We start from the raw sequence: 71,795 nt of genomic DNA, 5'->3' as shown, positions 1-71,795 counted from the left end.
GCTTCTCCTCTTCAACACTACAAACACTTGCCCCCTCAGATGTACCCCCTAAAGTCACCATTACAAAATGAAAATGGAAGCCACAGACAGAAGTAAAATATTTACAAATAATATACATGTATCCAGAATACATAATTAAGTTTCTAAACTGAATTATGAGAAAAATGACCAAGTTTTTGATGCGGGCAAAAAATTTGAACAAACTTTGCACCAAAGTGGACATGTGGTAGGCAACAATAAGCACATGAAGAGATGGTCAACCTCATCTGGCACTACGGGGTGCAGATGTACAGCAGGAGGTACCACTATAGACCTTGAGAGGCTGAAATCAATGGGACTCACAGTAGCAAGTGTTGTCAAAGCTGGAGGGAAATTGCTAGTGGAAAAGTAAAATTATACACACATTATACACACATTGCTAGTGGAAGAGCAAAATTACACTACTTGGAAAACATATGAACCAGCAATCTCATTGTCGATTGTTTACAGAAGGAAAGTGGGAAGACACAGGAGCACAGGTTACCAGAGCCAGGAAGATGCGTGCTGTCCCCAAGCAAGGACCTTTCCCTGGACATGGGAGGCTCTGAGGTAGCAGTTCTCAAAATCAAGAAAAACTGACTGGACTTTAGTGTGAGATAAGCTCAGTGTCAACAACTTCTATTCATTTTATGTATTTCATTTATCTTCACAGTAAACAGATCACAACCTGAGTTCATCTGCACATAGGTAAGTTGTAATCTTACTAGAGTAGTTTTATCTGAAAATTAACAGTATTCTCTTCTAAATTGTCTTGTTTTAGACAGTCTGCCTTCCCCCAACGTTATACAAATAACCTCCACATTCCTTGCTAAGTTCATAATTCTTACTTCTTTATATTTTGATTTCCAAGTCATCTTGAATTTCTTTTCCCATCCACTAAGATAGGAGCTAAGGTTATTTCATCACAACATGACTATTGGTCACCATGTTGCCCTTCCTCATCAAAGTGAAAGGCCACCTTTCCTGACTCCCCCAGCTCCCGGGGACACCTGACTCAGATCTACCTCCAGACGTCAGTGTCTAGCTCACCACTCCGTGTCCCACAGCAGCACAGGGCTGCTTGGATGACAGGGCCTTACTCAGCTACCTCCGAATATCTGGTAGGTGAGTCCCCTTCTTAAGACTTTTTATTTCATTGTGACAATTTCTTTACATGTTTATTTTTCCTCGTCAACTTTAAAATCACTCTGTACAGTTCCAAGAAACCTGGCATTTAACCTGAAATGAAATACAGACACACCTGGTCTTACTGCACCTTGCCTTACTGTGCTTCACAGGTACTGCATTCTTTTCTATGAACTGAAGGTTTTGTGGCAAACCTGTATCTGGAGCAAGTCCATCAGCATTGTTCTGCCAACAGCATTTGCTTACTTTTTGTCTGTGCATCACATTTGGGCAATTCACATATGTCAAATGATTTCATGATTATTATATTTGTTACTGTGATCTGTAATCAGTGACCTTTGAGGTTACTACTGTTGTTGGTTCAGAGCACCACAAACTGTACTCATATAAGATCCCACATTTCACTGATAAATGTTGTGTGTGTTCTGACTGCTTCACCTGCTGTCCCCCTTCAAGCCTTCCCTATTCCCTGAGACAACAATGTTGAAATCAGGCCAGTCAATAACCTGACGATGGCCTCTTAAGTGTTCAAGTGAAAGAAAGAGTGACAGGTCTCTCACTTGAAACCAAAAGCTAGAATGAATCAGGCTTAGCAAGAAAGGCACATAAAAGCCAAGGCAGGCTAAGAGCTAGGCCTCTTCCACCAAACAATTAGCCAAGTTGCCAATGCAATGGAAAAGTTCTTGAAGAAAATAAAAGGTGCTGCCCCAGTGAACACACAGATGATAAGAAAGCAAAGCAGCCTTATTGTTCATCTGGAGAAAGTTTTAGTGGTCTGGACAGAAAATCAAACCAGCCAGAGCATTCTCTTAAGCCAAAGCCTAATCCAGAGCAAAGCCCTAATTAACTTCAATAAAGCTTCAGAAGAAAAGCAGAAAGCTAAGAGAGTTTGGTCCATGAAGTTTAAGAAAAGCAGCTGTCTCCTTAACATAAAAGTGCACATGTAAGCAGAAAGTGCTGAGCAAGAAGCTGTAGCAGGTTATCCAACTAGGATAACAATTGAAGGAGACTATGCTAAACAATATCTTGTCAATGCAGACAAAAGAGGCTCTATATTGGAAGAAGATGCCATCTGGGAATTTTATAGCTAGAGAGGAGAATTCAATGCTTAGCTTCAAAGCCTCATAGTATAGGCTGACTCTCTTTGTTAGGGGCTAAGGTGACCAGTGACTTTAAGTTGAAGCCATGGCTCATTTATCATTCTGAAAATCCTAGGGCCCTGAAGAACATGCTAAACCTACTGTTACCTGTGCTCTATAAATGGACAACAAAGCCTGAATGATGGCGCATCTGTCTGCAACCTGGTGCGCTGAATATTTCAGGCCCATGTTGAGAAAACTACAGCTCAGAGGAAAAGATTTCCTTCAAAATATTACTACTCATTGACAGTGCACCTGGACACCCAAGAGCTCTGATTAATGTTGTTTTCATGCCTGCTAACACAACACCCTTTCTGTACCCATGGGTCAAGGAGTAGTGTCAACTCTCATGTCTTGGTATTTGACAAGTAGATTCTGTAAGGCTCTAGCTGCCATAGTGATCCCTCTGCTGGATCTGGGCAAAGTAAATTGAAAACCTCCTGGAAGAAATCACCATTCTAGTTGCCATTAAGAACACTCATGGTTTGTGAAAAGAAGTCAAAATATCAACATTAACAGGAGTCTGGGAGAAGTTGATTCCAACCCTGTTGGGTATTGAGGTGTTCCACACTTTGGTGGGAGAAGTACTGCTGATGTGGAAGTAGCAAAAGAACTAGAATTGGAAGTGAGGCCTGAAGACCTGAGTGAATTGCTACAATTTTAGGATGAAACTTTAACTGATGAGGAGCTGTTTCTTGCAGGTTAGCAAAGAGAGATTCTGTTCTTGAGATGGAATCTACTCCTGGTGAAGGTGCTGTGAGGATTGCTGAAATGACAGCAAGGATACTAGAATATCATGTGAATTCTGTTAATAAAGCAGCAGCAGGTTTGAGAGGACCAACTAATTTTGAAAGAAGTTCCACTGCGGGTAAAACACTGTCAAGTGGAATCTTATGCTACAGGGAAATTGTTCATAAAACCAAGAGTCAGTTGATGCAGCAAACTTTATTGCTCCATTTTAGGAAACTTGAACAGCCATCCCAGCCTTCAGCAGGTGCCCCCCGGATCACTTGGCATCCGTCGACTTTGAGGAAAGACCCTCCATCAGCAACAAGATTACAACTTGCATCAGATGATGGTTAGCAATTTTTAGCAATAATGTATATTTATATTAAGGCACTTACATCATTCTTAGATATAATGCGATTTCATACTTAATACACTAACTACAGTATATTGTAAACATAATTTTTATATGTACTGGGAAACCAAACAGTGTATGTCGCCCCTTTATAGCGACATTTGCTATATCGTGGCAGCCATGGGAAAAAAACCCACAGTGTCTCCACTGTACCCCTGTGTGCACCTGTATAGGTGAGGACCGACTGTCACAGCTTCACATCTCTGCACAATAATGACCCAGACAGGAAGGATCTTCTAACCAGTCACAGGACTAGAGGTGTCAGCCACACCCCCCAGAGGTGTGCCTTGGAAGTTCCACCTCTGCATGGACCCCTTGCAGTGGGCAGCTGCAGTGTTCCTGGGCAGAGAAAATTGAGGCAGCATTCTTGGGTGGCTGGAGCATCGTGTCTCCTCCTCCTATAGCCCAACTGGCAAAGACGCTCCATGAGTCAGAAAGGGAAGCTTAGCAGGAGCACACTATTAGTCAGTTCCTCACAGGCTGAGAATTAGTTCAGATTTTTGCTTAGTTTGATAATCAGGGAGCATAGTTTAGTGTGAAAAACTCATAGCCTTTCAAATAACCCACTACTGTTTCTTCTAAATTTCATTCCTGATAAGTCTGATTGGTAATGCTGTTATGTCTAATTTCCCTTTGAGGTATTGTCTAACTATGGCACTTTAAATAAAGTCTAAAAACTTTTTTTATACTTTTCTGGCAAGGGTGTTAACAACCCAGCTGAAATCAGGATGGTCAAACTACACTCTGAAACCCAAACCAACCCAACCCAACCAAAACCAACCCAACCCAAACCAAACCAAGCAAAGCATGATTTTTTCCAGGTTGGTGAATCAGTGCATATTAATTGTAGAAAATTTGGGAACTGCAAACATTCCCATTGTACACACAAATGTCATATATGTCCCTCAGCCATCAGCAGCCGCTGCTAATGTTTTGTGTCTTTCATGTCTTCCTCTTGAACATTTTGTCTGTGTGCTACACAAATAATGTATTATTTTATAAATTTTAATTATAGTTCAAACACTTTAGAAGTCTTTTTTAAAGCTCCATGTATTATGAACACTGTTAAAAGAAAAAATGTGATTTGTTTTGCCTTTAAATTATTCAACCTTTGGTTATAATACATTCCTTATTTCCTGAATATTTTTATTTTCAATAGAGTCTTTAACTCACCAAAAGAAGGTAGCACCATCAAAAGTTCCCACAACATTTTGGGGAACACAGTGCCCCACCGGCAAGAGCCAAATGCAACACCAGGGGAAAAATGTGCAGGGACTTGGAGAACAATGCCCAGCCTTTCAGAGAGTTTGAAGCAGTGCTTGGAAGAGGCCCACACAACCCTTTGAAAGCACTGTGCAGTGCCACGCATCGTTTGAAGGAGCCAGGTGCAGAACCTAAAAGAATGCACACATGCTTGATAAGCCCCGGACAATACCTTGGGGCTTTCGGAAAGTCCCTTGCCATGCCCTCCAGTGCTTTCTGCAATACCTTGGGAGCCCAGAGCAGCACCTGGGAGAGGTCAGCACTCTTGGGAAGCCCTGCACGGTTCCTGCCAAAGTCCCTCAAAGTGCTTCCTGGGATAGGTGGGCGCAACTCCCAGGAGAACCCTAGCAACTCCAAAAGGGCCAAGTGTGACCCCTGGGAAGCCTTGCGCAGTTCTTGCCAGAGCCCCACACAACACCTGTAAGAGTCCAGTTCAGTGCTTGCGAGAGGCTTCCACAACACCTAGTCAGCCCTGAGCAGTGCTATGGAACACCTTAGGCAGTCCCACACAGCACCTGCCAGAGCTGCACACAACACTTTTCAGTCCAATCCAGTGCCTGGTAGAGCCTGGAGCTGTGCCTGGAAGAGCAGGAGGCAACAGTTTGGCAGCCCCATGTAGTGCCTGTCAGCACCCTAATGTCACACGTTGGGTGGCCCAGTGCGTCCCCGGGGAGAACCCTGAAAAACTCCTGAGAGAACCACAAGCAGTGCCTAGAACCCTGCACAACACCATGGGAAACCTTGCACAGCAACTGGCAGAGGTCCAGAAATTTTTCTGGGGAGTGTCTTAGAGCACCTGGAAGAGCCCTGAACAGCCCCCCAAAAAGCCAAGAGCAGTTCCTGAAAGAGACCTGCGTGACACATAGAAAAGGCTCGTACAGTGCCTGCCAGAGCCCTACCCAACATCTTGGGGGAGTCCTGTACAGTGCCTGCGAAGCACCCCCAAAATCTGGGAGAACACCAAACTACCTACAAGAGCCCTGTGCAAACCCTGGGAATACTGGCGCAGCAGCTGGGAGAGCACCACAGAATGCCTAGAAGAGCCAGGAGCCTGGAAGAGATCAGAGCGTACCTAGGAAAGCCCCCTGCAGTGCCTTCCGGTGCACCAGGCAACATTTTGGTGAACCAGGTACAGTGCCCAGGATAGCCCCGAACAATGCCTGAGAGAGCCTTTACCAGTGCCTGGAAGAGCCCTGTGCAACACATGGGGAAGCCCCGTGCAGCACCTACAGAGCCCCACACAAAATCTTGGGGGGTGGGATGTAACCCCATGGAGAATCCCACAGAATACCTGGGAAAGCCCCAACCTGTGATTAGAAGAGCCCCGCATAACACTTTGGGAAGCCCCATGCAGACCCTTTGAAAGCCCCATGCAATACCTTGGAGAGCCTGGTGCAGCTCCTGAAAGAGCCCCAAAAGCCCTCTGAAACACCTGTGAGAGTACAAAGCACTGCCTGGAAGAATTTTGAGTAACATCTTATGAAGCCCTGTGCAGTACCTGCCAAAGCCCCATGGTGCATCTTAGGGCTCCTTGGGGAGCCTGGTGCAGCCAGGAAGAGCGCCTCAGAAAGGCCTGGGAGAGCCCTGAGCAGTGCCTAAAAGAACCCAGTGTAATGTCTTAGAAAGCTGCATGCAGCATCAGCCATATCTCCATGCAAAACCTTGGGGAACCCAATGCAGCAAGTAGGATAAGCATACATGCCTGGGACAGCCCTCAGCAGTGTCTGGAAAAGCTCAGCACCAAACAAATTGAAAAGCCCTTCAAAGTGCCTGCAAGAACCTCACACAACACCTGTAGAGCTTGGAATAGTATCTGGGAGAGCCCGCACGATGTCTGAAGGAGATCAGCACATACCTTGGAAAGCCCCACACAGTGCTCTCCAAAGACCCACATGGCATTTTGCTGAGCCCAGTAAAGTGCCAAAGATGTCCCTGAATGACATCTGAGACCTCCCTTACCAGTGCCCAAAAGAGCCCAGCTCAACACCTCGGGAAGTCCTGCTCAGGGTCTATTACAGCCCCACCCAACAAACGTGGGAGCCTGAAAGCCTTGCACGACACCTGGGAGAGCCAGGAACAGTGTTTTGTAGGGCTCTGTGCAAAGAACATATGGAGAAGCCCCGTGCAGCACCTGCCAGAGCCCCACACGACACATTGGGGAACCTGGTCCAGTGCCTGGAAGAGGCCCATAGAATGTCTGGGTGAGCCTGCAGCATTGCCTTGAAGAGTTTTTCACGACACATTGGGAAGCACCGCACAGAGCCTGACACAGCCCTGGGGCATGCTGTGATGCACCTGGAAGAACACCACAGAAAACCTGGGAGAGCCACAGGCAGTGCCTGGAAGAGCCCCACACAACGTTGGGAAGCACCATACAACACAGTGGGGAGTCCAGTGCAATGCCTGGGAAGACCTTGGGCAAAACCTGGAAGAGCGGTGCCTAGAAGATCCCTGTGCAAAACATGGGAAGCCTGGTTCTGCACCTGGAAGAGCCCTGAGCACTGTCTGGAAGAGATAGGCGCATGTCTTGGGAGGTCCCACACAGTGCCTCTCACAGCACCACACAACACCTCTCAAGAGTACCACACAGCAATCTGAGAAGCCAGATATTGTGCCAGGGATAGCCACACCCGACATCTGGGGCAACCAGAGCAGTGCCTGGATAGGTCCTGTGCATCATTTTGGGAAGCCTCATTCAGTGCCTGCCAGAACCCCATGCAATCTTTGGGGATCCTGGTGCAGTGCCAGGGATAGCCTAGCACAATACCCAGGACACCCATGAGCAATGCCTGGAAAATCCCTGCCCAAAACATTTGGAAGCCTTGTGCAGAGCTTGCCAGAGCCCCATGCAACACCTGGTAGAGCTTGGTGTGCTTCATGTGAGAACCTTGCACAACACATGGGAGAGCCCTGAACATGTTCCATAGTCTTTTTGCACCATCCCGCAAAGCCCTACACAGTGCTGGTCAGAGCCCTGTGGAACACCTTTGAGAACCTGATGCTTCTCCAGAAAGAGCCCGACATGCCTGGGAGAGCCCCCAGCTGTGCCTGGAAGAGCCATGCACAACACTTTGAAATGCCCAGCACAGCACATGCCATAGCCTCATGCAACATTTTGAAAAACCTGGTGCAGTGCCTAGGAAAGCCCCACACAAAGAAGAGGAGAGCCAGGAGCAGTGCTTGGAAGAGCACTGCACAACACCTTGAGAAGGCCCATGCAGCACCTGCCGCCTGCCAGAGACCCAAGCAATACCCTAAGTTATCTGCCCCTTGCCCTCGGTCTTGTGTGCAACACCTTGGGGAGCCCAGTGCAGCACCTGAAAGAGCCTCCCAAAACACATGAGAAAGCCAAGCACTGCCTGGAAGAATGCTATGCAACAACTTATGAAGCCCCAAGCAACACATACGAGAGCCCTATTCAACATCTTGGGGAGTCCAGAGAAGCTCCTTGAAGAACCTCACAAAAAACCTGGGAGAGAATCAAGCAGTGCCTAGAAGAGTCCTGTGCAAGACCTTATGAAGTCCTACGCATCACCCGCCAGAACCTCACAATAATTACGGGAATTTGTTGTGTCGCCTGGGAGAACCACCACACAACACCTTGACAACCTTTGAGCATCACCTGCCAGATCCACATGCAACACTTGGAGAGCCTGGTACAATGCCTTGAACTCCCCACAGTGCCTGGGAGAGCCTAGAGCAGAGTCTGAAAGAGCCCTGTGCAACCTTGAGAAGCCTCAGACAACACCCACCAAAGCTTCAGACTACACCTTGGGGAGCTCAATGCAGCACCTTGGAGAGCCTTGCACAATGCCTGGGAGAGCTCCAAGGAGTGCCTGGAAGAGCCTGGTGCAGCAACAACTTTGCAAGCTCATTGCAGCACCTTGGGAGAGCTTCGTCATGCCTTGGACAGCCCAGATTGGTTCCTGGAAGAGCCCACGCAATTCCTTTGTGAGTTTGTGGTAGCGTCACGCTTGGGAGAGCTCAGCGCAACACATGGGAGAGCCTAGAGCAGTGCCTGGAAGAGCCCTGTGCAACACCTTGGGGACCCAGTGCATTGCCTGGGTGATCCCCAAGCAGTGCCTGGTAGAGGCCTAGTCCTGCACATCACCTTGGGAAGCCTAGTGCAGCACCTTGGAGAGCCTGGAGCAAGGAATGGGAGAGCCCTAAGCTTTGCAGCACCTTGGGACTCCCAGTGCAGTGCCTGTTGGAGTCCAATGAAACATTGATGAGCCCTGTGCAGTGCCTTAGAGAGCCCCCCATAATGCATGGGAGAGCCTTGCAGAACACTTGGGAGAGCAGTGCCTGGAAGTATCTAGTACAACACCTTGGGAAGACTGGTGTGGAGCTCTCCTGGTTCCTTTTAATGGCAATGACATTAAGAAATCAGAGTGTGAGCCTTGTGAGAGTACTAACTGCTAAGCCGTGGGTCACTTCTGTAAAATGATTTTATTGATACAACTGTAGAAAGTTTTTTAGAAGATAAAAATGTGTTGCGTGTTTACATGGATTATTCCAGCTCAAATTTATGGCTATGGGTTTGTTTGTTTGTTTGTTTGTTTGTTTTAACCATTTCAGTTTTACATTCTCAGCACTGCCCCTTACAGAACAGCCCAGGCACAGACCCTGCCACCCTGGCCTCTGTGCTCAGGGCCTTGGCAACTCCATGGGCTGTGCGGTGCCTTCTGCTGCAGATGCTTCTCTGGGACCCAACATGGGCCAGTGCTGTCTTACTGCTTCCAGAGGATGGAGGTGGACAAGGGTAGCAGTGGAGAGAGGATAAAGGGGCCACTGAGGTACCTTTCCAGGTGCCTTTCTAAGCTCATTTCCTTTAAAATAACCCACTACCTTTTCTTCTAAATTTAATTCCTTAGAAACCTGATTGGCACAGTATTATTAAAGTCTAGCCATTGTTAATTTCACTTTGAAGTATTTGTCTAAGTATGGTACTTTAAATGTAATCCAAGAACATTTATTCTTTTATCCTTTTCTGGCAAAAATGATAAAAACCTAACTGGAACCAGGATGGTCAAAGTGCACTCTGAAACCAAACCACACCTAAGCAAGACCAGTTTTCTTCAGATTGCCTGGTCAATTCACATTCACAGTGGGAAATCTGGATACTGCAAAGATACTTTTGGAAAAAGGAATGGAACATCACATGTAGCCAGTCTCCCACCCGCCTGCAGCCACTGCTGACACTGTGTCTTTCAATTCTTCTTTTTCAATATTTTTGTCTTTGTATTATACAAATGTTTTATTTTATAAAATTGTAATCATATTGTTACAGAACCTTCCAGTGCTGTTCAAGAACACTCAATGGGGTGCTACTGCTTGCCACCTAAAGGCAAAACACTGGAGTCGGAAGTTTTGTGGAAAGGACAGGAGTTGTTTATTTAAAGGTCATACAGTTTTGGAATACTGGCAGGTTTCTGCCTCAGACCCTGCTCCCTTTAATACACCCAAAGACTAGTAACCCTGCCACCCTCTGCCAGGCCTGAACCATTTCAAAATGTGGTACTTAAAAGGACCCCCTTTAGAGTCTGTGTGTGCCAGCCTGAATCCTTCTCACAGTGCCAGTTCTCTCCTCCAGAGCTATGTTTCCTCTGGCAGATGGCTCACTAGTGTGCCTGTGTGCTTGGCCAGGCAGGTCCCAGCCGTGCAGCCGGCACTGCCTCCTCTGCTGCAAGAGGTGCTCTGGAATGTTGTTGTTAGACCATGAGGTCTCTGGGGTCCACTGGCCCAGGAATGCTCAGGCCTCCTGTGGCCAATCATGCTAGCCAAGGCAAGGGAAAGACTTCATGTTTCCCAACATGCTCCATTTTAAAACCTTGGCCCAGAAATCCCTGTGAGCAGGAGTGCCATGTTTTTTCCCAAGGTTCCTCAGTGTCTGCCACTTTTGTCAGCTTCCCAGTGTCTTTGAGCCTCTTCTGTCTGCCATTTTGCAAAAGGAGGCAGAAGTTTTCTATCTGTGCACAGATGCACAGCATCTGTTTGTCTGGGGTGGGGCACCTGCCCCCACAGCCCATGCAGCTGCTGTATGGACTCTACTCCAGCAATGTCACAAGGGGCTCTGCTACCAGGGCAGTGCATGTTCACAAAGCCACTTTGCTTCTGTTTGCAGTCGACCTCCAGCAGCAGCCTCCTTCCACAGCCCTGTGCTTTGTGAAGGCATGAGGTGCTTGGCTGCTGTTTTCAATCTGCCACCCTTGGTGCTTCCTGAAACCCTCTCTCTTATGGGAGGGAGTGCAGCTTTGATGACATCCAGGTTTCTCCCTGATTAGGGTCTCCCTCACCTCCTAGCCATTGGTCTGACCCTCTTGTTACAATATTGCACAACTCTTTAAAAACCTTTAAAACAACCAGTATATATTTTTTAACATGTTATTTATTTTTTTATTTAATTATTTTTCAGCTACAGTATTCTGTCTTCTACTCCCAGCCCAGCCCACCTCCCTCCCATTTCCACCCCCCTTAGTTGTTGTCTATGTGTCCTTTAAACTAGTTCCTGTAAATCCTTCCCCTTTTTCCCCTGAAATTCCTTCCCCTCTCCCCTCTGGTTGCTGTTCCCCTGTTCTCTATTTCAGTGTCTTTGTTTTTATTTTGCTTGCTCGTTTGTCTTGTTGTTTAGGTTCCTGTTAAAGGTGAGATCATACGGTATTTCTCTTTTATCACCTGGATTATTTCACTCAGCATAATGCTTTCCAGTTCCATCCAAGCTGTTGCAAAGGGTAGGAGCTCCTTCTTTCTTTCTGCCGCATAGAATTTCATTGTGTGTATGTACCATACTTTTTTTATACATTCATTTACTAATGGGCACCTAGGTTGCTTCCAGCTCTTGGCTATTTTAAATTGTGCTGCTGTGAACATTGGGGTGCATAGGTTCTTTTGGATTGGTGTTTTAGGATTCTTAGGATAAAATCCCAACAGTGGAATTGCTGGGTCATAAGGCAGGTCGATTTTTAGTTTTCTGAGAAAATTCCATAGTGTTTTCCAGAATGGTTGTACCAGTCTGTAATCTCACCAACAGTGAACTAAGGACCCCTTTTCCCCACAACCTCTCCAACATTTGTTTGTTGGTTTATTTATGATAGCCATCTTGACTGGTGTAAAGTGGTATCTCATTGTGGTTTTAATTTGCATCTCTCTGATGGCTAGTGATATTGAGCATCTTTTCATGTGCCTCTGGATATTCTGTATGTCCTCCTTGGAGAATTGTCTGTTCGAGTCCTTTTCCCATTTTTTAATTGGGTTATTTGTCTTCTTAGAGTAGAGTCATGTAAGTTCTTTGTATATTTTGGAGATTAAACCTTTGTCTGAGGTATCATTGGCAAATATGTTTTCTCATACAGTTGGTTGTCTTTTTATTTTAATACTGTTTTCTTTAGCCATGCAGAAGCTTTTTATTTTGATGAGATCCCATTTGTTTATTCTTTCCTTTATGTCCCTTGCTCTAGGGGACATATCAGTAAAAATGCTGCTGTGTGAAATATCTGAGATTTTCTTGCCAGTGTTCTCCTCTAGGACTTTAATGGTTTCCTGGCTCATATTTAAGTCTTTTATCCACCTTGAATTTATTTTGGTGTATGGTGTAAGTCAGTGCTCAAGTTTCATTTTTTTTGCACATAGCTGTCCAGTTCTCCCAACACCATTTGTTGAAGAGGCTATCTTTACTCCATTTTATGTTACTGCCCCCTTTGTCAAATATTAATTGACTGTAGAGAGTTGGGTCGATTTCCGGGCTCTCTGTTCTGTTCCATTGGTCTATGTGCCTGTTTTTATGCCAGTACCAGGCTGTTTTGATTACAGTGGCCTTGTAATACAGTTTGATATCAGGTATTGTGATCCCTCCTACTTTGTTCTTCTTTCTCAAAAGAGCAGCTGCTATTCGGGGTCGTTTATGGTTCCATATAAATTTCTGAAGTGTTTGTTCTATTACTGTGAAATACGCCATTGGTACTTTAATAGGTATTGCATTGAATCTCTAAATTGCTTTGCATGGTATGGACATTTTGATGATGTTAATTCTTCCGATCCATGAACAAGGTATATGTTTCCATTTCTTTGTGTCTTCCTTGATTTCTTTCTTCAGTGTGGTGTAGTTTTCTGCATACAGGTCTTTTACCTCCTTGGTTAGGTTTACTCTGATATTTTATTTTTCTTTGTGCTGTATTGAATGGGACTTTTTTCTTAATTTCTGCTTCTGCTGATTTATTGTTAGTATATAAAAATGCCTTTGATTCCTGGATATTCACTATGTAACCCGCTGTTTTACCAAATTCATTTATTAGGTCAAGCAGTTTTTGGGTAGAGTCTATAGGATTTTCCATGTACACTATCATGTCATCTGCAAACAATGAAAGTTTTATTTCCTCCTTTCCAATTTGGATGCCTTTTAGTTCCTTTTCTTGTCTGATTGCTGTGGCTAAAACTTCCAAAACTATATTGAATAGCAGTGGTGAAAGTGGACATCCTTGTCTTGTTCCTAATCGTAGTGGAAAAGCTTTTAGTTTTTACCCATTGAGTATGATGTTGGCTGTAGGTCTCTCATATATGGCCTTTATTATATTGAGAATGCTCCCTCTATTCCCAGTTTGCTGAGTGGTTTTTATCATAAATGGGTGCTATACCTTATCAAATGCCTTTTCTGCATCTATTGGTATAATCATGTGTTTTTTGTCTTTGCTTTTGTTTATGTGGTGTATTACATTTACTGATTTGCGAATATTGAACCATCCTTGCATCCCTGGGATGAATCCCACTTGGTCATGGTATATGATCTTTTTAATGTATTGTTGGGAGAGATCATGCAAGATGGCGACAGAGTAGGACAGAGCGGATTCTAGCTCCCGTACTCGTGGGTGAAAATCCTGGCAGATCTATAGAGAAGCAGCGCACTAATCCATTGGTTATCCAGCATTTGTGAAATTAAAAGAACAGAGATTGTGACGGACACTGAAACACCAGAAAGCGGCAGGTGAGTGGGGTCTTGGGGACCAGAGTAAAGACAAAGCGGTGGGGGCTGGCGCCCCCGGCTAGGTGGCCCTGGTGCTGCCTCTATGGCCAGGGACCAGAGCCATTGGTCTGAGACCAACACCAGAGGTGTCTGCCACAGGAGCCTGGGCATGGCACTCAGTGGCCCCAGTGGCCACCAGCTCGGGCCAGCACCTCCCCCGCTCCCCGTATAAGCAAAACTGGACAACACTGGGCAGAGACCTGTCTGCTTGCCGGCTTGCATTATCAGGGAGGGTTACAAATACACAGGGCCCGGTTCAACTGCAGACTATGTGGTCGCAAGCCTGGAAGAACTGAGAGACGCTTTGGCCTCACTGGTCTCACTGGGAACTGGCTGTACTGAGAGGCAGGCTGTCTGGAGAGTTTTGGGCTTTTTTTTTTTTTTAAGTGGACTGAGGTGTTCTCCTGCCAGGACAGCTTGGCTTGCTTCCCACCCGGCCTTGCAACGAGCCAGGGGGAAAGCGGAGGCATTTGGGGTCTCGCCACAGGACCGACCGGGAAGCGCCCTGCCGATCAGGCGGGCTGGGCGCGCAGGTGTGGAGACTTAGGGGTTGGGGCCACAAGACAGGGAAGCGCCCTGCAGGTTTCGCAGGCCCCGACTGCCCTGCGGGCGCATGCGGGCACGGAGACTTAGGTGTCGGCCACCCAATAATTGACTTGGAAGCGGGACGCATTGAACTGAACACAGCTGCAAGATGGACAGCAAATGCAAAATGCATGGATATCCTGTATGTGCAGCTGGGTCACAGAAGAGGTTTGTCAAAGAGCAATGTGGAGAAGGGGGAAACTTTTAAAAAACACTGTTTATTCACTTTTCATTTTGGATGGATTATTCCCTATGCTTAGAATAAAACAGAGAGGAGTATGCTCAGGGCCAGCCTGAGGGGTAGGGTTTGGTTTTTGCCCCCTCCTGGCAGAGAATAAAAAGAGGCACACCTTTATACACAAACACCTTACATCCATAAAAGGAGAGTGATAAATTTTATTTAATTAAAATAGATTAAAAAACAGCCTGTGTAAAAGAATTAGGATTCTCAATAATTTATATTATTTACATTAGCAAATGTTGGTCCTTAGTAGATACGGTGAGGACTTAAAGGAGAGAAGCACACTGAGCCCAGCCCCTCCCTGAGGGCAAAGGGTAATAGGTAGACTGAGTGAGTGGCTTTCTTCTCATTACCATCCTTCCATGTTAATATGGCAATTCCATCACTGCAAGCTGGGTAACCAGCAGGAGAAGTGAACCTCTAAGCCCGGAGTCGCTAAAGCACTGCTACCCTGAAGAGATGCTGGCAGGCCGGGGGGGATTCTTTTCCTATACTGGGTAATTGTAACTCAGGATCAGCTTATAGAAGCACCGGACAGTCAATGATTTCTCCTGTCCCTGTTCCCATTCACAATTCATACCCCCTTTGGCTGACACAAAACTATCACCAGATAAAAGATGAAAAATAAAAATAAAAATCAGACATTCTAGTTCCCAGGAACATGCTGATTACTAAACATACCCTGCCTATGTCATCAAAAACTTGGTGACTCAACCAAAATCTCACATGGGTTGTTCTGTGAGGTTGTAAAGTCCCATATGGTGGGGATTGAGGGGGTCCGGCTGGCCCTGAGCCACCGTACCTAGAAGAAGGCTTCTTTCCAGGAAGCAGTCACAGGAGAGGAGTAACCCAGCAGGACCCTGTGTGTTCTGCCTTTGCACTGTGACATCCTGCAGGCACTTGTGGCTCCTCAAGACACTGTGGGGAGTGAGGCCCAGGAAGGCAGAGACAGGCTGGCAGTGTGCAGTGGAGAGAGACCTGGACACAGCAGCTGGCTTCGTGGACTCCCGAGACCTGACTCCTGTTGTGGGAGACTTGAGGTTGGCCCTAACCCCAGAAAATTCCCACTGATCCACTCTCGGAACACCCGGCCCCACGGAGGCAGGCTGCTGGGGCGTGGCGGCAGCGCCCCGCTTAGTCAACACTGGCACCGCAGAGACCAGGCCTGGAGCCAGAGCAGCGAACAGCAGCAGAACCAGCAGTTGAGGGCTGGAGATGAAGGGACCCCCTGGAGGCTCAGTCCAAAATGTCCGTCTCAAAGGGAACCAGGTGGTAATAGGACAGATTGGTGTCATACGCTGCTGGGTCATCACCATCCTCCACCTCTGAGGTAAACTCACTGCCGTTCTCAAACCTGAAATGGGAAGGACAGAGGTGAGGGCTGAGGCTGGCTTACCCACCCCAACCTCCACCGAAATGAAGAAAGAACAGAGGTCGTTGGAATGAGGGCACTTAGGGATTGACTCAAACAGTACGGAGGGCTTTCCGTGATGCTCTATGACTGGTGGGTGTGGCCTTTTCAATGTTTGCTAAGGAAGTTTGGAAAGAACCATGGTTACTAATGAGGTGAAATGGACCTTAATGTAAAGACTGTCACAGCTTTAGTTCATACTGCCTTAGAGACTGCTGTCTACATTCTTTAGCCAGTAGTTATTAAGCCATTCAACCATTCATTCATTCATTCATTCATTCATTCATTCATAGAGTGATAGTTTTTCTCTGTCTAGGGACTGCTCTGTGTCAAGCCCTGGGGACAGAGCAGTGAACAGGGCAGACAGGGCCTGTCTTTGGAAGTAGGAGCTTGCCATGGGTTGGACCATGTGGACCACAGCAAAACTGAGAAATGCCACTGTGGTCATAGACTCACTACCTAACAATACCCTTGGGTCAGGTCACAGGGGAGGCAGAAGGAACCCAGGGAGGTGCTGGGTGAGGGCAGTGAGGTCAGTGGGGGGGGGGGGTTTCCTGTGTCTGATTAGCTGCCCATCTAACCCAGATGTGGCCCCCCAAACTAGAAAAAAAAGACTCCAAACTTTAAAGAATGAACAACAGAAAAAGAAGGGCATGAAGCACATGCTCCCCAGGAAGGGAGATGAGATGCTCCTTATGCTTTTTCCATCTTCCTCAGCTCAGGATCCAGGGCCCAGTGGACGTGTGCAGGCAGCTCCTTCCACTCGGCTCTCACTGGAAGCAGGAAGAGGCCTTTGGGTGCAGTGCACAGCATGTTGTGTGTCATTTCCTGCTGCCTGACGGCCTCACTACTAGCAGACTCTTATATGAGCTCAACTACACCTGGAGAGACCAGGAGGGCATGAACTGAGCAAATGGCCCTCTGAGGAGTTTCTGACTTGGCTACACTCGCTGGGGCACTTGCATAGGGGTGCAGAGATGTTGGTCTTGCCTTGCATCAAGAGGACACCGTGCAAAATCCTGCTAGCTTCAAACATAGGCCTGGAAAGATGCATGCTTCCTCCAAGTCTAAGCTGATAAAAGTAGGGTACAGAGGTGGCTGCAGGTCTGGGTTTTCCTTTAACTGCACAGTGAGGGGTGTGGAGAGATTCCAGGAAGGACTGGAGCCCATCTGGGTCTCCCCACGTCTTGCCCTGGGAGCACAAGCTACGGAAAAGGAGGTGGAGCTGTGACAGGAAACACCACGCAGCCCATGGAGCAGTGTGTCTCATGGTGAAAAGGCTGTCTCTCCAGCTTAATTATAGGATGGTACATTACTTTCCTCACAACAGCACTGGAATGAAACCAAAAGGGGACGCATCTTGGACGCAGGAAAAGGCTCAAGTCAGGAGAGGGAGAGGGCCACAGTGATGGCCAAGATGCAGCCCTGCCCAGACAGCTTCCTATCCCCTGGCTACACCTCCTGCTCTCAGGTCAGATGGACCTGAGGATCGAGAATGAAAGGGGAAGCTGGGATGCTCAGGAAAATGAGGAACCTTGGTCCTCAGCAGACCTGGCAAATCCCTCTGCTCCTAACCTGTGACAACAAAGTGAGGGTCACCTCAGTGGTAAATTTCCTGGGAGCCTGGCAACCCCTCCAGCCAACCAGATGGTCACCAGGTAGAGAATGACTCACATCCCCATTAGACACACCCACTCATCCTCTGAGTGCAGAGGGTCTCTGGTCCTGGGTGCTAGTACCTGCCCTCTCCAGGGACATGTGGGGAACACTACTTGGCTCCAGGGCACACTCCTAACAAGCAGGTCAGACACCACTGAATTCACAGCCTCAGGGCCAAACAGCCACCCCACCGCCAGGCCCCACCTCACCTACTACTGAGGACAGCAGCAGCAGCCAGGTGGAAAAGCCTCTAGTTACTGAAATGTCATCTCTCCATGTCCTCCTGACCTTGCAGAGTCACCACACATCATCTGCCTGACAGCTCCGTGAAGTGTGAAAACAGACTACTCCCAAGAGAGACACCAGCAGACCATCAGCTTGACTATGTTGCCCTGGGCCAGGCACCTAGAGAAGCACCTGGCAAGCCTGAGGCAGGAAGCCCTTCTAATAGGAGGCAGACATTTCTTCATTAGGCTTTAAGCTTTCCTGGGATCACAAAGGGTTTCCTTTGCCTTCCCTCCCTGCCAGCCAGGTGTCCTGAGCAGGTGGCCACATAGGAAGGCTGAGTCTACCCCAGCCATGCAAAGCTCTGGGCTAGCTGGGAGAATCATGAACCACCCCTGCTTTCTGTGTATTTCTCCTTTATAAAACTTTACAGTTGACCTAACTCTGCCATTTGGCCTCATGCCAGGGGGCAGAAGGACTCCCAAGGCCTCTTGAGATGAAAAAGGTTATCCAAGGAATGCTGTGGAGCCAGAGCAAGGACCCCACGGCAACTAGTGATGACGAAGGCCACCCCCACAATAAGCCCTAGCCAGACACTCCTCCCATGAAGTTAGAGGACCTCTCCTTTCCAACACTTACTTAATACACATCAATCTTGTACCCCATGATGCCAGCCCTGCATTATGACCCACAGGCCATGAATTAATGCACTATCCATATACACACACAGCAGGTGCAATGCCCTGTGTGTGCCATGGCAAGGCATGCAAAGGGACAATGGTATTTCAGAAGAAGACCAAGCCCTTGCCTCATCAGCCAACCCTCTTACGCTAGTGCTTCATGACATCACTGTGAATGGTTCTTGCACCGTCCACCCAAGAGACATCTGAGTAACTAAGAAAGTGGGAGCTGCTGGCTAGAGTGTGTTCCATGGGGCTCAGTCACGGAGCCGGGGGCCTGCAGAGGTGACACATCCTGGGGTCACACTTTGTCCTGCGGTCCACTAGCCCAGATGTGTGTCTCGACATGTGGGCCTGCCCTGGCCCATATTTATTTTCAGTCGAGGGGATGAGCTGGGGTGCCGAGACATCCCTCCACCCATGGGATGTGCTTCTCATGTGCCTCAGGGAGAGTCTGCACACCCAGAGTCACTAAAGCCTGGCATTAGTGGGCTCCTTAGTCAGGCATTTCATACTTACTACTTGAAGTCTTCACAATGAACACTGCGAGACCATAATTCAGTGGTCCAAATTCAAAGATTAACAGAAGCCAGGAGAGGATAAGTGACTTCCTGACATTCACACACCAGAAGAGCCCTGGGCTTGGCCTTGACAGTCAACAGAAGCCGAACTATGATGCGCCCTCAACCCACTGCCCTGTAATTCCCAAGAAGATGGCCGAATCACAACAACGATGAAGGCAGCTGTGCTTTGAGGGGACCCCAGGTGTGGGGCTTCCTAGACCACTAGAGTGGTCAAAGTTCTGTTAGAAGAGAAAGGAAGAATGGAGAAGTGGTGTTTCTGGCTGTCCCGCCTTCACTCATCAGACACATCCTCTCCCCCTTCAGAGCCAGCCTCCTGGGAGTCTAGAGAATTTCTAACCCTGCAATGTGAGGCTATAATGGAGGTGACACTTCTCCCCATCCTAGGAGACCAGGCCTTATGATCAAGGAGGCTTGTGGCCCCTGTACCCCCTTAGGGCCCAGCACGGACCATCCCTGAAGCCTGCCCACTTCTCCTTGACGGCCCATCACAGCTAGCCACCAGGGCAAAGGAAATTTGTTCCCATGAGCTTCATGAACCAAGGTCTCACTGCCCTCTAGAAAAGGCAAACTCTTTAAATAAATGTCTAACTACAGGCAGGATGGCTGCATATTTCTGGCCACACACAGTTATGGCCTACAGAGCTCTGCATGGCAATGAACCCCAGCCGCTGGTTCCGGCTAGCAGCTCCAGGATCCCATCTGCAAAACTACAGTCAAGTCAGAATACTCACAGATGCTCTGCTGGGTCCACACCCAGGTGCTGCTCTTTTCCGTTTGGTATACTGTGGTCAATAACGATAGTTTCCGTATTGGCTAAACAAAACCCATTTGACCTCATGATTTCTGAAAATGAAAACAGTAAAAGAAACATTCAGGAGGGGTAAGGTTTTGAAGTTTTGGAGTCTGGGGCTTACACCAATCTCCAGACCTCTCCCTCCACCCACTGCCCCATCTCCTCCACACTACGAGAAGGTGCATTCTAGAGTCCATTCTGGACTTCTGCCACACGGATTCAGGGGCTGACGCCACGCTTCACAGGAGCCACACTGGCTGAGCTGATCTATGCAAGCTAAGAGGCCCCCTCTCCCCCAGGAAGAGGGTCTGGTTGCCTGAGCTCTCTCCCCACACACCCTTCCCCATGCACTGAAAGCTGGAGAGGAAAGAGCATTGGGCTCACATCTGTCGGTCTGGGTCTGAGCCCAGGCCCGTGGCACGCCGCCACAGGTGCAGGTTTCTAAGCTCTCACCTGTGTCTGAGGAAGAGTAACACCATCACTGACTGCCCTGGGCTGCCCTGACCATTGAAGGAGATAGGCGTGCATTTTAAACCAAATGGGCGACTTCACTTTTTACTCTACCTAATTCTGTATAAAAATTGATTTTTTTCTTACCAACAAGCACAAAAGTGTGATCATTTAAAGAGGCCAACAAAAAAAACATCTTCATGTCTATGCTGGCTATGAATCATGTCCTTTGAGGACATGACTCTGGCTGTCCAGTGCTGGAAGGTGTGGGCATGGGATGTCTGAGGGTGCAGCAGCTGAACGGGCATGGGCGGGGAGCTCGGACCCTGCAGCTCAGCCCAACAACAAGCTCTATGATCTTTTAAAAATATATATTGTATTGATTGTGCCATTACAGTTGTCCCATTTTCCCCCTTCACTGCCCTCCACCCTGCACACCCCCTCCCATCCACACTCCCCCCCTTTAGTTCACGTCCATGTGTCACAAGTTCTTTAGCTTCTACATTTCCCACACTGCTCTTGCCCTCCCCCTGGTCTGTTTTCTACCTACCATCTATGATACTTACTCTCTGTACCTTTTCCCCCTCTCTCCTCCTTCCACTCCCCTGTTGCTAACCCTCCATGTGATCTCCATTTCTGTGGTTCTGTCCTAGTTGTTGGCTTAGTTTGCTTTTATTTTTGTTTTAGGTGTGCTTATTAATGATTGTGAGTTTGCTGTCATTTTACTGTTCATATTTTTTATTTTCTTTTTCTTAGATAAATCCCTTCAACATTTCATATAATAAGGGCTTGGTGATGATGAACTCCTTCAATTTGACCTTATCTGAGAAGCGCTTTATCTGCCCTTCCATTCTAAATGAAAGTTTTGCTGGATAGAGCAATCTTGGATGTAGGTCCTTCTATTTCATGACTTGGAATACTTCTTTCCGGCCCTTCTTGCTTGTAAGGTCTCTTTTGAAAAATTGGCTGACGGTCTGATGGGAACTCCTTTGTAGATAACTGTCCCCTTATCTCTTGCTGCTTCTAGGATTCTCTCCTTCATTTTAATCTTGGCTAATGTAATTATGATGTGCCTTGGTATGTTCCTCCTTGGGTCCAACTTCTTTGGGACTCTCTGAGTTTCCTGGACTTCCTGGAAGTCTATTGCCTTTGCCAGATTGGGGAAGTTCTCCTTTATTATTTGTTCAAATAAGTTTTCCACTTGTTGTTCTTCCTCTTCTCCTTCTGGTACCCCTATAATTTGGATGTTGGAATGTTTAAAGTTGTCCTGGAGGTTTCTAAGCCTCTCCTCATTTTTTATAATTCTTGTTTCTTCATTCTTTTCTGTTTGGTTGTTTCTTTCTTCCTTCTGGTCCACTCCTTTGATTTGAGTCCCTGTTTTCTCTCCATCACTATTGGTTCCCTGTGCATTTTCCTTCATTTCACTTAGTGCAGCCTTCATTTTTAAAATCTAATTTGCAACCAAATTCATCCAATTCTGTGAGCATCCTGATTACCAGCGTTTTGAACTGTGCATCTGATAGGTTGGCTATCTCGTCATCACTTAGTTGTATTTTTCCTGGAGCTTTGATCTGTTCTTCATTTGGGTGATTTTTTTGTTGTTGTTTTGACATGCTGTCATGTAGTGACGGGGGGAGCCTCAGGCATTCACCCAGGCGGGGTAACCCACATTGCTGTGTTGTGGTGCTGTATGTAGGGAAGGGGTCCAAGAGGGGACAATGCTGCTTTCTCTGCTCTCTGCTCGACTTCAGTCACTTCCCCCACTTCTCACAAGCAAATTGGGCCCTTCTGGTGCTGATTCCTACATGGGTGGGTTTTTGTACATTCTAGGCCCCCGTGGGTCTCTCCAGTGAACTCTCTTGTGAGGCTGGGAGTTTCTCCCGCTGCCTCGGCCCCCACAGGTGTTTTCAATCAGTGGTTTGAGGCTTTATTTCCCCAAGCTGAGGCCCTGGGTTGCTCAGTCCATCCTGCTCCCCAGTTGTTTCTCCTGGTTTATCTGCATGTGAACATGAGACCACCCAGTCCACAATCTGCTGCCTTGCCAGGTCTGCCTGCTGCTGCCTTGCCGGCCTTGTGCACCCCACTCCACAATCTGCCACCTGACTGGGTCCAACAGCCGCCGCCTTGCCAGCCTCGGCCCTCCAGCCACCTCCTTGCCACAAGTCCTCTCTGCCTGGATGCCCAACTCCGCCCCTCTTACTGGTCTGGATGAGTGTGTCTTCTTTAACTCCTTGGTTGTCAGACTTTCATACAGTTCGACTTTCTGTCAGTTCTAATTGTTTTTTGTTTTTAAGTTGCTGTTGTCCTTCTTTTGGTTGTGTGAGAAGGCACAGTGTATGCCTCCATCTTGGCCAGAAGTCCCTGAGCTCTATGCCTCCATCTTGGCCAGAAGTCCCTGAGCACTATGATCTTAAATGCCTATTCATTAATAAGATTTGCAAATTCATTGCTAAAATTTCCACTGGGCTTTCTGGAAAAGTGGCAGCTCAGGTTTCAGTGATTTTCTGCAGCGCCAACCCAGTCAGTCCTGCCTTCAGTGACGTCAGCACAGCATGCCCTTCCCAGCCCTGCCTTCTGGGCAGGGGCCCCCCAGGGCTCCAGCGTGCTCAAGAGCAAACACAGAAAGGCTGCAAGTCCTGAGAAGGAGCTCCAAACACCAACAGAAAGTTGGTGTGGGGGACTTCTAGGGTCAATTACGTTTCTAGGTACAAAAAGGTACAAAAAGATGTTTACCAAAGCCTCAGTGATTCTGAAGATGGCTAAACCTTAACAAGAAGGATTCTCTCACCTTTCAATTTTAAATGTATGGGAGCACTAATGTAAACAATAAAACACACACACACTTTCTTTAACTGCTTTAAGTCTGACTCAAATCTATCCATCTCAGGAACTACATAAGAGACTCATGTAAGTACAGCCAGCAGACAGCCCTTGCTCCAGTCTCCCATCCCCTTGCCAAGGGGATTTCTGGGGGAGAACCTCACAACTGAAAATAAATGGCAGTGCTTCAAAACTTCGCTAAACGTTACGAAGAGATGCCTTGTATGGGAACTTTCTAATCTTTCTTAAATGTGAAATTTGAAGCTCTAGAAAATGGAGTTTTTACCAGCCCTCGAGAGCAGGTGTGTAGTCAATATTCCTTAGTTGCCTAAGCTAGTCCTTTGTGCACAGAAATGTGGTTTAATGGTTTGCAAGGCCATCTGGGCCCTTGAGAAAAATCCAGTTCTGCTATTTATTTCTGGGGAGCAGACTTTTCTTGCTCAGTTTCTCCATCTATAAAATGGGAATGAGAGTGTCCATCCCTAAGGGCGCCAGATGCAGATTAAAGAAGATAGGATTTGTAAAGAACCTAGTTAAGTGCAGTGCCCAGGGCTTGATAAATGGTAGTTATTACTGCCATTGTTGCTAATGTCTTCATATCTGTTGTGTCATGCAAATAAAAAGAACCAAAACACCCTGACTGGTGTGGCTCAGTGGACTGAGTGCTGCCCTAGGAACCAGAGGGTTGCTGGTTCAATTCCCAGTCAAGGCACATGCCTTGGTTGTAGGCCCCATGCCCAGTAGGAGGCCCCGTGCCCAGTAGGAGGTGTGTGAGAGGCAACCACACATTGATGTTTCTCTCTTTCTCTTCCTTCCCCTCTCTCTAAAAATAATCCATTTTTAAAAAAGAAGCAAAGCAATGTTATAATTGCAAAAAATGTTATAGTATTTGAATCTATCTTCAAACACACTTAAAATGTAAATTTCTTAAAAATCAGTTTAGTACCTACAGCAAAAAAGGAGAGAATTACTAGCCAATTTACTTTAATCACATATTTGACTAATTCCATGAAATAGCTCGTTTTCAAGCTACATTTCTGCATTCACATTTTTCATATTAAGTAGAGTCCTGCTTTGCTATTTCTTCTTTTTCTTTACATTTTGAGCTAATTTTAGAATTACAAAAACACTGTAAAAATAGTGCAGAGTTCTCACGTATCTCTCACCAAGTCCTAATGTTAACATTTTAGGTAACTATGGCACAATGATCAAATGCAGAAAATTAGCACTGCACAATACTGTTAACTAAACATCTCCCTCACCAGCTTTTTCCACTAATATCCCCCCTTTTTTTGTTCCAGACCCCACCTAGGCCCCCTTGGTGCATTAAGCTGTGGTGCCACAGTGTCCTAGGAATTCTGACAGTTCATCAGTCTATTCTCCTCTCTCACGACTGGGACACTTTTGAAGAGGACTTTCCCTCAACTTGTCAGATATTTTTATGAGCTCAACTCAAGTGGCGCGTCCTGGGCAGGAATCCTGCAGAAGGACAGTGCATTCTCCCGAAGGCATCACATCAGGGGTTATGTGATGTCGGCTGGTCTTACCCCTGGGATGTGGGTCTGCATCGCCTGGGTAAGGAGGTGTCTGCCAGTTTCTGCAAAGTAAGGTTACCATCTTTCTCTTGATAGTTAAGAAATATCTTTTGGAGAGATCCATTGAGACTCTGCAACTCCTATTTCTCCTGGAACTTTTGTCCACTAATCTTAGCCTCTACCAATGAACCTTTTCTGCAACAATTACTGTTTCAGTGTTTGCCTAGTAGTGATTTTTCTTTTTCGACTGCAGCAATGTTTCATATGCTCTAACTGCCATCAGTCCTTCAGCTCATTGATTCATATATTTCTTTTATTCCTAGATTTGGTAAGCACTTAGATTAACATGGGATGAAGAATGTTTAAGACTGTATTACCCCCCCATCCCCACCATTACCCCCCCTTTAGTTTATGACCATGTGTCTCAAGTTCTTTAGATTCTATATTTCCCATGCTATTCTTGCCCCCCCATCTATTTTCTATCTACTGTCTATGCTACTTATTTTCTGAACCTTCTCCCCCCTTCTCCTCCTCCCACTCCCCCTGTTGCTAACCCTCCTTGAGATCTTCATTTCTATGTTTCCACTCCTGATCTAGCTGTCCTTTTAGTTTGCTTTTGTTTTAGGTGTGGTTGTTAATAACTGTGAGTTTGTTGTCCTTTCACTGTTCATGTTTCTTTAACTTCTTTTTCTTAGATAAGTCCCTTTAACATTTCATATAATAAGGGCTTGAACAACTGTAACAGCATAATCAATAAAAAATTTTTTTAAAAAAAGACTGTATTGACCCAAAGCATCACCAAGATAGTCCACAGTATTTCCTGACTGTCCTTGCTGAGGACCCAGGATGAGGATCATTTCTCACACCATGAGCGCCTGGCGTCACCTAGTGGAGTCCCTCGCCACTGCAGTCTGAACCTTAGGGGGCTGTGTATGCAGAAGCTAGATACTCCAAAGTCAGAGTGTGAAGACTAGTCCCTGACAGCCAGGGAGGCCAGTGCCCATCCCCATGCACCTCCTCCCTAAAAGTCCATGTGAAGAGCAAGAGAAAGTATTAAGATGTCTGTGGTGAGTGGAGGAGGAGGGGTTGAGTGAGTGGCAGCGAGCCAGGGCGGTTCCACAAATGAAGGCAATTTCACAGCATAGAGGTGGCGGTGGAGGAGAAGCCACAACACAAGCAAAGCCCAGCCCGGAAGAGGCTGAGGGTCTGCAGTGCAGGATTCTATGGTGACAAAATCAAAAAGGTAGAGTCAGCCAGACTCTGGCATGTCTAGAATGACTAGGGGACTTGAGCTTTATTTGCGAGAGTTTTGGGAAAATTAATGAGCCCAGGAATCAAGAGTTCTGTGATGACCGACCGCATCAGGACCTATCTGGGTCTATACTAGTGAAAGGGTGAGGCTCACAGAGACATGTGGATGTTCTCAGGGGGTGCCAGGTCTTAGGCTCAGGGCCTGGGGATCCCCAAATCCAGCAACACCTGAAACGTGGGACCGAGGCCAAAGGGCACAGGTTGCCCGTGTACATACTAGTTCTTCAAAGGGACGTCAGTGTTACTGCAAATACCAGTTTCGTTGAAAAGTGTTTGAATTTACCACAGTTCATTGTCTCAGCCTACTGATTTCTTCATGCAGTGAGTAATGAGAGTGCATCTTACATCCGCGGGAGCAGCCCCTCACACCTACACGCCTACATGCTAACTTGCTCAGAAAGAGGGCTGCCTTGTCCAGGAGCAAAGAAGTAAGGGCTGGGTATCTTCAAAGGGGGATCCCAGACTTGGTGCCCAATCGACTAGGACAGAGTAAGAGGAGGAAACCCCTTGCAGGCAGAGCCTCTTAGCTCCAGAACCTTCGAGAGGGACACCCCCAGCCTGCCACCTCCTGCAGAGATTCCTTGGAGAGGCCCCCCAGCTTGAGGCTTTTGGGGACATTTAAAACTCCATTGTTAGGCAGCTCCATCTGTTACAAAGTGTTCTGTGCAGAGCCCAAACACAGTGGTTACTTCTGCCCACTGCTATGTCCCCCTGGCAAAGCATGCTGCCCCGGATGACCGGGGTTCCTGGATGGCACACGGAGGTCACCACCCCTGCCTTCCTGGACCTGGACACTGCGTCCCTAGTCATGTATGCAAGGGCTCACTGAGGCTCATGTATGGTACAAGCAAAAACTGCTGTCTTCGGTCCTCACACAAAGACATGATAGCTCAGCACGGAACTCCACAGCTATCCCTGTTAAACTTCTCAGCACTCTCAGGTCTGTCGGGTAAACGCAGCTGCGCGTTTATCCACTTCACCAATGAGTCAGGACGCTAAGAGGACCGGGAATGCTCCAGGAGTTGCACTCCAGGAGTCACCCAAGCAGACGCACTCCGCACAGATCCAGCCTGCCCTCCTCACACTCTGGGGGCCAACCTGAAGCCACAGACTGGCTCCTGCCACCCACGCAGGCCCTGAAAAAAATGTGCTGCCCTATGCTCTCCTGTTTGCTCAGAAATAAGGAAAGCAAAACAGATATACCAGTGCCAGGACTCTCCCACTGAGTACTGAAGGACAGAAGCTTGCCCCCACTCCCGGTGACAGCATGCAAAACCCCAAACAGCTGACAAACAGCTGGAGCCCTGTCTGAGACCACAAGACTAGAGTCCACAGACACCCACTAGGATAAACAACAGCCACTATAAAGAAGGGTCTGGACACTAATGGTGCCAGCCAAGGAGGGCTGAGCCTCCCTGCTCTTCTAAGAAAACACAGGAAGCTACCGTAGGTAGATACCAAACGTAGCAGAGACACAGAGCCAGGTTTAAAACCCATCCTGCTCACACACAGTCATATCTAGAAACACCTTTCCCAGTCTGGGTTCCCAGAATTGCCTAACCTGTCCACCTCACCCAGCACACAAGTAGGACTCTCATTCCTGCTGTGGCATCGAACTCAAAAGGCCACTCTTCTACAATGACATCATCCCAACTTGTCCTCCTCTTCCTCCCCATCACCACGACCACCAATTTCTACTTAGGATCCAGCTCTGGGCTCTTCTCCACTCTCGTCTACTGACTCTTCCTCAATCAACTTCATTCCGAGTCCTGCCCCTCCACTCCTGCTCTTCTCTCCTTCCTCCTCCATTTGCTGACGGAATGCAGGCTGCAGAATCCCTCCTCTCTCCCTCCTACAGCTCAAGACATCCCATTGGCTCTCATGTTTAGCTGAGCTGCACTTCCTCCTACAACCGACTGCCTTCCCTCCCTCTCTACCTGGCAAACTCCTCCAAGACAGCACTCAAAGGCTACCTCTTCATCCAAAACAAGCTGACTGTCTACTGCCTGGGAAGCCCAGTACCTGAGACCCCCCAGGACAGAGCTCTTTTCTCTACAGAATGCTCCTCAGCAGCCTTCACCAAAACAGTAATAGCTGCAAAAAATAATAGTTTTCTAGTGACCTGTGCAACCCAGACCGTAGAAAACTACCAAAAGGGTGAAGTTGACGCTTCCCCTTCCTTTCTACCTGACCTCGCATGTGAGCTGGCCAGCCGTGACAAGTTGCTCTTACTGCTGCTAACCTTGCCTCTTTAGTTAATTTTTTAGTTAATTTATCAATGCTAATGATACCTAAACTGTGTGTGTCCCCTGTGGCCATGGCCGCCCTACAACTAAGAACAAATTCAATGCTACATTATGTGAACCATCTTACTTCAGCAGGCTGGATGACTGATTCCAGAAGTTTGCTTCAAAAATGCCTTGGTAATGTTTTCATCATTACACTATTTCTTAAGTAAGTTCCAGTTTATACACCAAACACCTCCCTTAGGAAGTAGGAAGAGTGTGAATTCCAGGTCAGGAAGCCCACTCTTTCCTAAAGGTCTGGTAACAGCGGCTCACCGCGGCTGTCAGCATCCCGCCAGGCGGCCTTTCCGGAGCCCGGGTGTGGAAGGCTTGCCCCGCGGCGCAGGCCACGCCCTGAAAACGCTCCCAGACCCACAGCAGCACTTCCCCAAGGCCTTCCCTGTAGCTCTTACCTGATATTTTCACCGGACTTTGAAAGCTGGGTTGAATTTTATGTACATTGTCATTTTTTAACACCTGATCCAGAGGAGATCTTTCAAAGAAGGTGAGCACAACTTCTGACCTAGAATACTGGGCAGAAATAGGTTAATTACTAAAAATTAATCCTTTGTGAGGCAGCCCAGCCTGATGCTAATGCCTCTGAGTTGTTCGGATAGCCCACAGGACTGACCACACGGAGGAGGCGGCAGTCACTGGACTTTTCACGTCCTTGTAGCTCCCCGTGGTGGGCCCCAGGGCCAGGGAGGCCATGGAAACTATGGCTGGTTTCCTCAGCTCTCCACACAGGCCCCAGTCGCACCATATCTCCCTTCGCTTTGTAAAAAACGATGAGCATGAGTGTGGACTCTCCCCAGAGGAGACAAAAGCTTACAAGAGTTAGGTGGTCTGCCTGACTCCAGTCCAGGTGCCCGACTCCAGTCCAGGTTCTTCATCACTGCCTCATGCAAAGCCTGCAAACTTCACTTAAAGGTTACCTGCCACTGATGATGCTAACACCCCCGTGGGCTCCCACGCTCCCTCTTCCCAAATACACCCAGCCAAAACCTGTGGGCTTCTGCACAGAGGCAAGAAAGCAAAGCCACCGTAGTGGAGGGGCCACACCCCCTCCTACTCAACACCTCCTTGGCCCGTCTTCCACTTTCCCAGGGAGAAAAAAAATAAAGCCACTGGAGCTTACAGGAGTCTCTCTTTCCCCTGGTTATATCCACCCATCTCCCTACAGCCAGATACTTCAGGAAGGGGCAAGCAGCCAAGAGAGCAAGCAGGCCAGTTATTTGAAAGCTGGCCGGATGTGCCGACCTCCCGCCCAGCCCAGACCTGCCGCACTTACTTTGCACGGCATGCTTATGATGGCCTTCAGCAACTTCTCCACCTCGTTGAGCCTGGTCTCTATATCGTGGGCATCCTTTATGGCAACCAACCCTATAATTGAGACAAACACGCCTAAAATCAGAAAAACGGACCAGGAAATGTGCTCCTAAATTAAATACAGACATCAGGCATCCCTTGATGAAGATGCTAGCCCAGTATTACCGTGCGTGGAAGGCCTCTGGGTGTGTCTGCTCAGCCTCATTCATGTATATGCAGCCCACCCTGAAAGCCCTGTTCTAAACCTCAGGCTAAGTTTCAGAGACCAGTGAATGATGAGTGTATGTGGGCGACACCGCCCGCCCAAGAGGAGGAGTCTGGCAGGCCGGGGACGGCGACGAAGTGGGGCAGGCAGGAATGAGCCGCGGACCAACCATCCAGGACCCCTCCGAGTGGGTCAGCCTGGGCCAGCTCCATGAATAGCCTGGACTGTGCCAGAGCTCAGCCTGGGACCACTCAGCGGCCACCAGCGTGGTGGCTACAGCCAGAGGAGCTTGCCCAGGACACACCCACTTCCAAGGACGCAGTGGAAGAAGGGACTCGCTCTGCTGGCCACAGGCCCATCTAATTGGAGGCCATATTTAGACATTTAAATGCTGGGTTTGGAAGGAAAAAAATCAGGTTTCTACCCAGAGAAAACCAGTGGGGCATGACTCACAGCACTTTCCAGGAATCGGAGCCTTTACCCTTGTTACAGTTACCCGAAGTCCTGCGTGGCTGTCAGAAAGTGTGGCATACTGCTCCTGAGATGCTGTGGCCGCAGCACAGAGTTGAGGAACTTCCCGTGAGCAGTGAGGAACACAAACCTTCCCATCACTGGCTCTGTACATCGACTTCCTTTCCTAAGGAAACCTGCCTCTTTCACGTACTTCCTTGGACCTAGGAAGACAGCCCGTGTGAGCCCGGACCAAGCCACACAGGCCGAAATCTCAGAACTACTATTACTTACTGAATCGGAGCTCTTTAGAAGAAGTTCTGATTCATTTTTTTAAATAGGAGAACGGGTTGTTTGCTTTTTAGGCAACTCATTGACTGAGTCTACATAAGTGATAAAATTAACTTCCTAAACCACATATTGAAATTAAGAGGCCCACGGTATACGGTCCCTGGAAACCAGGAGCAACCCCAGACAGAGGGGGAGGGCATTTCTGATAGCCCGGGCTACGCGAGGGGATCCTTCACAAGGCCAGCTCAAATCAAGGCCAGAAATCATTCTCTCGACTTCCTAAAGCCAGGCCATCCTGGGTTCGGGCGCCCCTGCTTGACCCGCCGACTCTCTTCAGCCACAGGGGCCTAGGGGACCAGCTGGCAGATGTCCAGGGAGCAGGGGTCCCAGGGGTGGGAGGGTGGGTCACGGCTCGAGCACTGGGAAACCCCAGGCCTCATCCAAACAGCCGTGCACACACCCCAGCACAATGCCCTGCTATCGCCAGAGAAAAGGACTGGGCCACCTTGTGCCCTTCCTCCCCAGGTTGCCTGACTCCACCATACCACCCTGCATGCTGAGGGAGACAGGGAGGAGAAGGAAAAAAAATGCCAGATTCTCGGGATGCTTGTTCTCCAGGCCCTGAATTCCTCAGAACAGAATTTCAAATACACACACACATGCACGCACGCTTTGCACCAAAGTCCCTCATGAGAACCTGAGGGTAGGTAGGAGATGCCTTTGGTTCATCTCACTTCTATCAGCAATCAGCACAGAGCTGGACACATGCAGGGGATTCAGTGTTTGCTGGCTGTTTTCTGACTGAATAAAGTTGCCTAAGATAACACAGAAGTCAAGTATTAGTTATCCCCCAAGTGTGTGCTCCATCCTGCTTGCAAGGTAGTAATGTGGCTCACACTTATCCACTTCACATTCAGCCGGACTCCAGCCAGAACCAACCAGCCAGCAGGTTCCAGGTCACTGGTCTCACAAGACAGCAGCCCAATGAGGGCAAGATGGCACTCAGTGAACACAGTCACTGGCCTCGCTGGTTTGATCTTATTTGTGGAAGCACGCAGAACCACACTGCTTCCTTTCACCTGCCCTTAGGTTTCCGAAGGAAGCCAAATGGTCCTCCTTGGGAACAGAAACATGCTTCAAAACAAAGGAAGCCGAGGAAGTATAAATGGGGAGAGGAAGACACTGGAATCCCTCTCTGCAAGAACACAAATGACAGTTGGTTATTTTTTTAAATTCTGGGCTTTTGGTTGGAGCACTGATTTTTATCCTTTACTCTCCCATCCTGGCTTCCCGAGTGACAGTCAAGCTAGAGATATAGATGGGTTTTCTGAAGGTGCTGCCCCCTTTCTCCAAGGAGTCCCGCCCACGTGACTGACAGGGGCACTGGACTCTCCCCTGGGGGGGCCTCAGCTGATTGAAGACGATTCATGAAGTGATGGATTCAACTGAAGTCACTGGAACCCACCTAACAGCAGCAGGCCAGGGGCGAGGGACGCTACACCTGCATCAGCACCACAGCCAGGACAGCGTCACTGCGAGGCAGAGACCGCAGGGCTGCCCACAGAGGCTGCCTGGCCCAGCACAGCCTCCAACCCAGACAGGGGCCATGAAGGACTCCCCAATTCTCTAGCAGCTTCGAACAGCCTCACCCTCTTAAAGCTCCAACATGCTGGCCAGGTGGCCCAACTGGTTAGAGCATCGTCAGGTGAACCAAAAGACTGCGGGTTAGATCCCAGGTCAGGGCACAAGCAAGAGGCAATCAATGGACGTTTCTCTCCCTCTCCCTGCCCCCACACCTTCCCCTCTCTCTAGAATCAATAAGTATGTCCTATGGCGAGGATTAAGAAAGAAAACGAAACATCTCCAACATCCACTCTCCCTCCCTTCCTGGGCCCTGAAAATCACCCAACTCTGATTGTTTTAAGTGTTTCCCATCGGATGGTGGGTATGTTAAATGTGTGAGGAAATATTTTTTTAAACATAAACAAACCCCAAACTGCTCTCTGGGACCACAGTTTAGGAATAAAATATATCTTCATTTTTAAATTTCTAATTGTTCCCTACTCACTGGGGTTCCTTCCTTCAGGTCCCTCAACACCGCAGCTGGGGAAACCATGGAGACCTGCTGGTGACACCCAAAGGCCCCGACAAATCCCAAAATGCCAGAGCACTGAGCGGTGCGGGTGCGAGCGAACCCACAGGTGGGCTGCTGCATCGTTTTTCAGGGACAGATAACAGAAACGGGGTGCCTGTGGTACTGCTGCCCCAGACAAACTCACTATAGGGATCGGAGTGGGTTGCTTTCTGGCTGATCTCAGTCCTCTGTGGCCCGGGAGCTTTGATTTTTTAGCAGCTGACACAGCTTTTTCAAATACCAATTGTTTACAATAAAAGTTTTAAACCTTCTTTTAAAACAACGTGCTTAAGCCCTGGCTGGTGTGGCTCAGTGGATTGAGTCCCAGCCTGTGAACCAACGGCTCACTGGTTCAATTCCCAGTCAGGGCACATACCTGAGTTGCGGGCCTGGTCCCCCAATGTGGGACGTGCAAGAGGCAACCACACATTGATGTTTCTCTCCTTTCTCCCTCCCAGCCCATCTGTCTAAAAGTAAATAAATGTTTCTTTAAAATGTACTTAAATACAATAATTTAGGGTTATCTAAAATTTGGGGGTTTGCACTCCAAATATTAGGGATAAAATGAGAATTTCATGGGAATCTTGCCTGGCTCAGTTTTACTAACTGAGATCACCATAATAAATACTGCAGGCAGCAAAATTGTCGTGAATTTGCAGTTGAACAGAAAAACTCGAACACCACTTGGTTGGGAGGCTGCCACTGCAGAACTGGCCAGCAGGGGGGGATAGCACTCTGTGAAAGCCGTGAGGTTTAATCCAGTGAGGAGGGTAGGAAGGGACATCCACTACCAGCCACATTAAAATTCTTCTATTAGGAAGTTGACTCAGTAGATTTCACAGCCCCCAGATATTTTTCTGATTTCTGATAAAAACATAATCATTAATATAACCTCAATGTTTAGGATTTCACTCTACACAATTCGTGATATGAAAATCTTATCCAGATTTAGCCCCAATTAAAATTTTGAAACCAAAAGACTGATAACACAATTATACATCAATTTCAGTGTGCCTGTTTTACATTCATTTGAGGACTAAAATCAGCCCAGAGCACCCAGGGTAGGGGTGCCTTTCTCCTCTAAACTAGTGTAGCCTTGGAAATGGAGAACACAGATGTGTTTCTATCAGTTTTGCAATTAGCTACTGTGTGCAAACACAAACACCTGATTTATTCTGGGAACTGGAACTGGACGTGCTGACTTCAGCACAAAAACCTACCAGTGACAGCAAACATAAATAAATCAGATTCCTAGTCTTAGAAACCTGGTCCAAAGTCCCGTTGTTTTCAGGAAGTGGAGGCGCTGAGCAGAACACCTCAGGGAACTGTCCCCAGGCTTCCTCCGAGCACAGACTTGGGAGACCCGACCTAACCTGAGTGCCTCAGCTGCTATAATTCTGGGAAAAGAGACAGGAGGCTTCTTGGCTTCGGTGGAGAGGAAGACGGTCCTTTCCAAGTCAAATGAAGAAGTGTCCGTTACCCGGAAGTCTCAAGAGGAGACCCTCACGACAGAGCCCTGGGAAAATTTTCCGTAAACTGAACTTTCAAGTCAAGTCAAATAATAAATTACATTTACAGGTTTTCTTTTCCATTTCACATATGTGTCCACCGACACGCACTGCATGGAGAAGCAGATCGCGTGGAGGAGACAAGGGACAGGGGGTCTCCTTGAGTGCTTACGGGATGCACTCATATATTCTTTACAGGCTGAGCACAACACAAATGCTAGGGGAAAATACTTCAGATTTTCTAGGAAAAGTTTCTGGGCTTACTTCCTAAGTGTACCTGCTCTTTAAATAGGTAACATTCAAGAAACGGAGACTAAGAAATGACGAGCTTGAGGACATTAAGAGCGGCTGGCCAGTGCCTCGCACACTTAAGCATCCCTGGAACCTGCGGCCACTGCCCTCGATCTCTACCCCTCCCACTCCCACCTGCTACACACAGGTGGTGCCCAGCTGGTTCACCCTCCCCTGCCGGCTGCCCTTGCTCAGTGATGCTCGCACCTGACCGTGAGCGTTGGGAATGCGGCTCCAGGTTAAATTCTCTGCATCTTTCCAAGAATGAGAAGCAGGGGCAGAGACAGGGGCAGGGGAGACAGACGAGGCAGAGACAAAATAACACTTTCTCAGGGCCCAGGAAGGGGGTGAGAGGAGACATTCTTCCTTCCTCTGCTTCTTGCAATAGCTATGGGATGCTCCCTTGTGTGAATGTTATTTTCTCATGTGAGGAAATGTGTTTGACTTAGAAGTGCTGATCTTTACTGTGTCTACCCCTGAATCCCCCCTTCTCCAGGCCTCTTCATTATCCTCCCACTATAAGAAGAACTCCCTCACCAAACATGTTTAAGAAGCCATTCACTGAGCCGGTCTGCCTTAAAATATCAAAGGTGTTGAGGGACCACCACCCCATTCCAGGATCTCACAGCAGGAAGCACCGATCGCTCACTCACCCCAAAGTACTGCCTGCCCTCCCGCTTTTTGCCAGGAAACTTAGCAGGTGTGGGAGCTGCCGTAGCCAACAAGCCGGGCAAGGGCCATGCCTCCCCAGTGCTTTCATGCTAGCCAGGAGGAGGGATAGGAGGTGAACACTGGCCATAGTGAGTGGGGTGTCCCCTGGGAGGCCAGGAAGGCTCAGAGCAAGGAAGCCACCCTCTCAGGTTCAGAGGTGTGAAGGAAGGGGCTGAGGAAGGGAAAGGAGGAACAGGCTGCGGGATCTGAAGTACAAAGGCCCTGAGGAGGCCCGAGTGGCTAAGGCAGGCGTAGGGAGGGCTGAGACCAGCAAGACGCCACATGACAGGGTTTGCCCGTGGTAACGAAGGGCAGCCATGGCCTCCCATGCAGGCTCTGGCCACCAGAACCCTGTTCACCTGGCAAGTCTGTTTCTGATGGTAATGCACGCCCCAGCCCCCAGTTTTTCACAGTAATCAGCCCCTCACGAAACTGCCCCCTGGAGCACAGTCCCTGGGTCTGACCCACAAGAAGCACCAAACTCTAGTCTCTGCCCCAGTAAAGCCACAGGCCTGGTCTATGGGAGCCCCGCTAAGATGATGGAGGGGAACCCTTTGGGTGCACTCTCTTTAGGTTCTACCACCATCCCTGCCTTCCCCGGACAGGAGGATGGAGGGCCACACCTGGTGAGGGCGCTGCCAGGCGCGGTGGGCCGCGCTCTGGCACCTGCTCTCCCTGGCTGTTGACTGTCCACAATGCAAAAACATCTTTCACCTTTTAACAAAGTGTTTTTAAAAAGAGACAGCAGAGAAATGTGAGGACTAGCCTTCTTTCAAAAAGGGAAGGGGAGCTGTGTCCCTTAGGCCCATCCTGGGAGCAGCCAGGATGCTACAGTGGGTTCAGGGTACTGTCTGATCCAGAAGCGGAACCAAGTTTCTCCTTTGAAATTTGGTGGGAAGCACCACAACCAAAAGCGCCAGCTACTGAACCACCTACATGTGTTCCTGGCCGGCTCCTTCTCTAGCTGAAGGGTTAGCTCCGGTCACCTGGTGCCCACAGCACAAAGATATCTGATGGGATGAGATTCCTGGACCGTGAACCAAACTCAGACATGTGGCTACTTACACAGAAAGGAATGGAAATAAGGACAAAGTCTGGGGGGCAGCAGGGTGCAGGTTTGGGAAAGATGAGACAGAAGGAGGAGAAAGAACAGGCTCCAAGGAGGTGGGCAGTCCCAGCACCAAAATGGGGTGGCAGAGCGAGCTGGGGGCCTGGGAGAGCACCTGGCCCCGGAGCACCACACATGAAGAGACTCAGAACTGGCCTGTGCTGCAGAAAGGGTGCCTCAAATCCCCGAGAAGCGAAAACTGTCCACTAGGAAGGGCAGGATACCCTGAGGTGAAGCTATGCCAGGGTGGGGGTTGTATCACAGGCGAGGGGCCGGCTCACCCAAGCACCCACCAGGCTGGGCAGAGATGGCCTTTGTGGCCCTGATCTGCTGCCCAGACCCATGTGCACTGTGCACTTTCTTCAGCCACATGGCAGGTAAACTCGGTGACTCTGCAGTGGGTCCCCTCCATCAGATGGTCTTCTCCTAGCTGGTTCTGGGATAGCACAGAGCTCCTCCCCTCTCTGCCCTCGTGAGAGTAAGGGGCCAGGCTCAGGGCCTGGGAGCAGAGCACACATCTCCTTCCACTGTCAGGGTTGTGGGAGGCCGGTGGGTGTGTCTGTGTCCACACCTTCCTGATAATACCCTGGATGCCTTAACTCACCCCTTGGGTCTCAAATCTAAGAACAGACAGTCTACAATGCCCAGGTAGATCAATATATTCAGTAGTAAAGGTGAACACAGACGTGCACTAGTACCACACAGGCTCTCAATGAGGGGCCTTACTTGGAGAAAACGCTGAAGTGCGACACTCAAAGCTGGGCCCTTCACCAGCTCCTCTTGCAGGCTTCCTGTCTCAGTGAATGGCAATTTCACTTCTCCAGCTGAAAGCGTTGCTTTTGGCCCAACACTCCTTTGCACCCCACGTATGGTCTCTCAGTAAATGCTGTGCCTCTCCCTTCAGACGTGTATATTGGTGCTTGACCACGTGTCACACCTGCTCTGCTGCACCTGCCACAATGTCCCAGAAACTCCTGCTGGGCTTCCCTCCGGAGTCTCTCCCAGCACAGCAGCCGGAGTGTGGTGACAGATCAAGCCACTCCTCTGCTCCAAGCTCTCCATCTCTTCATAAGAGTCCAAGTTTAAGTGTGATTTGCCCACTCTGTGCCTCCCTAATCGACTCCTACTACACTCTCCACTCCGGCCACGATGGCCCCCTCACCATTCAGTCACCAGGCAACTGCAGGCCTCAGGTCCTTTGCACGTGCTCTTGCCTCTGTCTGGAATGCTCTTTCTTCCCCAGGCAGCGACGTGGTTTGGCTCGCTCCCTTCCTTCAGCTCTCCAAAGACCACTTCCTGTGGGACCTTCCAGACCACTCTACCCTTACTGCTCCCACTACCGATAGCTTCTTTCCTTGCTTACTTTATTTTTCCTGAACATTTATCACTATCTAAAATATTTTTTTACTTATTTTGCTTGTTACTAGATTTCTCCCAACCACATAAGAATCATGAGGGCGGGGATTGTGTGTATGTGTGTGTGTTGTTCACTACTGTGTCCCTAGCTCCTAGGATGACACCTGGCACATGGAAATGAGGTGGACTCTTTTTTTTTTTACATTATTGTGATGTGTTTCACTTTAAAAATCATTTGCCTGGACTTCAAAAGATCTGACAAAGGAAAAGGACTTCCCTTAGGATTATACATAAAACTTAGATGGTACTTTGGGAAGAAGCAGCTTACTTCCATGCAGAGAATCAAGGACTAAATGGAGAATTAAGGTCACCCCTACCCTGGTCCCAAGCAGTGCTGAGCCAGCTTTTATAGAAATCTAGCCAGTTCCATCGTGGGCTGATATACAGTCCTTTAGCCCCTGGCTGGGTTGCTCAGTTAGTTGGATGGTCATCCCTGCACACCAAAAGGTTACAAATTCAATCCACAGTAAGGGTACCTACCTAGGTTGTGGGTTTGATCCCCGGTTGGGGTGTGTATGAGAGGCAACCAATCGATGTTTTTCATATCCATGTCTCTCTCTCTTTCTCTCTCAAAAGGCAATGAAAACATGTTCTCCAGAAAAGATTTTTAAAATTAAAAAAGCAAAAAACAAATAGCAAACCCAAGGAAAACTGCTGCCATGTTTAAAATAACACTGAACTATCTCTAGAATGGCTATAAATGTGAGAATCCGGACAGCAGAGAAAACTGAGCAGTGAGCTGTCTCACTCGGGGCCTCCAAACTTGCTGGCTCTGGGAGGCTTCCAAAAACGATGGTCTGCCAGAGGATGTCCTGGGAGCTGAGCTAATGGTCCATGTGATTCACACTCTGCGGTGGGGGGCCATCACCAGGGGTAAGCGGAGGTTATCTTAAGGCCTCAGGTTGACCAGCAGCTAAGACTTCTCCCAGGCCATCCTCAGCTTCAGTAAATGCCTCCAAAGTGACATCAGGTCTCCCCTTAGAGGACTGCAGAAGGGAAGGCTTCTGGGTGTCATCCAGATGCAGGTGGTCACCCAGTGTGGGTAAAGGAACTGCGGCTGCTCAGAAGCCCTACAGACTTTCCTGGCCCTTTATTCCGCCCTCTGCGATCCTTCCCATCTCTACCGGAGTCTCTTCGGCCCTTCCTCCCCTCTTTCAACCTCCTTTGCCTGGCCTCCAAAAGGCAGCCTGTGGGATGGGCGTCAGCCAGGCAGTAGGAAATGGGAAGCCACAGCAGTTTTCTGAAAGCTTGAGTCCCCAAGAGCCAAGACCAGTCACAAGGCGAGGGAGGAGAACGTTGCAGTTAACCAAATCCGAATGTGGACCCACCCTTGGGGTGGGGACCCGAGCTTTCCTCTGCAGCTGCCCGTAGAGCTGCCCCTCCCAAGCAGTGACAGAAGGCTGCGTGGCAATTCGCACTCAAGCTCCTCTTTCGGCGAAGAAGTCGAGGCGCGGCCCCTCCCAAAGGACGACTCAGAGGGGCAGCTGCCAGACACGACGCGACCCCCAACTGGCCACTGTCCTTAACTCTTCCCAAACGTTTCCCCAGCCCCCTCCTGCCGCCGTCTGGACGCCGCAGGGGTCGAATCCCGCGCTTCTGAAAGTGCGGAGGGAGCCGATTACTAGTCCGGAGCAAGGGCTTAGACTGAGAAGAGTGCGGGCCACCCCTACACTGGCCGCCGCACCAGGGCTAGTCAGTGATTCGTCCTAAGTGACTGTCAGAGCACATATCCTGGTGCCCTCGGCCGGGAAAGCTTCGGGGTTCCTTGGGCTGGCTCCTTATCCTCTTACCACTCTTCAACTGGGAGCGGAGGATCGAAGTGTCCCCTGCCCCGTGCCGGGGATCAAGGAGAGAGCCGCAATCTCGGTTTAAGTAACTTCCCATTTGCCTTCCCCTCTCCGTTTCACGCACTTTAAAACAATCTAGCAACCCAGCCTCTCCCTAGGACCCCATGGAAGGCGTACCCGGCCCCACCCCGGAACCCGCGGCCCCCGCACCTTGGCGTAGCGGCGCGCGCGCCAGCTCCGGCCGGTCCTCCGGGAAGGCGTCCCGGAGCCGCTGCCACAAGCGGCCCAGGTCGGCGAAGCTGCGGTGCAGGTAGAGCACGCTTCGGTCCGACCACTCCGTGCGAATCTCGAAGAACTCCTCCTCGTCACCGCGCCGGCTGACGATGAGCCTGCGAATGCCGTTCACCCAGCAGCCGCGCACGAACATATTCACGAGCGAGGTGCCCTCAAACACCGCCGAGGCCATAACGCGCGCCACGCATGCCCCGGCCGCCGGGGCGCCCTCGGCCCCCGCTGCCCGCCAGCAGGAGGCGCGTCCGGGCCGCTGTGTGCTCGCTGTCGGCCGGGGGTCTGTCCGGGATCCGGGTCCGTCGGACGTCGATCTCCAGTCCGCCCGGACCCAGCGCACGCGTCCGAGACAGCGCGGCTGGAGTCGCTCGGGGCGGGTGAGCGGCGGCTTTATAAGGCTCTTCCCACGGCGGGCGGCGCGGTCGTCGACCTCGGGGCCGCGGCAGGTCCGCTTTCCTCCGCTTTCCTCCGCCTCCGGGTGCGAGGGCCTGCCGCGGGACGCCCGGCGAGGAGGTGGCCCTGCCCGCCGGACACTGCCCCGCGCCGCCTACGCCCGAGCCCGCGCTGTGGGGGCCGCGTGGGCCCCTGCGGGCGGAATGGGGGCTGAAACCGGAGCGCTGGGCCCCGCCTCTGCGCCCCCGGCCCGGCCCCGGACCGCCCCCTCCACTTCCTCCCCCACCGGCCAGTGACTGGACTGGAAACCGGGAAGGGAGGGCGTGGCGGGCCGACGCTCGAGGGTTCTCGGAGACTTTTTTTCTTGTCTCTTCTGGGTCCTCCGGCGCGCTCTGGGCCGGGGACAGCGCGCCTCGCCTCGCCCACGTCAGTGCTGGGACTTCACTGTGGCCGGGCCGGAGCTGAAGTGTGGGTGGGGCGCACGAGGAGGCTTCGGGCCACACTCCGAACCCGGGACTCGACTCGCCGGGCGTGGAGACTGTTTGCCTCGTCCTCTTCTTCGCGCCGCAGCCCCTCCGGAGAGCCCGCGCCCCGTCTCCGCTTTCGCCCTGAGTTTCCCCGCCCCGTGCGTCTGTCCCGGGTCCCCCACTTCCCGCGTCAGTCCCGCGTCCCCCCCGCGTCCGCCTCGCGCATTCCAGTCGTGCCACAGCCTTGTCCTGGCCAGGACGCTGGCTGCAGACTGACGGGGACACGGCCGGAAAGACAGATACGGGGGCAGGCCCCAACCAGGGAAGGGGCGTCCCCTAGGACCTGGGCCCGCAGCCGAGGATCATCCTCTAAAAGGGGAAGGGGGGCCCCTCTGCTAAGATGTACGACAAACTGATGACAGGGACGAGTGTCCCCGAGTGAGCAGGTAGCCTTTTGTGAAACAGGGATTTCGAGAGTCCAACTGGGGGTTTGCCCACATAGGAAGAAAACGGGTTCACAGTAACTGGGATTCATTCACAGCCTCAAGCCGCTTAGGCTGCTCCTAACTAGAAGATGATTTCAAGAAATTGTTTAAGAATTGAATTTGATTCCAGAAGTATCACATCGCTTGTTCTGGGCAGGGGTGGAAAGAGCCAGGGCCAAGCCCTACAGCGCTTTGCAGTTACACAGTCTCCAAAGCCCCACTAGGGCCCAGGCCTTACTACGGATCACTTAACTCAATCCAGACACATCGCCACCGCCAGATTTTATTCAGATCTGCGGATATATCTTCAAAGCTCACCATCTAGGTCTATCTTCACCTCCTTGTGTTGGTCGTGATCCCCATTTGCCCTGTGAAAAATCTGCCTGGAGCCCGCCCTTGGAGGGGCTCAGTAAGTGTTGAGTGATTGGTAGCCTGACCAAGGGGATCAGCCAAGTAAGGGACCTAAGAGAACTGAGCAGAGCTGAGTTCCACCTCTCACAACAAAAACCCGCTGAACCTACGCCCCCCCCACACACACACAACCACACACACTCATCCTCCCTGGACACACCCCTTTTCTGACACCGGCGTGGGCAGCACCTCTAGGACTTTCAAGGCCAGAATTAAGGCGCTTTTGTGCATGCAGTTTTAGGGGCACACTTTGCTGTGTCAAATCTTCACCGGGAAAAATCAAGCCTCCATTCCCCTGTTGTGGAGAAGGCCTAACTTGGTGAAGCCGCCCTTCAGTTTGTGCCAGGCGTTCCTGGTCACTAAAGGAAAAAAAGGTATTTTCACATCACTAATGTTTGTTTGCAGGGACCTGGAACTAGAGAAAACTGGATGACCTAGTAAAAATAACAATGCCCGACAGTCACTAATAAGTCCCAAAATTCAGATTAAAACGCAATAAATGCATTTCTAAATCCATTGCATTGATACAAATTTTAAAAATCTGTAAAGAAAAATTATCCAAAACCTGGATCTAAAGCCAAAAGTGTAGTCATCCTTGCAGTGCATGTCCTTTCAGTGTCATATTAGAGCATCGTTGAGAGGCCAGAGGTCTACTTCATTTTCTAGGGAACTGTACCATTGTATGATATTGCCGCTTCTTTTAATGAATGGCTAAGACTCCGTAAAGTTATATATTAACTTTTGATATATATAACTTTATATATATAACTATATATATATATATATAAACTTTTTATATATTAATTTTAAGATTTGTGCCTGGTGGAGATGCAAATAATATTTGTCCCAGAGAAAAGGTAACCTCAAAGTTTATCATTTATTGCCCTGTGGGACGTTAACCATTCTTGTATATAGCCTAGCCATCTTTTAATATTTTGTTAAGGACTATAGTAACACAATTCCCCAAATGGTCCTTCAAATAGCTTTTTTACCTTACAGATTTTCTCATTAATTAGTGAACTGAATAAATTTTTGATACATGTGCACTCCTTATTTGTAGAAACATATTCGAAAGTCATATTTAACTTTTGAAAATTATACATGGACAAGTCTAACAAGAACAAGGATTTCTGCAGGGTTATGGAGAGACATATGCATTGATTTTGGGTGTATCAATTGGAAAGGCTCTTTAGTTCAGCAGCAGTTGTTAAAACTGAAAAAGTGCATTCGTGACCCAATAATTTCTCTCTTAGGATTCAGGAAACATTTCCACATAGGTGTTAAGAGAAATATACAAAGGCATTCATTGTTGCAGTGCTTGCCAAAGCAAGAAATTGGAAGTGACTTAACCGTTCTTCCAAAGGAGAATGAATAAATTAGTGACATGGGTTTGAGGGAGTAGAATTTAGCCACAAACATGAATCCATTATGAAAGTGTAGCTAGATATCAGAAACAAAATGCCAATGGAAAAAAACGTCATTGGGAATGACTGATGGGTATACATGATGATGTAGGTATATATGGCAGAACAACACTAAATTTGGAAAGATACCTGCCAAACCCATAAAGGTACCTTGGGGAAGATGAACAAGTAAAGATGGGAAGATGTCAAGAAAGACTTTTCTTTTTTATATAACGCGCTTATACAAATTTCAGAAGTAAAGGAATACACCTATTACTTGTGAAACTTTTATTTTCTGACGATAATGACATTGCAAGATTCTCTAAAACAACTACTGGAACGAATTCCTGTCTCCTGTTCCTGCCTACCTCTAAATCCAGTCGATAATCTCAAACTGCTCTCCTGAAAGTGCTTTGCCAGGATTCGCCTTTCCACAAATTTGGAATTTAAAATGAAATTTTTTAAAGCCCATACTGTTGTGAGGGCAAATAAACTGGTAGATGGCGGAAAGTGTGCTGTAAACACCTTTGAGGACCTGTGTTGTACAAATGTTAAGGATGGATACCGAGGAGATGGAGTGGTTTCAGGTTGTAAATCCAGCTGATTAGCTAGTGCAGCGCCTCAGGCCACAGGGTGGAATGTGAAAATGGAGAACAAAGAGGACGCTCTGGGTCAGGGTCCACCTTCCAGGCCTGGTATGGAATTACACGGGTGGATCAGAAGAGGAGGCCTGGTAGTAGGTAAGAGCTCCGGAAACCAGATACTTCAATCCGATTAATAAGAGTAAATAATGGGAATAAAAGACCTTGAAATTCAAGGCCTTGACTTTCAAAAGGATGCACAGTTTTTCTTTTTATTTTCTTCTGCAGTTGTTTTGTTTTGGCTGAGTGGTTTTTGTTTTTTTTTTTTTAAGTTTTATCCCTTCTCTTTAGCCTTCAAAGTTAAGAGAAAGATGGCGCAGAGGTTGGTAATCAGTCCAATCAGAGGTTGGTCACCCGCTTTGTCCTGCTCCTCTGGGCCTGACAACACAGTAGGAAAGGGGAGCTGCCCGAGTATGAAAAATAAGGCTGACTACTCAGCCTAAACCAGGAAGTGAGACTCGGAAGAAAGAGGTGACACTGGAACCAGGTGGCTCAAACCCCACAGGTTCCACAATTTGTAGCCACTCCCTCCTCTCTACCTCTCCCAATATACAAAGTTAAAGCTAAAGAGTCTTTTTTCATCACTACCAGTGCTTGGGTTGAGTTTGATAAACTATTCGCATGGGCACCATGACTGACTGACTTGAGTTCCACCTCACCAGGTGTTCTGGACATGGTGAGCATCCCGAATACCACATCTCTACTGTTTCTCTTCGTAAGCGTAGCAGTGATGGGGTCTCATAGCTGTGAACATTTCAGACACATTAACTGATCTGATCCTCACAACAGCCCTCAGTGATGGGAGGTGGAGGATAAGTTGTCCCAAACCCATGGCTAGCCCCAAACCGAGAACCACCCTGCTGATTCCACCAGCCTTGCTCGGCCCCGGGTCCCTGCCACACTGGGCTTCCTTCACCAGCTCAAAGTGCTGAGTACCTTCCCACCAGGAGCCTGCTCCAGGGCCTGGCAGGTCTTGCCCCTCCCTCCACTCTTGATTTCCACCATCCTTAAGGCCAGTGTTCTTCAAACCCAAAATGTGCCCTGTGAATCCCCTGGGATATTGCTAAATAGCAGATCCTGATTTTAGAAGGTCTGGTTCAGGCCTGAGAGTGCTTTTCTGACACATTCCCAGACCTCATCATCTGCGGGCTGCTCTGAGTAGCAAGGCTGGTTCTAGCATAAACCAGACAAAGTAAGTGCAAAATCTCAGGAGACACTGGTATACAACTTCATAGTGCCTGCATTGCTTTGCAATTGTAACTAAGCATTAATTATGTTTTCCTGACTGGAATGTAATCTCTACGAGGACAGGGACTAGAACAGTCTCATCCTATTTGTATCCCTGATACCCGCCCGACACAGTGCCTGGCACATGATGAATGCTCACTAAATATCTGTTCAGTTTACAAGTAAGGGAAGGAAATTAATGACTGAGTGAGCCAGAGGGCCAGCACTGTTCTGCCCACCAAAATGATGCCAGCACTCAATTTCCAATAACTGGACATTTGAGAAGATTTCACAATTTATCATTAAATTCAGACTTTCCTGGAAACCCAAATATCAGGCATTGAGCCATCTTAAAAAAGGACAAACCAAAATGTTCCTGGAGGTGATCTCCCAAGAATGGGATGACAGACTTTTCTTTTGTGCAGTTTTCTGTTCTCCAAATTTAATGCAATAAGCAAGCATTGTTACAGTAATTCAGGTAGTGTTAAAAGTTTTTCTAGTAGATAGATTCTTGTACAATCCACATGGTCATCTCTTTGTCGCTGCAGATGCTGAGCTAGCTGTGGAGTCAATCACTTAAGCTCCTAGTGTCTCAGTTTCCTGACTGCAAAGTAAGGTGGGGTTCCACGTGACCACCTAGGCATGAATTCTCTCTGTATCTCTATTTTTATCTAAGTACTCCTTCTCAGCCTTGTTACTCCCAAGGAATCCGAACCCCATTCCTCTCAACCTTATCTCTGTATGTTCCCGCCAACCCGAATATTGTTTCAGGTTCCCCCTTTTCTGAAGATGGAATTTTTAAACTTAAGGGCCAGTAACAACTTACTTCACCCAGAACAGTAACTGAGGTATTTGCATAAATTTAAATCATTTTTGAACCTGACACTGACAAATCAATAAAAACCCAAGACTGTTTAAGGCTAATAGTATTAGTCACAGTGCTAAATAATCCCACTTTGAAGGGCCAGTGGAGTTTTACACTTTTCAGTTACTGGCATTCAGAAAACATTCTAAAAATAAATATCGGGTAGGACAAAAGAAGGTTTGCAGTTATTCATATGGAAAATAATATACTGATTAACAAATAATAATGCGAGAATAAACTTGTTTCCTATACTCAGAACTGTAAGCCTACTTTTGCCCCACCCTGGAGATAGCCTGTGTGAGGCTGTTCAGCAAACGGCCTATGGACAGACAGACATTTGTACCTCTTTCCATGTCCACTCCAGTGGTGTGAATGCATGAACACATGAGATGACTTAATATGCTTTTTTTGTTTCAACCTAAACATTGTTTTCCTGTTAGCTGCTTGAAACATTCACTTAAGCTAGTTGCTTTCTGTTGGCTGCTATGAGCAGAGTTAGCTAGTTTGTTTGTGGAAACACATATAGAAAAGAAAAATCAAGAATATTTAAAGATCAAAATAGAAATAGTTAGGGGTCAACACTATAGCTTGAGACATAGTGCCTGCCCATAATAATTTATATGAGGACTGCCTATGAGGAGAAACATCAGGCCTCTTTGCATGGTTAGATTAAACAGAGGGTCATTGTCACTACTAGGATTCTGCACTTCCTTAGGTTATGAACAGAAATAAAATTTCCATGCCTGAACTTGATTATTGCCTGTATTGAGCTAACATAGCTGCTCATCTTAACCAGCGATGTTAACTCAAAACAGGTAATAAGAATTTCTAAATTTTACTGCATTGATAGGTATAGAGACATAAATGTCTTGTTTGATTCCACAAAAGATCTAAGATGACTTGCCAAAATATACAATAAAAATGCATAAGTTAAAATCAAAGCCCTGAGGAAATACAACAGGAGAGGAAAAGGAACAGAGGAAAATTAGCATAAGCTTATGCACTTCCTAAGTATGGACTGTGAATGGCTTCCCACCACAGAGTTAAACTCCAAAACCTCAGCCAGGCCTCCAAGACTTCTACGAGACTGGCACGACACCCCATCTCATCCCCTACCACTCTGCCCCTGCCCCCAGTCTATTCTCCTCAGATATGTCAGGCAGCTCCCACCCCTAGACTTCTAAGGCTGAAGCTGCCTGGTGTCTTTCAAATGGCTCCCTCCCTCCCAGGTCTGTGCTCAGTTCACTACCTTATCGAAGAAACCCTCTCCTCCACCCTTTCTAAAAGAGCATGCTCCTGCCCATCACTACCTTCTTCCTGTGTTTTATTTGTCCTCACAGAACACGACATTGCATATACTCTTCAGTGGTTTGATTCCCCATCACTAACAGCAAAGCCCTGTGAGAGCAGCAGATGGCCAGGGGCATAGTGAAGGTATTTTTACATGAAAGAACATTCATCCTACAGTCTGAGTGCTCAGTTGTTTCGTTTTGTTTAGTTTTGTTTTGTTTTTAAAGCACATGGGTATGCCTTCAATGAACAAAACAGAATTTTTGTCTGAATCTGATTCATCGTCACCACAGTAATGTCTGAGGAGCATTAAGCTCTTCATGGTGCTGGGGCAGGAGAATCTGTAACTAAGGTTTCCATAGCCCAGGGACGGCTCTACCGCATGAGCAAAAGAACAGTCGGGACCCCAGCGTGGTCCACCCAAAATCGGTCCATGGTGATTTGAGGCGGGGACCTAATAATGTTTACTCACTGTCTGCTGCATGTCTTTAGACAAACAACCAACAGACATTCCTGGTGATCCCACCAGACTGGCTTTGTTATCAAACAAAACATTCTTCAAGTCACTGAGTTTGGGAGTACACTTACCAAAAATGAGAATTTTGGTATTAGAACAGTCTCTTCAGCCATGCTTTCTGACAACAGAGTGACACAAAGTGTTGATAAGGTCACCACTAGTACATAAAAACAAAACCATATAATAAGCATGAAGAACTTAGACTACTGGGAAAAACTATAAACAGGATAGTAAATGGTATTTCAGATTTTTTTATTATCTTAAATGTAATAATGGTATTTTTTAAATGAAAGTGGCCTGTTTTTAGGCTTTGCATGCCAAAGTCCAAAGTGAATGAAGTGTCATAATGTTAAAAATTTTTTTCAATTGGTTCCATAATAAATAGATAAAGTAAGTATGGCAAAATGTTAATATTTTATTTTTATTCCCTTAAGGTAGTTTTATGGTATTTTTATTTCTACTTCTTTAGCATATCTAGATAATCTAAATATGATTTCAAATTAATAAGCTATAAATTAATAAGGGAGAGAAAAGTAGTTTTCTGCTTTGAAAAACCATTATTTCTGCTGATATTGTCACATTCTATATAAGCATCAGTGGTAAAGGACTTTTACTAAACACGTTAAAATTAGTCCCAAATTAGTTACCATTCACTGAATTACAGGTTAAGAAAAAACCAATATCAGTCGGTACTGTGCCTTGTGGGTAACTCGTAGAGTTATGTATGAGGTGATAAAGAATGTGACTATGGCCATTTTTTAAAGGCTTCTTAGTCCTGAGACCACTTTTACCATAGGACATGAAACCTGGCAAATCAAGTTCAGAATGTTGCATTTTATGCCCAATTGCCTAAGTTAGATGTTCAGTTAAGCCATGATAGAATCAACTTACATGCTAGCTGAAAAGGACTTTAATGATTGTTTTAACTCTACTGAATTTGGGTGGTAAAATTATTCATGCTCCTCAGAATAGAGATATTGTTTTGAATGTACTTACATTAGTTGCACCACCTAACATGGAAACTCTAGATTGGTCTCCAGAGAACATTTTATTCTATGACTGAAGAGCCTGAGGTACTTCAGGATCATTGAAGAAATTGTGGGGAGAGGTTTGGGTTGGTGTTCACTTCATCTGATATCTGCCCACATCCGGATGCCCAAGGTGCTGTCCATTCAGTGCAGTCTCCCTCTGGTCACACTGTCAGCTGCTTAGCGTGAGATGAGTCAGAACTCTTAGTTAAAGACCAAGGTTGAATTCCATTCCTTTCATTTTATGGGGTAGATATGTTTCTGAAAAGATATGGATTGACTGTCTGTAAATTTGATTAGGATGATCAGGAATTTGAAATGGGGGATATATTTTGCTACTCAACTTCACTCACAGACGGGCTTGAATTGGTTCCCAACAGCACTGAATAGCAAAGAGCCACTCTGCGTTGGGGAGAATTACATAGCTTGGGCCACTCAGGGGAGGAAATATGAGGCATTCCGGGGCTCAGCAGGTTTTTGGAGAGATGGGCATCTTGTCCACAGGCAGTGGGCAGGCAGGGGTCAGTGAGGGTGCTGCCCAAGGAGAACGGAAAGAGCAGCTCCCGCCACCTGCAGTGCCATGAGCGGCAGGCATGGCTCGGCTTCCGTGCAGCAGTGTGTGCTGGCGACCGGCTGGTCCTCTCCACTCCCAGCTTCCTTCCCACTCACCTGCCACCGTGTTCCCCACCGTAAGCCCCAAGCGACTTAGGTTCTTCCTTTCCTTTCCTTCCAAGGCATAAACTCATTTCTTGCCTCCAATGAGGCCTTCTTTTTAGAATCTGAAGAATGTCATTTTAGGAGGGGAAATCATTGTTTATTTCTCTTTGCCTTCTTGACACAATTTTATTTCTTCTTGAGGGAAGAAGGAAATGAGGAAAATTTTACATCAAGATAATGTTTGAAGATGTCTTACTACAAGTCAAGAGAATTTCAGAGTCCCACATGACTCTCCTTTCTAAGCAAGTAATCGCGTCCTGGTTTCCTTTTTGGTTTTTGCGAATATCTATATTTTCATCCCCAGATTTGTTCAGTGCAGGTATGGCCGTATTAATGAATGAAGCCTCTAATTTTACCCACCTCTCTCTTTCTCTCTAGTTGTTTTGAGTATTTATTTCCAAGTAACAGCCCAAATTACTTAACTTACTTGTCTGCATATCTCAAATATTTCAGCTTATTGTCAAATTTCTGCTATATGTTGTTACGTGACTGTGACTCCTTCATCAATGGGGTTTAAATTCTGTACAGATACAAAGGGTTCAGTGAACTGAAAGCAGAAAAAAAGCTCAAGGCAACAGCACAAATGCCAGTGTCTTCGTTCAAGGAGTTGATGTTTATAGAAGTAAGTGTATTTGTATTAGTTGTTATGATGAATTGCTCTGTCACTTACCCAGACAGAAAAATAATTGAATTTTCTTTTCCTAAGGGCTCCTTAACTCAAACACTCAAAATGACCTGGCCTCAGTTAGCCCAGAGCAGAAGTCACAGTACTGAAAAATAAGTGCTGTAAATACATTTTTAAAGGGATAGAGAAAGCACTGCTTTTCAAAACATCCAGTTTGGTTCAATAATTGAAGTGGAGCTAATAATAACTGGAATGTTTGCCTCCTCTTTACTTAGATTTCTTTTTTAAATCACTTATAATGTTTGTATTGAGCCTCTGAGTGAGGGGAGTGTATATGCTTGGGAAGTTTATGCTTGAGGGACTTTCTTTCCACCACCACCCATATGTGCTTTCTAGAAAACCAATGCCAGTTGTGATGACTGATTTGGGCTATAGTTTAGAAGCTGGGTGATTGCAGACTGTGCTGGCAGATTTTGCTTTTTTGTTAACAACCCATTTTTAAGTTCAGTAGACTGGTATCTTCTGTGATTCTGATTATACTCCTAAAACTCCACTCCGGGTTCAGTGCCAACAGATCGCAGCCTGGCTGTGAGACTGTCTGCTTGGTGTGCTGGAACACTGCATTTGAGAGACACACTCAGCACAAAAGTAGCCGCCATAACGGGCACACACAGCTCCTTCTCAGACCACGTTGTTAGAAGTTTTACCTGAAGGCAGTGTCTCAGGTACCTGTGTACCTGGTGTGGCTGTGTGGGCATCTTTGGGCAGACAGGCTGGGCTCCAGTGACATCCATGTATTTCACACCCACGACTGCACCTTCCTGTAGTTTAAGCACCATCTAGTTATCGGAGGCCTTTATGTAATTTTATATTCAGTGATAATAGCGCTTGGTGGTTCATTTTGATACTTTTGGTCACTTTCAGGGAAACAGGTTTTGACACATTGTTAGTATTTTTGAAATTGAGAGAAAATGAAGGTGAGTGTTTTCAATTCATTCCAATGAATTTAAGTCTTTTGTTAGGAGAAATGCAATTTCTCCCAGAATGCAACCACACACACACATACTGCTTAGCTATTAATTATAACTATTTCATTCCACAGGGTTCAAAGTGACTTCCAAAACAATGAATAAAAATTTTAATTAATAGCTAAGGATATTGGACATATTGGAATGATTCCACTTCCCTATTGCTCTGGCTGTTCATTTTACCTCGTGAGCTGTGAGAAATGAGGAAGGGTAATTGCCAGGGGAACATGACATTGAATCTGGGAATACCCTATTCAACTGGTAGACTTCCAGGAAAACAAATAGGTCTGAGCATGCCATTTTTCACACTATTTAACTGTTACATATAAATATAGAATTAAAAGGCACTTTAATAAGGTGGGTAAAAATAGTCACCCCCCCATTCTCCAGGGAGGATCTGATCAAACCTTCCGGTGGACGTCTGAAACTGCAGATAGTACTGAACCCCGTATGTACAGTAAGCCCTCACCAGCGTTGTCCAGAGATTCTTGGAAAATTCACCTTTAAGCAAAACAGTTGTGTGATGAAACCAGTCTTATCACAGGTTAACTCATATCAACAAGAATTAAATTCTTACAACATATTTCTGGCCACAAAAACATCACCCAACTTTTAAATAAAGACTCAAAACCCTTCTAATATTAAACATTGAAAAATGTGAGCTACACATACATTTAAGAAAGATTAATAATACAGACAAATAAGATCATTACTTTCCACCCCAGTTCATGGTCGGGGGCAGCCAGCACCTACCCCAGTAGCTCAGGGCGCAGGCAGGACCCATTCTGGACAGGCTGCCCTTCCACCACAGGGCATATCACACACCCCACACTCACTCAGACTGGGACCATGTAGACGCCTCAGTTCACCCATGTACACATTTCTGGCATGTGGGTGGAGACTGGAGTCCCCAGGGAAAACCATGCAGATGTGGTGAGAGAGTGCACATTCCACAGACAGCGGCCCTGGCCAGGAATCAAGTTTTATTTCCTCATCAATGTTATAACAAAACAATGTTGAGCAAAGTGGTCTTATTCAAGTAGTTCCTGTACCATGTTTTCACCTATACATACATATCTACAACAAAATGAATTAGGCACATAAGAGATTGATGACAATAACAGTAAAATGGAACAATTATAACAACAAACTGTAATAAAAGTTATGTAAATGCAATATCACTTTCTCTCTCAAAATGTCTTATTGTACTGTACTCACCTTTTCATTTAAAGGAAGCACTGTGGAGCTTCTCTTTGGCATATCCTAATTGCCAGCGTCACTACTCTTGTGTTGTGGAGCCATTATTAAATGCAATAAGGGCTACTTGAACACAAGCACTGTGATGCCTCAACAGTGGATCTGATAACTGAGCCAGCTACGAAGTAGTAATGACCAGGGTGTGCGTACAGTGTGGAGATGATGAGCAAAGGGGTGAGTCATGTCCCGACAGGAGACAGCAGGGGAGTTTGAGATTTCACCACACTACACAGGATGGTGCACAATTTAAAACTTAACGAATTGTTCATTTCTGGATTTTTAAATATTTTTGGACTGAGGTTGACCTCAGGTAAGAGAAACTGTGGACGAGGGGATACTTCATTGTACAGAAAGTCTTCTGTACACTGTCTTCTCACTGCCTTCCCAAGTCTTCTGCCTACAAGGTTTATTCCCTTGTAGCTGGACTTTTCCTCCCACTCAGCTCCTAGCTGGTGGGGAGGGGGGCTGGGGATGGTGGCAGGAATAGTCATTGTTTTCCAACAAAAGGCATTTCCAGGAACTCATATCAAAGAGAGGACTAACAGAGTTCTTTGAGTTGGGGGGACTGGACAGGAGAAAGGTAAAAGTGGGTGATGACTTTTGTATCTCCTCTTATTCCAGTATTTGGTGGCCTCCCAGGTGCTTCAGTGGAACAACAGAATGGCCAGAAAACACTTTTTAAAAATCTCTATGACAACATGGTATCAATGAGCACACTTCCTAAGGAAATGAAACTCTTAAATGCCTTTGCAACTTTTTCTGTAACCTCAAGAGGGTTTTCTCTTTTTTTTCCACTTCACGGATTATGAATCCAGGTGCAAAGCCTGTGATTATTTAACCAATCAACCAGTTACTTTTTTTTAGATGTGTGAATTTTTTTTCACCTCTCCAATTTAAATTTTTTAAATATATTTATTAAACACACTTCTTCTCTCCCCGTAAAAGTTCCTCTTCGCCCATATTTCCACCCTTTCACCATTCATTCATGCAACATGTTCCTACTGCCAGGTAGTAAATCAAGTGAGAACAGTACCAATATGAGCAGAGAATTCTTCTGTACTTTTGCCTGCTTCTTTATAAATGATAAACTATCTCTCTGGGCCTGGAGAAGTAACCAGGTAGTCAGGGTTTTCATTTATCTTTTTTTTTTTTAATTTAGATTTGTTAGCCTAAGAGATCATGAATAACTGGCTCTTTGGGACTGCAGTAAAGGAAAGATGATATTCTAGAGACTGATCATCTGGTACCTCTGATAAGCCCATATATCAATTTTTAATTGCACCAAGGTTCAATTTTCAAAGTGGAAGAAATTTGTAGCATAAAGTTAAGCACTAGTTGCCATATCTCTAACTGTAAGCAGTGTGAGCTCTTTAGCACATTGCTTCACAGTTACTAGGTGGCCATGCTGCTGATACCTGGCATAGAATGCCACCTGGAAAACATGGTTTGGGTTTTTCCTATACATGCAGGCATCAGGCCATTTATTTCTACACCAATTTTCTCCCCGCTTTAAGAAACACTTTCTCCATGGTAATAAACTCCAAAGACTGAGTTTACATATTGAGAGGCCTGTGTTTTGGGCCTTTCTAGTAAATTTAAAATAGCACATTAAATTCTTCATAGCAAATACCCTCTGTTCTCTTTATAAAATTCTTGTACTGGTCTTGGATTGTGTTAGCCTATGAACAAAGCAGAAAATCATCAAGGGGAGAAGTATGGGTACGTAATTTTATGAATAGAAATGGCCCAAACTTCCAATTTCATTCTTCTGATGTAAAGAATTATCACCATGTGGCATACTTCTGCTGTAGGAGTTTTTGCTGAAATATGCTAATAATTTCCAGCAGTAAGAGCCTTATGTCTGAAAGGAGACTAGAGATATGAAAACACAATCAGCTCTAACAATAGATTGAGACTAACCATGCCTAACTACAACGGATAAAGATGAAAATAATCATTTCATTCTCTTCCCTCCTTTTCACTGCAGTTCTGATTGTATCTCGGGCAGCTGGGGGCGGGGGGAGGGGGGGCTGATTTGCATGTCCCTTCCCATTGCTACCCATCTACATTCTGCAGAGCCAGCCAGGGGCCCAGGGGGAGGCAGCCTTTCCAGGGGGCATTTCTGAACCCTCCACATCTTGTCTTTGAGAAAAAAAATTCTCAAGATTGCTTTCTTTCTATTTTTTCTTCCCTAAATAATACAGACACATTGTATTTGCATAACATATTTTTGGTCTGCATTGGGAGCCCATCTCTAGCTTCCTGAATATGTATTTTTTCTGCGTCATGCCTGAGAGTTGAGCCTCTAATCTTGTACAAGCCTTGATGCTTCCAGTGAGTTATTCTACAATCTTTAGAAATGCACCTCCAATTTGTAAACCTAGCTAACGGTTAGATTTTCACCATTGAAAGATGATAGGTAAAACAATACTTTGTGCTGAGAATTCAACAAAGATCTCAGCATATGTATCCCCCGCAACACCATCTGGATTTTTAGCTTGCTTAGTAGAGATTGGTGTTATAAAACTCCCCTTTTCTAGAGCACTTGTCTGCATCCAGAGAACCTTGCAGAACTACCAGTTCTGCCCAGAAAGTATCCATCCATGTAATATGAAAACTAGAGACATTTTCTGAAGAACCTACAAGATACAAGAAACACTGTACATAGGACAATGCAGCCTCAGTCCCCTTCAAAGTAGGTACCTTGGGACCTCACACAGTTCTTCCAATTGCCATCAGCTGCCCCATTGTATATTCCTGAATCTCATCAATGGTTTGAAATCTCTTCCCTCTCCAAACTGATTTTAGTTTTGAGAAAAGCCAGAAGTAGCAGGGCACCAAATCTGCTCTGTAGTGGGGCTGAGACACCTGAGCGATTTGGCATTTCACCAAAAATCTCTTCATGAGATGTAATGCATGAGTGGACACATTATTGTGATGAAGCTGCCAATCACCAGTTGTCCATAGCTGCAGCCTTCTGAATCATCCAAATAGTTTTCATGGAGGAATGTTCGTGTTTAATGTAAAATTTGATGCAAATGCATCGCTCTACTCATCCAGTCATTTTGAATGCGATGGCCACACAGTACACATGCTCACTCAATGGCATCGACCCTTCCCACTGACTAGTACAGTGAAGTCCTCATTGTTCATGCACATGCATTCCAGTCCACTCTCCTTGGTGGCGAGGTTACATACATGTCAGACAAAGCATTCTCATTGTATTTACAATGTTTGGGCTTTTTCCAGACAAACCTCGTATGTTGCAAATGCAATATTGTTTAATACCTTTCACCAACACACTGTAACTCGAGCACCCCAAAGGATAATAATGTTCAGCCTTGGAGGGAGTGCTTACTTATTAAAGTTCTAGCAAGAGATAAGGCATGGATCCCAGACAGGTGGGACTTATAAACAAACTGTTCATCCCCCAAAGACTAGGACAACAGACAAGTTATAGTTTCAAAAAATATAATAATAGTTTCACTGAGACAGGTTAAAAGCAGAGTCAAAATTCCTCTTCACAATTGTTCCCAGCCTTTCCTTAAGTTCTCTATTTATAGTTAGCTGCTTTGGGACAAAAATGTTTTGCCTAGGTGATTTCTTTTAACCCTTGCCACAATCCTACAAGGTTGATTTTTAAAAATTATTATTACACAGATGAGAAACCTGAGTCAAGTGACTTTTTCCAGGTCACATGGAAAAAAGGCAGATCTGAGATAAGTGATTGGGTCCCTGGCTTGCAATAGCCTGCGGCTTTAATCCTTGCCTACTCCTCAACCCATCCATTCCTTCAGTGTCTTCCCTGACTTTCCTTGGGCTAAGATCTTTAAGGGCAGGACCATGCTCAGATCTGGCCTTTTTCTGCCTGGCATGTTCTTTTGCCAGCTGACAAACTTGCTTTCCTGGCATCTTTTTGCCCCAGGGAAACTGCTTTCTGACAAGATGGGTGTTTCCCACCAAGTTAGTCATCAGAATCACCTCAGGTGCTTGCTGAAAACAGAGTTGCCCGGCATCTCTGGGACACTCTGATTCATGGGTCTGGGGGAACCAGAAGTCTCTTTGTTTAACAAGCTCCCTCTGTGATTCTGATAATCAAGTTAGGGAAAGGATGCTGTTTCTCCCAAGTTTTTGACACAGGCACCTCTTTCATAGTCTGAAAAGCTCCTTCGGAATTAAAAAAATAATTTTATTATTTTTACATGAGGTTGACCAAAATTTAGTTTTAGTATTTTATTTCAGATCAACATGATCTCAAGCATATGAGAAAGTATTTCTAATGTAAGATGAGAAACCTGAGTTGATCATAATTTGAAAGATGCATTTTTACTTTTTCTCAATGAGTGGTTTGTGCTATTTAAAACACTTTATATGAAAAAGCACAATCTGCGGACAAACCATTTAAAAAATAATATATTGCATTGTGTTTGGTTTGGACAAAAACAATACTAAAATATAGCTTAACGTATTGCTGGATGCAGTTTGCCAATATTTTGTTGAGGATTTTAGTGTCTATGTTCATCAGCAATATTGGCCTGTCGGTTTTCTTTCTTTGTGTCTTTATCTGGTTTGGGGATTAGGATGATGCTGGCTTCATAAAAAGAGTTTGGGAGTCTTCTATCATTTTGGATTTTTTGGAATATTCTGAGAAGAACAGGGGCTAGCTCTTCCTTAAATGTTTTATAGGATTCCCCTGTGAAACCATCCGGTTCAGGGCTTTTGTGTGTTGGGAGTTTTTTGATTACTGCTTCGATTTCGTCAGCTGTTATTGGTCTATTCAGGCTTTCTGCTTCTTCTTCATTCAGTTTTGGAAAATTATATTTTTCTAAAAATTTTTCCATTTCACCTAGGTTTTCAAATTTTTTGGCATATAGTTGTTCATAGTAATTTCTTACAATCCTTTGTATTTCTGTGGTGTCGGTTGTAATCTCTCCTCTTCCATTTCTGACTGTTTATATGGGCCCTCTCTCTTTTTTTCTTGATGAGTTTGCTTAAAGGCTTGGTAACCTTTAAGGAGCATAAAGAAAGAAGGAGCTCAATACCCTTCACGACAGCATGGCTGGATCTGGAGAGAATTACACTAAGTGAAATAAGTCAGGTGGTTAAAGACAAACACCATATGATCTCACCCATAAGTGGATCCTATTCAACAAAACAAACTAGAAAAATATAATCAGAGACCTTGAAATTAAGAACAAACTGACAGTAGCCAGAGGGAAGATGGGAGGGGATAATGCTTGTAAAGAGAAAGGTTTTTCAGGAACATGTATAAAGGACACATGGACAAAACCAAAGGGTGGTAGGATCAAGGGTGGGAAGTGGGGATGGCTGGGTTGAGGGGGAACTGGTTGAGGGAAAATGGAGACAACTATATTTAAACAACAAAAGAAAGAAAAGAGAAGAGAAGGAAAGGAAAGGGGGAGGGGAGGGGAGGGGAGGGGAGGGGAGGGGAGGGGAGGGGAGGGGGGGGGGGGGGGGAGGGGGGGGAGGGGAGGGGAGGGGAGGGGAGGGGAGGGGAGGGGAGGGGAGGGGAGGGGAGGGGAGGGGAGGGGAGGGGAAAGAGAAAATTCCAGACGAAGGGGCTGGAAGAAATTTCCTGAAGAAAATTGACATCACTCTCCATAGTAGAGAAAACTATTCTGTAAGAAAAAACATAGACTTTTCCCTGACCATCGTGACCCAGTTGGTTAAGCAGTGTCCCACAAAGGGAGAGGTTGCTGGTCGATTCCCTGTTAGGGCACATGCCTAGGTTGTAGGTTTGGTCCAGGTTGGGCAGGTGCAAAAGGCAACCTATAGTTTTTTCTTTCCCTTTCTTTCTCTCTCCCTTCCCCTCTCTGTAAAGATAAGTAAGTAAGTAAACAAGTAAGTAAGTAAATAAATAAATAACAATCTCCCCTTCCTTTAAAAATGCACATTGACAAGTCTGAATCAAGAAAGCGTTTCAAAAGGATGAAATTATGAACATGATCAAGTCTTAGATACCTTAATGAATTTATTTTACTTGAATTCATTTATGTATGCACAAAAGTAATGTGAAAAAAATGGACATGTCTAAATGGATCTTAAAAAGCAGTTTTGGTAAACACACAATGAAATTGTAAGTGATAAGGTGTAGTACCATAGTTAAATTGGCAGTATTTTTTCTGTGTGGTATGTAATAATGTGTCTTAAGTTCAGAGTCTAAAATCTCTGAAGTTTTTAGAGTCAATGAAATACCTTATTGAGTTTTAAATGTACCATCTTCTTTTTTGCTTTCTATTCATCCTGCCTCTTTTATATTTACTTCCTCTCCTTTCATATCATTTTTTGTTTCATTTTTTTATTGATGAAGAATTTGTAAAACATGTTTCCCCTCTACTTGTTTGTAATTTTTTATCGTTTGTTCTAGAAATAATTAGGACAATTAACTTACTGAAGTCTAAAGTTAAGTAAAACATTTACTTTACTCCTTAATAGGCCTCAATAAAAAAAAGTTAACTGTTATAAAAGAAACAAATACAGCTTGAAATTTAGTTATGTTTAGGGCATGAAAATGAACTGTGGACTTAATGTTTTTATAATTTTATTTTTTTGTTTTAAAATGATAAGGAAAGAATGTTTCTTTGTTAAATTAAAAAAAAATTAAATCTTTACCTGAGGATGCATCTATTGATTCTAGAAAGAGAGGACTGGGGAGACAGAGAGAGAGAAACACTGATTTTGGAAACATCAATTGGTTGCCTCCCATTTGCGCCCCAACTGGGGACTAGACCCACAACCTAGATTGTGCCCTGACTGGGGACTGAGCCCACAGCCTTTGGTGTGTGGGACCACACTCCAACCAACTGAGCAACCTGGCCAGGGCTCTTTTGTTAAGTTTTATTTTCAATAAATGGAAAAGAAATTGGATAAACTATTCACTATATTTTTCTCTTTGGGCAGTGGTTTTGAAATACTGCATACTCTGGTGTCCTTTAAAATTTTCAGTTTAATGAATATAACTGCTAAAATTTTTGAAGCTTATTTGGTGAATGATTATGTTATTTTCTTCACAAACTTGTATTTAAATGTCAGTATTCCAACTGCCTTGTTTATTCACTAATGGCTCATTATGGGCATGAATTAAATAATGTTAAGCTAAGATGAAGAATGATGCAGAGTCAGATGGCTGTCCGAGGCACCAGCATCAGCTCCTGTAGTCAGCACACCGAGCGACAAAATCTGAACACCCCTACCCCTCTACACACCATGTGGGCTCACTCCCTGAATACTTAGGTTGTGAAGGGGTGGGGGATTTCAGAATAGTTATTTTATTCGTTTATTATTTTAAAATGGAAATCAAAGCAAGTGCCATTAGTAACTTGAACAATGTGAACCCTCTTGAAAGACTTTGACTAGCATTAGTTGGGAATTGAGAAGCTAAGCTCTGTGGCTCTTGGTGTGTTAGTGAGGGATCTCAGTCCTGACTGCCCATCAGAATGACCCGGACAGCTTTTCTGATGCCCAGGCCCACCCCAGCCATTAAATCAGAACCTTCGCTGGAAGCACTGATTGCCAGGACTGAGCTTCCCAGGGGACTCTAATGTGCAGCCTGGGCTGAAAACCATACCTGGAACCCAAAGGGGTAAATCAGAGACTGTGGGAAGCTTAATATGGGAAGATAGTTAGGATATGTGTCTTTGAGGAATCCACAATGATGTGGATTGGTTTAAAGATGCCATGTATATCCCCCCCAAAATTTGCCTCAAGATTTTTGGGAACTTACCTGTAAGCTGCTTTTAAGAGCTACTTGGAAGTCCTGGCTGACGGAATCTCATCCCATGTCACTGAGCATTAGTATTGCTGTGCCTCTCTGTCCCCCGGTGCAGAAGTGCCCCCCAGATCCTGTTTTCATAACAGCAGATTATAGGGGACCCAAGCCCTACTCACACCTAATCTGAGAGTTGGTTCTGTGCCGACTACTGAGAACAGATGAAGAAGATGTGCCCCAAGCTCTGGGGAATCTCCATCCAGTCAGGGACAGATAAGCAGATCAGGGATCACAGCCCTGACGTGCTGGGAGCTGTGATCTGGACCCCAAAGGTGAGTTGGTGCAACAGCTCCCAAATCCTACAGAACCCGCCCCTGACTACACTCCGAAGGTTACAGGGTGAAAAGCCAGCACTCGGACAATTTTTCTTTCTTCGTATATAGATACAGATATTGATTATATTTCTCATATATGTCTACACATAAGTATAAATGTGGTATGTCTTTTGTTGTAGTCTACAGAACAGATAAATAACCACAAAGTATTTGATTGAAAGTTTCTTCCCACTACAAGTGATAGCCCTGAAGTGTGTCATCTCTGGCGCAGGGGTATTCCGAGGCAAGGCTAGAGAAGTGGATTGGAGTTCACTGTGGGAGGCTCTGTGTGCCAGGATGAGAACTGTTTAGAAGAGTTATTCTGCATATCATGAAGAGCTCACAGGAGTTTGTAAGCTGGTATGTGGGGGTAGCCTGGGTGTATATGTTTGGTGTGTGGTATGCACGTGGTGGATGTGCTGTGTGCATGTGTGTTGGGTGTGTGTATCTGTGTGCACACACACATGTGGGTTCGGGACGTATGTGACAGGTGTGTCCTGATGGATACCTGGTAGTGGCATGTAGGAGGTGTTGTTGGGAAGGTTTTAATGTGTGTTGGAGGCATTTGTAGGGACAGTCTCCGGCTGAGGGCAGGGAAAGCAGGCTGAGGCTGTTGACTCAGGCAGTACCAGTAGAAATGGAAGGAAAGGGGCCAGGGGAGAGAACACGATGGAAAGGGACTGATGTCAGCACTTGACACCAGCTAGGTGCAGGAACCCGGGACAGGGTAACAGTGGCGGTGAGCTTTGCTCCCTACTGGGGTGGCTCCTGTGACAGAGACCGGAGCACAGGCAGGGATTGGAGAGAGACTCGCCTGTGGCCCAGCTCTGGCCCAGCTGAGTTTGAGGTGCTAAACTTTTTTACTCAGGGGAACTTGAAATTCAAGACACTAGTTAAATGTGGTCAAAGAAGAACCCTGGGAGGAAGAAATGTTTGGGTGGTGGCAGGAGGTGGTGTTGGGAGAGCTGACAGAGCTTGGGGTACGCACGGTGTCCGTACATGTGCCCCCAATACACACATGCCTGTGCGCGCACACACACACCCAGCACACCTCCCCAGAGCAGTATGTCCCCCGGCTCTTGGGCCTGTTATTCTGGCCAGGTCTGCATCAACAGGCAAGCCCACTGTCTTTTGAATAGGGACGAAAATTATCGTGAGGAAGGACTCAGAACCAGCCAAGGAATTCTAAGGAGAAAATGAAGTTGCCAAAGTGCCCAGAACACAGTGTAGAGCTCGTGTTAAACAGCCTCCCTCACTGTGGGTCTCTGTTGGAGGAATTTTCTCTGGGGTCCGTGCCAGCCACCTGGGACCTGAGCCAAACCCGTGGAATCGAACTCGCGCCAGGGTCTCTCCTCCCAGGTGCGATGCTGCTGGGCAGTGAAGTGGATGGTGGCTGAAGCTTCTTTTGGGAGACTTGCAGGGTGGTGAGTGTGACAACAGCGAGGGTCCGGGCCTGTCTTCTTAATGGCATTCTGCTTCTCACCACACAGTTTTGTTCAACAGCACAGAATTTAGGAGAAAGACTTTTTTGTCAGCTCTTTCCTCCCCTAGATAAATAGATCAATAAGTGACCATTGCCAGCAAAGCAGGAAGAAATGCTTTTCAGACTCCCACAGGACTTTTCTCCACTACTGCAAGCGAATCAGGAAAGCTGCTTTCTCTGCTTGTTTCTTTTCCCCACCACTAACATGTGATGTTCATGCAGCAACTTGCAGTTCCTTCCAAGAAAACAAAATGCGATGAAATCAGCAAGGATATGTAACGACACGCATGGCTAAGTGCTGATAGACTGCAGGCGTGCTGACACGTAAGCTCACCTTAGCAGAGGCTACCTGCTGGGGAGGAAAACACAGCCCCTTGTTTACCAGAGGAGGAGTAGGTGTTTAGGTTAACTGCGTTCAACCTGGTGAGGTAATTTCGACTTTCATTCCCTTACTCAAATCCATGTCTACTTTTGAAAATGCTTTTGCATGAATCTATTACTTTTATGCCACATTAAGGCAGGAACCTCCCATAGCCTGTGTGTGCGTGTGTGGTGGCTCATTGTCGTATTCCTCATTCTTCCAAACATACTTCATCTCTTGTGTCCCACAGCCATTACACCATCTGCCCGGTCCTGTGAAATGAGCTGAGATATGAGTGACTGACAGAAGGCCTCCTGCGGGCTGAGGCCCTGATCACTAGCTATGATGTTGTTCCTCAAACCCCAGAAGTGGTTCTCAGACCCCAATCGCCTCTGCTGTGTAAAAATCAGCATGAAAAGCAATATCGCAATATCTGACAAATTGCACTGATTCTTTCCTAATTAGTCCTGTGAACTAGCTTACCTTTCTCTGCTTGAAACCCTGCATGTCCAAACCAGCTTGAAGAAGTTGCTCACAGTGTCTGCGCTTGAGGGTGATCTTTAACAATAATCTCCTCAGAATGCTAAGTATGCATCACTTCTATGCTGCTGGGGGGAAATGCCCCCACTTTAGTACAATATTACATGAAAAGCACTGCAGATGATGCAGCTTGCCTGTCTGCTGGGTCAGCTCAGACAGGACCACAGTCTGCCCTTGGGCTCATGAGCTCCTTCCAGTGCTTGGTTGCTCTGATTCCAGACAGCCCTTGTCCGAGCTGTCCCAGGTGGGTGTCAGGCAGAAAGCTTTCCAAAGCCATGTGTGATTCATTCCCCCTGTCAGAGAGCCAGGAGCACTTTCGTGCCCGGGAGGCTGCTGCCCACTTTTTGCTTCTTGCCATTCTCCTAGGAGTGCTTGAGCATCTGAAACTCATCTGCCAGGGCCTCAGGGCTGACTGGCAGCAAAAGGCCCCTGAGAGGCTTCAGCCAGCACACTCTGAACCTGTGGATCTCCTGGCAGTAATTATTTTCTCTTCTTCTGTTCATTCTTACCTGAAAACAGCCACACAAATGGAACTTTTATGACAAAATGCATAACAACATGCAAAGCAATGGCATCAAAGGAGGGGACTGAGTGTTTGACGGGGTCCTAGTGGCTCTCTGTGTGCAGGAGGTTAGCCTTTAGATGTTGGTGCATGGCAGAGGGGCCAGGTGAGCCAGGGCATGGAGGGGGCAGTGGGGAGGGGCCCATGACTAATTACCTACCAGTCTGAAAGCATTGCTATCTATGTGGCCTCATGGCCTCACTGGAACATGGTGGGAAATTTCAGCCCTGACTGTTAATCAGGCCTCCCTTCTTAACCTACTTCCATTCAAAAGATGTTTACTGAGCAAGTGAAATGATGTAGGAGCTCTGCACAGGAATAGAAGATGCAAAGACAAATAAACATGCCCTTACCTGCAAGCTGGAGGGGGCATTTCTCACTCGTACAGCAGGCACCAGTGCTGACCACAGGCCAGGGTCACCAGGTTGTGGCCACACCCTGAAGTGATGGGAGTGTGGTGGGAAAAGAAACTACAAGTTCCAAGTGACTGAAGCCCAGGGCTGGGCGACAGGATCAGAAGTTTCCTGGAGTAGATCATCTGAATGGGCCTTAAGGTGCAAATGAGAGCAGCGGGTGAGACATGGGAAGAAAAGTCTTTCAGAGAGGCTCTTCGGAGTTTTCCAGAGCAGGAAAAGTAAAGGACACCTTACAGAATGGCTTATAAACCTATATACTTGGCACATGAGCTGCATGAGAGAGTGGGAATGAGACTGAGTAGTTGGACTGGGGACAACTCAAGAAGGGTTTGTTTTGAGTAGGATATAAGGAACTATATTTCCAATTTTTTAAAAGATTCTATTTATTTTGAGACAGGAGGGAAGGGAGGGAGAAAGAGAGGGAGAGAAACTTCAGTATGAGGTTGCCTTTCATGTGCCCCCTACTGGGGACCTGCCCTGCAACCCAGGCGTGTGCCCTGACTGGGAATTGAACTGGTGACCCTTTGGTTCACAAGCCCATGCTCAATCCACTGAGCCACACCAGCCAGGGCTCTCTTTGCAATTTTTTGTTGTGATAAAATACACATAAAATGTATTATCATAACTGTTTTTAAATGAACAGTTCAGTAGTATTAAATATATTCATATTCTTGTCCAACCGTCACCATATTCATCTCCAGAACTTTCATCTTGTAAAGCTGAAACTCTGTCCCCATTAAACACTAACTCCTCATCCTTGTCCCCTCAGCTCCTGGCACCCACCGTCTACTTCCTATCTCTACAAATCTGATTATTCTAGGTACCACATATCAATGCAGTTATACAGTATTTACCCCATTGTGACTGGTTTATTTCACTGAGAATAATGTCCTCAAGGCTAACCCAAGTTATAGCATGTGTCAGAACTTCCTTCTTTTTTAGGCTGAATCACATTCCATTGTGTGCATACACTATACATTGATCATTCATCCACCAGTGGATATATGGGTTGCCTCCATGTTTTAGCTATTGTGAATATGCTGCTATGAACATGGGTGTGCAACTGTCTACTCAAGACTTTGCTCTCAACTCTTTGGGATGTATACCCAGACCTGGAATTGCTATGGCGATATGGTAATTCTATTATGCTTAATTTTTTGAGGAACTGGCAAAATGTTTTCACGGCAACTGCACAACTTTATATTCCCACCAGCAGTGCACAGGATTCTGATTTCTCCAAGCCCTAGCCAACACTAATTATTATTCTCTGTCTTTTTGATAATGGTCATCCTAATGGGTATGAGCTGGTATTTCATTGCAGTTTTAATTGCCATTTCCCTGATGATGGGTGTAGAGACTTTTTAGCTCTACTCCATTTTCTTAATTTACAAATACACAGGAGAGTTAAAAGAGTAGCATGAAGAGCACTTAGATCAACAATTACTGGTAGACTGAGTGTAAGTTACAGCCACTGTGACTCCTCAACCCTGAAAACTTTAGCCTGCATCATTCTAGAGAATTTGAACCTTGGCTTGCTTGCAGTGGGGGAAGCATCAGATGTCTTCACTGCTGTGGACAGTAGGTAAAAGGATGGCAGTGGAGAAATAGCTGTAGCTGGGAGAGCAGCAAAGAGGCTGCTGAGATAGGCGGGGCCAGCAGTTCTGAGGACTGCCTCAGGTCGGGGGCCCCAGAAGCAGACCCTGAGACAAGGATTCATAAGCAAGATGTCTGGTAAGGAAGTGATCTCATCAGGGAGGCCTGTGAGAGAGTGGGAAAGGAGGCAGGCCACCCAAGGCTGTGATCTCAGACAAAGGTTCCATAGAAGGCGGGTTCAGCCCAAATCCTACAGGGGAAATTGGGGTGTAGATATCACTTAGTCTCAACTTCAGACAAGGGAGCTGGTTTTTCACACTCTGGCACCAACGATCAGTGCTAAAGACCCTCGAGTGGGATGCAAAGCACCCACATCACCTGCTCCTGGGGGCTGTGGGAGGAAGCGGAGCAGGGGACTACATGGTGAGACCTGGGAGACAGGGTGACTACTGGTGAGGGCAAGGGCAAGGGAAGACGTGAAGCACCCAAGGGAAGAGGTGAAGCATCCTGCCAGGGTGATGGAAGCCAGGGTACCACTCTCTGGTGGAGAAGCAGGCTGGGAACAAAAAACAATGCCTTCAGTTTGTAATATTTTGAATTTGAGGTATCTGAGGACATTCAGGGGAAGGCTGGATACAAAGAGCTGAATGCCTGTCTGTAACTTAGAAGGGACGTAAAGCCCTGAGTACAGCAGGACCAGATGTAGAGGCCTATCAGATAGGATTCCTGTGGGTTCTCAGTCCTCCTGGCATGCAGGGGCTGCGTCCTTGGAGAACAGTCTGCAGCCACAGGAAGGCACGAGGCAGGTCACATGCATTTGGAGGGATTTGTCAAGAGGAAGTAATTACATGACACAGTAATAATAGCTGTCAGTTATCAAGTCCTTACAATGTGCTAACAGAGCCCTGTGTGTACTATCTTATTTTCTCTTAAAGAGATGCATATACTATTATTATTCTAATATCACAGAAAGTTGAGGCTTAGTGAGATCTGCCATTGTAATCAAGATCATAAAGAAAATAAATGGATTAAACTTATGATTTAATTTCCCATTTTTATTTATGACCCCCCCAAAAAATGTTTCTTTGAGGAAGCATTCCTACAGTGGGACTATCTCATGAACATTTCTCTGGTTGTTTAGCGGTCCCCCCTGCTCTTTAACCTGGTAAACATTTCCCTGCCTGCAAAGGGTTCTTATCTTCAGTGTGTCCTGAGGCTAAGCTATTTCATCTCCCTACAGCAAAGCACACAGTCTACGAAAAATCATTCATAAAGGGCATTTACTTAGCATTTTTCATGACATGAAGCAATCTGAGGTGAGCCACAGTATTTTTTAAACAGTACCAAAAAGCATTTTGCACGTGTAAGTGGCTTCAGAGGGCATCTGCCTCAGCATAGGCACACCCGGTGAGGCCTGTGCAGGGGCCTTGTGTGGTGGAACCCTGCCCTGAGTTGCACATGCGAAGTGCTCCCTCACCCTCCAGGAGACAGCAGTTTTACTTGGTCGTGAGCTCTTTCCACAAGTTTACAGAAGAAATGCGGAGTAATCTTGGTACGACCCAGTAGACGTGTCAAAATCAGACTGCAGTGGCCTGGAAAAGAAATGTGTATATTCTGAAGGTCTCACAGATGCTGTGCACACTTTGTCCTGACCTAATAAAGGCACACTTGCATCTCATTATTCTGCCAAAGGACAGAGTGCAATGCAGCTGCAGGAAGGGACGGGATGTCTGCTTCACCCACAGCAGCCCCCAGCACAGGTCTGTTGCCCCAACGTGGACAATGCAGTCTATTTTTTTCCTCTCTTTTTGCTCTGATTAGATTTCCCATGCTAATTGATCTCAGAGGAGGGACAGACTTCCTTCCTGTTTAAAGTCTCCAACCCATCCTCTTCCCAGACTTGGAAGATAATGGGCTAGATCAGTCTCCCTGGATAAGAACACCCATAGTCCTCATTCTAGGTTGATTGTGAGACTGTGGCAACAAATTGTAAGTACCATTGACCCTTGAACAAAACAGTGGTAAGGGACATCAATGCCCCCACGCAGTCAAAAATCCAGACATAACTTTTGACTACCCCAAAAATTAACTACCAACAACCTGCTGTTGACCAGAAGCCTTACTGGTAACATAAACAGCTGATTAACATATATTTTATGTTATATGTATTATATGCTGTATTCTTATACTAAAGTAAACTAGAAAAAATAATTTTAAGAAAGACATTCATAATTTTTAAAAAACAACAAACGTGTATAACCCTGGCTGGCATGGCTCAGTTGCAGTGTTGTCCAGTAGCCAAAAAGTTGCAGGTTGATTCCTGGTTGGGGCACATACCTAGGTTTTGGGTTCAGTCCCCAGGCTGGATGTGTATGGGAGGCAACCAATCAAGGTTTGTCTCTCCCTTCTGCTTTCCTCCCCTGTCTCCCTAGAAGCAATGGAAATATGTCCTTGGGTGAGGATAAATAAATAAATAAATAAATAATCCATGTTTTGATGAACCCATACAGTTCAAACCCAGGCCGTTCAAGGGTCACCCATATTCTGTCTATGGACATGTGAAAAAACAAAGCCAGTTCCAAAAGTAAATATGGGTCAAGTTTGTGAATGTGACTTTGTGGTTGAGGAAGCATAGCAGAAAATTAATCATCTGATTTCAGTGTCCCAAAGGCATATCTGAGTTGGCTTGAAGACCTCGTGAAGACCTCATGAAGACCTCAGAGATGAAAACACTTTCAAATGAAGGACAAGTGGACCATGAGGAAGCTGTCTGTTGTCACCAGGCATGTGGGTGGCAGGGCAGATCTTCTGCCTCTTCTTAGTTCTAGGTTTTCCTGCCACTGCCTAAGAGAAGTGCTCTCCTGCAGTGCACTGGTTGCCTGTCTGCTCATAGGGACCTCCACAGATCTCTGGGGGAAAGGGCAAGAGTATAGCTGTCCCACCAGAAATGCTAGGGTGTGTGCCTGCCAGCCACCTTGCCTCCCACCCTCCTTGGAAAACCCTTCCCCCCGAAGGGTTTAAATGAAGGACCATACATTTCATTTAAACCCTTCGCAGTACTTTTTGGGGAGCAGGGTGCAGATGTTCAGTTTGTGGGAAAGAGCAGAGATTCCTGATTCCAACTTCCTCTAAGTGTCCCAGGAGTTCATTCTCAGGTTTCATAGGAGCAGGTTTGAATGTCACTACCTTATAGCATGGCTGCCCTCAGATCCAGTCAGAGCTTCTACACAATTTGCATCCTGTTTTCTAATAAACTAAATTTTCATAATGCCTCTGCCCCCCCTGTCCTCCCAGGAAATTTTTTAAAGCTTCCATTTGGCATTCTGTATCTTCATGTTTGTTCTTTTTATAAATAATGTTAGGCTTTCTGATCCTGGCATTCTTCTGGATTTGTACAGTCATCTACCTTTGTGGGATTAATGACATCTAAGTACCTCCATGTTTTCTGAAACTAAGTCTCAGTGCTTGGATTCTCACCGTGTGTGTGGCTGGGCTCAGATCCCAGGGCTCAGTATATTTAGTGGCCAGGTCTGTGAAAGCCACCTGGGAACTGGTCCGAGATAACATAAATCAGCCTGCCTTTTTGGTAGGGGTCCTCACAGGTGTCTTCCCCAGGGTAAGGGATGGAGGCTGCCTCCCTACCAAGGTAAAAACAAACAGGCATTTCTCTTAAAATATCTGATCCTGGCTGCTGGATGTTTTATTTTGTCTTCTGATGGGCAGTGTTCTGTGTTACTGAGTCATGATCAGGAATGCTCAAGTGACCATTCACAATTCTGGCTTCATATTAGAATTACCTGGGAGCCTGTAGATATCCCCATGTCTGGACTCTATCCTCTACTAAATGAATTAGAACCTCTGAGATCAGTACTTTAAAAAACCTACCTGGGTGATACCAGTGAGCAGCCATGCTTGAGAATCAGATTCTATCACAGAGCTTCTCACACTTGAATGTGGTGCAGATCACCAGGGCACTTACCAAATTGCAGATTCCCAGTCAGTAGGTTTGAGGAGAGGCCTAAGATTCTGCATTTCTGACATGCTTTCAAGTGATGAGGGTGCTGCTGGTCCAGAGACCACACTCGTAACATCAAGGGTCTGTAATAGGGCTTGGCCAACCAGGGTTCATAGGCCAAGAGCCTGTTTTTTGTAAACAGAGTTTTATTGGGGCCACAGCCATGTCTAGCTGGATAGTTATAACAGACTATATGACCCAAAAGTCTAAAATGTTTACTATCTGGATTCTTATAGGAAAAGGGTGCATACCCCTGTTTATAACATTCTGATGCTGGCATGAACTCAGTGACCCAGGTCAGTAGGCCGTGCTCATTATAAGATGATGGGGAACCTGAGGGCCTAACAGGGGTCAGGAAGTCCCAGTAAGCGCTTCTGAACTTCTGTTGAAGCTTTCAGATTTGGTTTACAATGTTGGTAGTGAAAATTGTTTAGTTTTGTGTGTGTATGAACAGAGTGTGCTGAGAAAAAAGAAAAATAATTTATAAACTCCCCCAAAAGTTCTTTGGCTAATGTCTTAAGCTGTGCAAAAAAAATTGAAATGATTACTGTCATTTAAAAGGTTTTTTTACTTAAAAATTATACAAGTGATACACAATTGCTGAGAAAATATATATGCATACCGTATTTATAATCTCAACATTCAGAAATAACCACTATCATATTTTAGTGTATAACTTTTCAGGCTGCTTCTGTGCATACATATACCACATGCTGGATAAGCAGTATGTCCTCTTCAGAGTCATATTTAGATACACAGTCAAGTTACAGTTTTCACAGGTGACAGTGTGTTTCTCACCTTGATAACTAATATTGCTATTTCCTATGATCATGGCATAAGGCTGTTGGACACAGGCATAAAGGCCATATTGAAACGCTGGACCCAGGTCAGAAGTGCCAGGAGTGGTGAAATGTATTAAATGTAAGGCAGCTCCAAGGCACCATAACTCCTTTTGACTTGATCTTCCTCGGTGGAAAGCACATTACTAACAAATCCTCCAGGGAACATAAGTTGATGATGGGGATGAGATGGGCCCATCTGATGTGCCCAGTCATAGAGAGAGCACCCAATTCCAGAAACATTGTGCTTGACTGCAACAAGGTTGACACGCTTGTACCATGGTGGGAAGCCCTTTATCTCAACATGTGTCTGGTTAGGGTAATGGGGCAGTGAGGGACGCCACTGAGGGACAACCCTAGTGACATTGGGGAATCCCCATTTGGACACTGTTTGTATATGTTTTCCAATATTCCAAGCCCCTGTGATAATAGCAATCTTACTCCCTCCACAGGCAGTTTGGTTTTCTTGTTGTAGTAATAAACACCCAGTCTTCTCAGTAGAGGAAAGACATATAGGTGGGGTGGCACTGATGCCTGTATAATTAAATCCTCCACGTGAGGTAGGAAAAATGTGACTCGCTGAGCATCCCCCTACCACCCGGATGTCATTGGTGAACACAGGGATGGAGGGTCTTGTCCAAGAGGCCGGGTTGGCTACCGGTGGGTGAGGGAGATAAGCCCGGTAGGATTCTCCTCAAACCGATCTGGTTTCCACATCAGATCATCTCCGCCGCTCAAGCATGCTTCTGCAAGGATTGTCCAGTCCTTCGGGGTCAAGGCCCCTGTTCCAGGAGCTTCTAACAAGGCCAAGGCAAGTGGAGAAGTTGGCCCATACATGCTGCAGTTTTCAACTCTTAATTTAAGAGGCTTCAAAGACAAAGGGTCATGAACTCTTTCAATTTGACTGGGGTCATTTGGATCAGGTCTCTCAATCACCGGGTGGAAGGCAAAACCTGTCACATCTTCACCTTCCTCACAAGCTTTGCGCAGTGCCCTTTGTAAGGCAGGTGCGTCTCTGGGCACAGCAATCTCAGACCTAGTCTTGTTTCTCGGCCCCTTAGGTTGGGTGCCAAGCCCTGTGGCTGGTGGCCTGATGTCAGCCTCGAGGAGGCCATTGTCCTCTGCGGACAGCACCGAAAGTTGGCGCGGCAGTCCCTGCATATGGGAATTTTCAGGGTCTGGAAAATCATCTTCCTCCTCCTCAGAACCATCCTCCTCTCTCTCCCTCTCTGTCCTCCCAGCCTCCTTCCCTAGCTTCCTAACAGCATCTGGTGGAGGAGGCTCATCATTACGCTCAGCCAGAGGTGCCGACAGAGACCTCGGCAGTTTGGGCAGAAGAGAGTTTCAGCATTCCACCGTCAATGCTGAAGTATCTACTATAGATTTCTTTACTTCGGGTTCTTCCATTTGCGAGTCGAGCACATCACAAATGAAAGCCCACAAAGTGAAAGTAAAAATGGGCATTTTTGCCGGCCCTCCTGCAGTTTACTGATCCCGCAGTGTTCCACCTACTTTTACCCAGGTGGCTTCATTAACGGTTCCCTCAGCTGGAAACCAAGGACCAGTCTGCTGGACAAAGTCCAATAACTGCTTTAACTGAGAACTATGCACTTTAGTTCCCCTTACTGGAAGCATAGATTTAAGCATTTGCTCAAAAGCCACCTCTCTGCGGACCCAGCATTCCCCATGCTTTACACCTGGTTGAAAAC

At 46.6% G+C, this 71,795-nt stretch overlaps 1 protein-coding gene across 1 annotated transcript; it reads right to left on the bottom strand.

Moving 5' to 3' along the window:
- Positions 1-14,596: 14,596 nt before the first annotated feature.
- Positions 14,597-40,280, bottom strand: PXDC1 (PX domain containing 1). The gene is made up of 5 exons (XM_037133138.2): positions 39,743-40,280; positions 29,594-29,685; positions 28,716-28,833; positions 19,840-19,951; positions 14,597-15,903 (listed from the first exon to the last, which is right to left on the bottom strand). The coding sequence occupies exons 1-5, from the start codon at positions 39,996-39,998 to the stop codon at positions 15,786-15,788; spliced, it is 696 nt and encodes a 231-aa protein (XP_036989033.1). The 5' UTR covers positions 39,999-40,280; the 3' UTR covers positions 14,597-15,785.
- Between the last annotated feature and the right edge of the window lie 31,515 nt (positions 40,281-71,795).

The sequence above is a fragment of the Artibeus jamaicensis genome, unplaced genomic scaffold (genome assembly GCF_021234435.1).
Source record: "Artibeus jamaicensis isolate MK-2021 breed Jamaican fruit bat unplaced genomic scaffold, CSHL_Jam_final contig_482, whole genome shotgun sequence".
NCBI classification, from domain to species: Eukaryota; Metazoa; Chordata; class Mammalia; order Chiroptera; family Phyllostomidae; genus Artibeus; species Artibeus jamaicensis.
Note: the sequence above shows the minus strand (reverse complement) of the source record. Positions and strands in the feature narration are given on the sequence as shown.

Bases quoted from the DNA above. Each gene is read 5' to 3' on its own strand.
- PXDC1 (XM_037133138.2), bottom strand. From the start codon at position 39,998: ATGGCCTCGGCGGTGTTTGAGGGCACCTCGCTCGTGAATATGTTCGTG. The intron at 28,834-29,593 runs GTAAGTGCGGCA...ATTTCTGCCCAG, and splicing joins TCATAAGCATGCCGTGCAAA to TATTCTAGGTCAGAAGTTGT. The intron at 19,952-28,715 runs GTAAGAGCTACA...TTTCATTTTCAG, and splicing joins AAGTCCGGTGAAAATATCAG to AAATCATGAGGTCAAATGGG.